This window comes from Molothrus ater, chromosome 6 (genome assembly GCF_012460135.2).
Source record: "Molothrus ater isolate BHLD 08-10-18 breed brown headed cowbird chromosome 6, BPBGC_Mater_1.1, whole genome shotgun sequence".
In the NCBI taxonomy this organism is placed as follows: domain Eukaryota; kingdom Metazoa; phylum Chordata; class Aves; order Passeriformes; family Icteridae; genus Molothrus; species Molothrus ater.
In genome coordinates, this window is record NC_050483.2 from 47,623,550 (window position 1) to 47,694,561 (window position 71,012).

The 71,012-nt window shown below is 40.7% G+C and overlaps 4 protein-coding genes across 4 annotated transcripts; all 4 read right to left on the minus strand.

The window, feature by feature from the left end:
• Positions 1–21,513: 21,513 nt before the first annotated feature.
• On the minus strand, positions 21,514–25,783 carry LOC118687428 (alpha-1-antitrypsin-like). The gene is made up of 4 exons (XM_036384387.2): positions 25,144–25,783; positions 24,226–24,496; positions 23,539–23,686; positions 21,514–21,791 (listed from the first exon to the last, which is right to left on the minus strand). The coding sequence occupies exons 1-4, from the start codon at positions 25,769–25,771 to the stop codon at positions 21,582–21,584; spliced, it is 1,257 nt and encodes a 418-aa protein (XP_036240280.1). The 5' UTR covers positions 25,772–25,783; the 3' UTR covers positions 21,514–21,581.
• Positions 25,784–33,389: 7,606 nt separating this feature from the next.
• On the minus strand, positions 33,390–37,740 carry LOC118687461 (alpha-1-antitrypsin-like). Its single transcript, XM_036384443.1, has 4 exons — positions 37,083–37,740; positions 35,353–35,623; positions 34,552–34,699; positions 33,390–33,581 (listed from the first exon to the last, which is right to left on the minus strand). Exons 1-4 carry the CDS (start codon positions 37,738–37,740, stop codon positions 33,390–33,392), a joined length of 1,269 nt encoding a protein of 422 aa, XP_036240336.1.
• Positions 37,741–52,623: 14,883 nt separating this feature from the next.
• On the minus strand, positions 52,624–55,828 carry LOC118687390 (alpha-1-antitrypsin-like). The gene is made up of 5 exons (XM_054515228.1): positions 55,750–55,828; positions 55,156–55,710; positions 54,439–54,709; positions 53,565–53,712; positions 52,624–52,830 (listed from the first exon to the last, which is right to left on the minus strand). The coding sequence occupies exons 1-5, from the start codon at positions 55,826–55,828 to the stop codon at positions 52,624–52,626; spliced, it is 1,260 nt and encodes a 419-aa protein (XP_054371203.1).
• An 11,483-nt stretch (positions 55,829–67,311) lies between these two features.
• Positions 67,312–70,877, minus strand: LOC118687473 (serine protease inhibitor 2.1-like). The gene is made up of 4 exons (XM_036384465.1): positions 70,232–70,877; positions 69,104–69,374; positions 68,326–68,473; positions 67,312–67,506 (listed from the first exon to the last, which is right to left on the minus strand). Exons 1-4 carry the CDS (start codon positions 70,875–70,877, stop codon positions 67,312–67,314), a joined length of 1,260 nt encoding a protein of 419 aa, XP_036240358.1.
• Positions 70,878–71,012: the final 135 nt, after the last annotated feature.

Sequence of the window (71,012 nt, forward strand, 5' to 3'; positions counted from 1 at the left end):
ACTTCAATTCTAGTTCCAAATCTAGTCTGACTTGTTGAATAGCCTGGAAGGCAACACATTAACCTCTGCCTCTTTTCTTTGTGTGTGTTACACAAGGACAGTTTATTTGTGGTGTTCAAGAATAGGTGTCTTCAAAGAAGAGCTTTCAATCAAACCAGACAATGATACAAGAGCATGCCAGCACTTGGAAGACAGTGTTTGCAGCAATTTATCTATAATAGACTTGGTGATAATATTTGCTGAATATATTACCTCTTGCCTAGCACAATATGCCCTACTGTGCAACTCAGAAAGAAAACGGAGAACACTGGGAGTAGCTAAAGTTGCCTTAGAATAATTCCACCAGAAAACCTGGGAGTGGGCTGGACTCAGTTTTCTGACTGACAGAACTTGCTTCTTTATGGATATAGGTATTTTGTCCATTTTAGGGCTGATTTCTTTCTCTATGATTGAAGAGATTCTGGAGATTTCTGCCTTTAGAGTCACATGTAATATTCCAGGAAATGAATATTCATCCCATACTACTCCCATAAGGGGTCCTCACTGATAATCTCATTTTAGGCAACATGAAAATTTGCACTACTCAAAAACATATGAAGGCATAACTAGAAAAGCTGTTTGCTCACCAGATGGTGCTGCTTCCCTCCTGATTGTTTCTGAAGAAGGAAATCTGAGAAATTTGTTTCCTGAAAGCACTGTGGGGGCACCAGGCACATCAAGTTACAGCACCACAACCACCAGTGGTGTCTGCTGAACTAAATATCAGCTATTTAGAGACTTGTAAAAAGAATCACCCAAGCACACAAAAATCACAAAAGAAAGACTTGACTAGCCATACCTGGGTCTGAGACCATGACCTCAGAAGCCTAACCAGGCTTCTGAGGTGATGAAGCTTCATAGGTCCAGGCTTTATAGGTCCAGGGCCACCTATTCAAAGGAGCACCACAAACTCACCTGTGCCTTCCTGGCTGGCCAGAAAGCTCTGCTTATTTAATCATATGCACCTGAACAGGTTCAGGGCCTGTTCCAAATGATCATCTAGACATTCACTTCTCTTGTCATTCAGAGTTTTGATACCTCTATGCCTGAGCCCCTGCGGAGATTGCAAACACAAGCCAAGGCTATTGCACTGTTCAAAGAATCCAACCACTGTGAATATTTCATCAAAATAATTCCTTTTGCAGCAGAAATGTGGAAACCTAGTTGCCTAGTTTACATTACCCTTTAGAAATGCATGTGACTGTTCATTCCCTGGGCTGTTTTGTGTTTTTTCTATCTTCTGTGAGCCAGCTTAGCATTGGAGAACTCACCCAGAAAGTGGCATCACTCACCTCCAAGACTCCTTTTACCTGGAAACAGGTGAACATAAGCTCTCACTCTTCTACCACCATGAGTGTTTGCTGTTGAACCAGAGTCACTGCACACACTCAGGGATGAAGCATCACTGACTCCAAGAGAATAAAAAAGTAGACAAAAAAGTGCAGTGGTTAGGATAGAGGGGATTTTCTTCTCTCTGCAAGAACAGATCAGACCAGGTTCTCAGTTTCTACATTCCAGTGTACACCTAACCACAGGCTGGTTTCTGGCTCATTAAAAATGTTGACCTCCCTGTGATCTTCTGAACATGTGAAAAATCACCAGTTTCTCCACTTCCCTCTCAATGGGCCTGATGATTACCTCAGTGATGTCTCATCTAAAACAGAAGTAGACAATAGATGCACCATTCCCTAAGCAATGGTATTTCTTGTAGACCTTCAGGATAAAAATCACCAGAATTACTTAAAAATAAGCACCAATATATTAAAAAAAGTTCTAAGCACCCATCTTCAGACTTTTAATGAATCAGGGCCTATTTCTAGCAGGAGGTACATCAAGAAAAGTCCCCCTTTTAGGATTCCTTGGCTCCAGAGACCACCTTGCTTTCTGACAAGACACTCTGCTCTGCTTTTAGATTCTCAATCCTTCCTCCAGTGACCTGACAATGTGCGGGCTCATTCCCTCAGTTGTGATGCCTATGTCCTTTATATCCAGGCGCCACAATAAAAACCTCATTATATAGGACAGATGTCAGTATAAGATACAACCCTAGAATAGATTTAAAATTGATTGCTTTCAACAAGAGGAGACACTTTTAAAGTCTCTATAGGAAGCAAAAAAAAAATCATTACTTACAGCAGCTCCCTAGGATCCTGCTTTCTTCACCAGGACTACTCTGCAGCTCCCTCCCTTATTTATACAGTTGAATAGCATTATGAAAGCAAAACGTCCTCTAGAAAACATTAACCAGGACAGACAAGTGTTATTACTTTAGGAATGGTGCAGAGTAAACAGTGAAGACAATTTTTCTGGGCAGGCACTTGATTTTTGCTGTATATGCATGGCCAGACCTGGCCTTTTCTTACAACAGTCCTAAGAGTTGCCTGCATTTCTACACATCCTCCTAATGGGAATCTAGCTACTCACTCTGGGAAATGCCTCATGTGCATCATTAACTTCTGTAAACTGCATGAGTTCATACAGAAGAAGTAACTGAAGTGAGTGAAATGAAACATATACATAATACTAGACATGAACCTAAGGAAAAGACAGCTGTGGATGCATGCTGCTGCCAGATCTCAATTTAGTATTTTTCAATGAGGTATTTTTCTTCCTCTATACTGGACTTTTAATAGTTTTTATTTGGCATATTTGTTTTAAATGATACACTATTACTTAATTACCTACATTGCCTTTAATAGGGGCCAATTTCTGGGGACATCCCTTTTAAAGTTAAGGCTGCAGCACTGATGTTTGTAGTGGCTGGGGGTTGCTGTAGGGATGGCAGGATGGTGGCAGAGATGTGCATCCAGGACCCCGTGGCACGCAGCACACCTCAGCCAGAATGGTGTCACCTGATGCCTCATGCAGCAATGGATTGAAGGACAAGCTGTTGCCTTGCACTCACAGTGTGGGCTGGCACAAAGTGCAAGCACTGCCAAAAGGCAGACAGGGAAGGGCAGGCAGGACACCAGAGCCTGCTCTCACACAGAGCTGGACCCTATGGCCAGGCCACCTGTGTTATACATGACCCCCTGTGAGGGTGTGCCCCTGCAGCAGCCACAGGGGCTGTGCTAATGTGGGTATGACTGAGGGCTTGGAAAACTCACAGGTCAGTGCCCCAGTGAACACCTTCCATCCTGGAGGATCATCCCCTTAGGAGGCAGGGGAATCAAAGAGGAAAGATGCTATACATCCTAGAATCATTTAGGTTGATAAATAAATCCAAGACCATCCAGTCCAACCATTAATCCAGCACTGAGAACTCCATACTAAACCTTGTAGTTAAGGACCAGATCTACACATCTGGTAAATACCTCCAAGGATGGTAACGCCACCACTTCCCTGGGCAGCCTGTTCCAGTGTTCATAATCCTTTTGGTGAAGAAATTTTTTTGAATATCCAATCTGAATGTGTCCTAGCACAACTTGAGGCCATTTCCTGTTTTTCTGTCACTTGTTACTTGAGAGAAGAGACCAACACCCACCTTGATGCAACTTCCTTTCAGGTAGTTCTGGAGAGTGATTAGGTCTTCCCTGAGCCTCCTTTTCCCCAGCATAAACAACCCTAGTTCCTCCAGCTGCTCCTCCTAAAACTTGTGCTCCAGACCCTTCACCAGCTCTGTTGCCTTTCTCTGGACACGCTGAAGCACCTCAATGTCCTTCTTGTAAAGAAAATACCTTTTCTTGTAGTGCATGTTAAAGAAGGAATCTTTCAGAAAGAAAAGCTTTACAATTACAGGATAAATGTTTTGGAAGAATTTTTTTCTGGGCCATTCCTCAGGGGTCAGCAATGGATGGAAGCATTTCTTCTCCTCTCTTTTCCAGCCTGTATGCCTGCACATGTGAAACTACCAGTAGGTACAGCATGGAAGGTTCTGTGCATTTAGGGCTGTTGGAGCTTCTGCAAATCCTTTCCCTCGTGGCTTCTGCCTCTTACCTGTGCAAAGGTAAGCACAATAGTTCAGTAGAAGTTTTGGTCCAGACTGCTAGCAAATGTTTGAATTGTTTACAGACTGAAAAAAGCAGCTAGGCACATGCAGCCCGTTTTTCTGTAAACAAATGAACAATAGCTTCTCAGCTTACAGAAGCTACCTAAAACATATTCAGACTGAAGATGAGTAACAAAAGTTCAGCTATGAGTAAAGCTACCAAAGGAAAAAAAAAAAAAAAAGTGGAGGAAAACCAAATCAACTTCATATGACTTTATTTAAGAGCAATTTATTCTTGCAATTGGAAGTACCATTCAGCTGCTGAAATTTGTGTGGGAGTGCAAGAGGGAAAATGAAGTAAATAAAATCTAATCTATATCAATCCCCAATGTTATATCCAATGTGATAGCTATTTTCTTTTTCCTCATCTATATAACAATTTCATCCAATCATGTAAGCCATCCTGAAATTTGCTGAGACTCTCTTTCAATATTTTATATCAGAATATGTTGCATAGGAACTTGTAGCTCTCTTTTTATGCAAGCAGTAGGATTAGATAGGCACTGCTGTGGCATTCTGAAAGACAGCAATCCTTCAATTTGGTCCTCTTGGTCTGCAATATTAGGTGTCTTTTTACTTTGAACCCTAAGTTACTCTGGAGTTGTTAAAGTATTATTATTATTGAAAGATCTTAATAATACTGTATCATTTTTTAGTGAATTAACAGGAGTCATTAACATTAACAGGAGTAATCCAGTATAAATTCCCTTGAAATCAGGTTGGCTGTAGTCCAAAAAGAATTAATTATGTAAATTAGAAGAACTGTATGCTTGCTTCTCTAGTAGAGAAACACTTTCATATTTTTAAAATATTTGACTAATTTCCCTAAAAGCCATTTTAAAACACAATGGGTTGTTTCTGTTCTGCTGATGCCCTCTGGAGTACAGAGAGCACAGAGTCCCTCCTACGAGAGTTCTGAGAGTAAATGTCAGCGTGGACCTGGTGAAAGCTGCATCCCACTCTGCCCTGCCAGGCTAGATTTAATTTGTGGAGCTCTGTGTTTCAGGAGGAAAGGCACTCTGAGTGGTTACATGAAACAGGTCAGTAGTGACCTGCTGGAACAGGTGCTAATACAGATCAGGTGCAATTGTGCCAAGTGCCTTCTCCAGTGCTTCCAAGTGAGAATACAGCAGACCTTCACCTTCAAATTCCTTCTTCTTTGCTTTCATGTTGTGCATTGGTCTTGCCCCCTGCCAACCCCGCAGAGTAGGTCTGGGCTCACTCCAAGGGGGAATGTCTTGCTCAGACAAGAATTCCAGCTCCAATGAGGGAAAGCACATGTGGTACTGTCCCCTGATCCCCTGCAGTGAGTTCCTTCCCTTATTGCCAGTCCAGCATCAGTTCCTTTCTGCAATGCAGTCAAGACCTTCTGGGTCCTGAGGAGAGTTATGTTCTATCACTTCCAAAATCCAGCTTGGAGTCTGATTCCTTCTCTTAGGCTGGGGTGCACAGTTGCTTTACCCTGACCAAAATACAGGATGCTGCTGCCAGAGATGTGTCATCCCCCTGCATCTGTGCCATCTCTCCAGGATGGCTGATGGTCTCTGGGGGCTGGAGCCCAGGACAAGTGGGGAGAGGCTGGAGGAACAGATCTTTTCCAGCCTGGAGAAGAGAAGGCTAAGGGAGAGACTGCACTTGCTGTCCTCTCCCACATGATGGACTATGCTAGAGAGCAGATGGAGCCAGAGGTGCTCAGTGGTAGAAGCTATTTGTGGGATGCAAGCTGTAGCAAGCGAAACACCAATGAGATCTATGGAAAGGAGTGTTCACAGGGAGGTGAAATACAAGGACACATCTCTGTGTGAGGCCATGAAACTGCTGTCCTTGAAGACATCCAAAACCTGCTGGACATGGCCCTGAGCAACCTGAGCTAGATTCCAGGCTGGTGCTGCTGTGAGCAGGTGGTGGGATTGGATGACCTTCCAACATTGGAGATACCTTCCAACATAAATCATTCTACTTTTCTAACAAGAAATGACTCTGAAGCCATGATCTCAGGAGTCCCTGTCTCCACTTACACTGCAGGTTTTCATTTCATCCTGCAGGGAAACTCCTCTCTGCTTCTCACCACGAGTCCAGAGGCTTTTCCCTGAAACACTCAGCTCCTGGGAAGGTGTCATCTCCCTGGTCCTCAGGCATGCCCCAGCAGAGCCAGCACAAGGGAAGCAGGCAGGCTCCCTCCTGGCTGCCCAGACACAGGCTCTGCCAGAGCTCAGCACACAAAATGCACACTGAGAACAAACAAATCTGCTGGGCCATCTGCCGTGCTCCAGCACGCCACAGCCATGGCAGGTGGCTCACACCCCTCCATGGTGCTGCCTGTGCTCAGACTTGCAGCACTGCACAGGACTGTGCTCTTCTCCTCAGAGACCTTGACACTTCCCAGTACTGACTGAATCTCAGTAGGAATCCATGTAGCTGCCTTGATTTCCCTAGTCCTGCCTGTAATTCAAGCCTGCTAATGATACACTTTCTGTAGCCTACGAAGTGGACAGATGGAAACTGGTGAACCTTGGAGCAGGTGAGCTTGAATGGGCTACATTAAAAAGTTGATATGAAAGAAATATTTGATATGGCTATTTTCTTTCACATATGTCTGTTAAGATGGTAAGTTTTCAGATGTGTTCTTAGTGGTGGGGCTCAAGAAGTTGGGATTTAATTCCATTTACTTTCTAAGGGTGCAAAAAGCTTAACTGCAAGTGTCTCAACAAGTCTGATTGTTTGCTGTCTTCTCTTAGGACAAACTAAAGCATCTCCCAAGATGAAGTTGTGCGATTGCAGTGGGGAGAGCTATCTCTGATAAAATCCTTTAGCACAGGAGAACATGGTTTGGAAAATGTTCAAGTGCACACTCGTTTGTCTTGCACATATACATTTATTATTGAGTAGATTTATGTTCTTTCTTGAGCAATGAATAGAAATTATATGTGAGTGGGTTTGAGAACAATTGTTGACAGTTCTTTACCTTTCACGGGGACAAATCTCCTTCCTCTCTGTGTCTGTTTGCAATTGCTCCCTATGGAGAACCACAGGAAAGAGGAAGATTCAGTGATCCTGTTGTTTCTATGTTCTAAAATTATGTGGTCTGAACATACTCAGTGTTAGATCTTTATTTTAGTAATGGTTGCTTCTTTCACCAAAGGAAGGTCCTGGGCTTCTGCAGGTTTAAAATGTCTGCACACCTCTTGCCGTGAGCTGTGAGATGTGGTCCGTAAGAGATTTAAACTCTGGAAGCTGCTCAGGGGTTTTCAACTTCTGTACATGTACTGTGGAAATGCTTTCTGCTTTCAGATCTCTCCTTCAAAAGCACATCACCTCTGCTCAAATACCTTTAGATTTCTCTGAAATGGCTAGGAAATTGGAGATTTAGAGAAATTGGAGACACACAAATACCCAGCATATGGAAAACTAGCTCATTATTTAGCTTGATTTTAAACCCCATAATTCTACTATCTCTTGTGTGTTAGGCTGATTGCTCCAGCATTTGCACTGTCTTCTCTTACCCCCAGAATCTCATTTTTTGGTCTCATCTTCCATATGTAGTGATTATTAGGCACTTAGACACCTCAGAAATGGGACACTGCAGGTGATAAAACCTGGAACTCCTGAAAGAGCTGTCACATGCCAGGCCCCTCAGGGGGACACATTAACTACAAACTCCTGCGGTTAGGAAATGCCAGGATGAAGGTGGCAGTGCTGTACTTTTTGGTGAAGGATGGGACTGGTGGAGTCCTGCTCCACTGACATTGATTTGGCATGATATTTCTCCAGAGGTAAAACTCTGAGGCCTCAGTGTTACTTCCAAGCACAGATATTCATATACTTGAAAGAAGCAATATTCAGCATTTTTTTCAACAAAAAAGGCTTTTCCCAAAGGAAAATATAAAGATATCTGTGCAGAGTGTCTTGAGATGCATTTGCAGTGCCACATGAATTTCTGCATTTCCTAACACTTAAACAGACAGTTGTGCAAACTCAGCACTGATTTAGCTCAGTTTTTAGCTGACATTGAGTATACTTTGCAATTTACATGATGGTGATCATGGACATGTGGCAAACACACCCAGCAATTCTTGACCATCACCACAAGTAACCTGGGCATACACAGATACATCCAACCCAATCTGGCCAAATAGTGCACTGATATTAGCAGACAGGAGTTACCCTGTGTCTTTTGATGAAGAAAAATGCCTTGAAATAGCTCTTACACAGTAAAAATGCATTTTCATGCCAAGTTTCATTGCTAGTCTTGTAATGCTTATAATGAGAAGACTTGTATGGTTTTATTTTTACTTCTACCTTCTTTATTACTCCTCAGAAACTAGCATGGCTTTTGGGAGATGGTGGCCATGGAGGTGGCTGGAGATGGCAAGCTAAAAGGAAAAGCCAGGGTTTGGGGCTCTGAATTTTTAGTTTGTGAAAGATCTGATGCTCAGTAACTGTTTCAAAATATGGCTGGTGTTTGGAGATATTTATTCCTGCTCTAGACAATTATCTCCAAAGCACAGAGTGTGTCCTGTCTTCATATTCTTTCAGCTGTTGAACAGTGTTATAAACCCAGACTCTATCATAAACATTAACCAGATCAGGGACAGGTAATCATTCCTGAGGAACAGCAAATAATGCAGATATTGCCTGTGTTTCTTTTTTCACAAAATCCGAGAGAATTTCTAGTTGGGGGAAGGTCATCTGCATGGTGAAGAGGGAAGAGACTCTGACAGGGTGAAATACTCCTGTCAAAACTCATCTTCATCCAGACATGTTGTGTCAGGCTGCCCAGAGCAACTTCTGAAGCTTTTGCTGAATCTGCTGAATAGTTTCTTCCCAAATACTTTTTAGATGAAAACTAAAGCATTTAATTTTGATAGTTTCTGAACTGGAACAGTATTTTAGAAGCTTCTTTAAAATGTTGTCTGACTCTTACAATAATACCTCCCTCAGCTCAGTAATTTGCTGCTTTTCAGCTGGGGTCAGACAAAACCTGCTGATCTCTTGGAGAAACTTTCAGCTCATTTACTCACAAAATGAAACATGGTTTTCTGACAATATTTTTCATCCAAAGGGCAAATCTGAAACTAGTTGTTAGAACTGCTCTGGCATGGTGTTTCATTCTCTCAGGAGCAGATCTGAGGATGAGACCAGTGGGAATTAGGGAAGGGTGTGGAGGACTGTGTACAGGCACCAGCCTGCCTCCAAGGGGAAAGGCTCCCATCCCACGCACACTCACTTCAGCAGAGCTGAGTCCTGCTTCTGGGGAATGAAACTCCTGAATGCCATGGAAGTACAAGGAATAGTTGACACAATTCATGCATGTAATATTGTAGTAATCAATTGCTATGAAATATTTTTAGTAGTGTTCTTATGAAACCTATTTGCATTTTGGGGTTTTTCCATTATCCACCTGCAGAGGCAGGTGATCTACTAATGTGAAATGTGCAGTTGTTTGCTCAATAAATTAAATTCACACTTGGAAAAAAACAGTGCAGGAAGAAGCCTGTGTTTCTGGTTAGGATCAAGAAGTGAAATTTCCAGTAAAACTGAAATGGGAGAAAGCCAACAAGCAACCAGAGATAGCCTGTAAGATGATGGACTGCAGTGTAGAACCTGTAGGTATCTAAAGCACATAATTTATATCCTTTGTTGCCCTTAGACATGAAACATAACACTTTTTTATAGTCCCCTCTCATCCCTGGCAATAACCAGCTGGTAGTGGTCCTACAGTTGGTTGTGAGCAAAGAGAAAGGGAAGGACCAGTGGAACTGTAATTCATGCAGTGCTGCCTTGCCAGTGTAGTAAAAACATGTTGGACCCCTTGAGCCTTCTTACCTGGCAACCTTCTGACCTGTCAGCTACAAACCCCTCTTTCTCCTGTAGGTGTTGTTTGCTCACCTGGACTTTATTCCCCACCAGAATCACAAGATGTAAGGAATAATTGCAAAGTGCAACATTCTAGCATTATTTGCAAGTACTGAGGATACCACAAAGTCAACCTTTTCACCTTGAACTCCATCAGGAATTTCCATGTGTTTGTTCTGGCTTGTTGTGACGCCAGTGAGGCTTCCCTCTGTTCTTTTCTATTTTCTCTTTTTTCTTTAATATTTGCAGATCAGCTATCTAGATATTCCATATTTTGACCAGTCAGCACACTACTCCACAGGTGTTGGGAATAGGAGCTTCTTTAGGCAAAGGTGATTGTAAAGGACTCTGGGTCAAATGCAGATAGCTATTCCTGCAGGAGAAGGGTTTTGTGGAGTTGCACAAAATGGGAAGCTACCTATAGGTGTTCAGATAGCAACAGTAGAGGAAGCAGCTACCAGTAGTGTCCCTATGCAACAATCATGGAATCTGATTTTGTCAGATTCCACTGACTACAAACACTACTTTTGTCTTGGTAGTGCCCTGTATGCATCATGAGTTTATATATAGCCAGGAATGCCATATGCTCTCAATTCTTCTCAGCTTGTGATCCGAAATTCAGATGATATATGATGAAAGAAATTGAGAGTGGAAAGTGGATATTTGTGTACATCATTCTTCCAGAAAAATGCAATTATTGCTAAGCAGCTCTTCTTTTTCATCCTGAAGAGGATGGGGCTTTAGGATGGACACTTCTGAGCTGGGTATAAGAAGGGAGCTGGGAGATGTGGTCAGAAGGAAGATTGATTTAGCTGGTGAATCTGAACCCAATTGAAAAGGAATTAAAAAGAGCAGTGGGAGCATCTGTGTGTGTGACTTTGGGCAGATAGGCAGTGGGTGAAAGCTGCACTGCGGCAGGAATCTTTAGCTGCAGCAGAAACCTTAGGAAGATGTCCCAGGGGAAGAAACTCTCTTCTCCCTTACCTGAGCTGCCCCTGCAGTGTCAGATGGTCTTCCTGGGAAGACCTGGGAAGGGTTAAATGGGCCCAGAGGTGGCAAAGCATCTTTATCCCTTAAACATTTTCATCTTCCCTCCACCCCTCCTTTTCCTCCCCACTTCTCAGTCACCTTCACAGAAAAGGCCCTTATCATAATTTTCCACATTGGCAGAAATTCTTTCATGCACCTCAGACCCCTGCACTCTGACCCCAAACCAGCCAGAAGTAGGATGCCCATTCATTGGAAGCTGCAGATTTGCTTTTGAGTTTCCTGATTCTCCCTTCAGGTTTTCTGATATGAGACTTCCTGGATCTTTTTCATGCTACATGAATGCCTCTGTTCTGACCAGCTGAAGTCTGTGGAAGCCATTTGGGTACCAAAGAAGTAGATACCCTAGTTATCTACTAATGATGGGAATTAGGCCTTCCCAAAAATACTATATCTTTCTACAATTTGTGCTCAGTGATCCATATTTGCTTTATTGCTTTCTTTAAAAGTTTAACTTAAAAATCATCTTCATGGTAGTGAAAATGTCATCTGCCTTCTTAGCTGGATAAAGAAGAGCTCCTTTGTACAGAGTAGATTGTCATTGCCCTAATGAGCTTCAGCTGGGCATGAATTAATTAAATGATTGAGGTTAATCTATGACACAGATCACTAATGTGAGTTTAATGTCCTTAGCTACTAAAACCTAATGGTATCCATGCCACTTTCAGAAGGACCCCATCACATTCATCTGACCTTTATTGCTTTTTGTGCTGTTTTTATATTGTTTAAACAGGCTTACACAGTGAACACAGTTATACATTAAACAGCAAATAAAGTTTATACAGTTGCTGTAGAGCAAGCAGTGACATTGCTCTTGTGGGCACAGCTGCATGCCAGCACAAGAGAGCAAAAATAACACTGAGTGTTCCTGGGTCCCAATGGCTCTGCTGTTTCTTGCTGTCTCCTAAGGTTCATGCCAGAAATGAAGGGTGGAGGGATTTTCACAGAGCTTCTCAAGCAAAAGGCTGGTGGGATGTAGCAAATTCTCTCCTTCCCCTGTTTTTCTGATTTAAAGTCCTTCAGAGGAAAGCCAACAGCAGCATAGCTCAAAATTCAGACATATCAAATAAAGTTGTTTTCTTCATAAATCCTGACAAGCTATAGTGCTAGTTGCATGTTACAGATGCGACATTTCTTCCTGAGACATCTTTTCTAAATTGCATTTCATGCTTGAAAAATCAACCTCTCCTTTGAAGCTGTATCACTTTTATTCTTTTCCACATGTCTGATTACTAGAAAGAGAATACTTCAGTCAGTTATATTTCCAACTATAGAGAAATATTAGGATTAATTAAAATAATAATTAAAAAGTTGAAGCCATACTGTATGTGGCATTTTGAATTAACTTAATGACAGACACTAACCTGATCACAAATAACAAATCATGCCTATTTTATTTTCTATTTGAGTGTTGAACAACTTCCTAGTTTGTGGTTTTAAGATTAATTAAGCCTTTAGGCCAAAGGTGTCATGATGAGAGGCTCTTCAGTTAAGGCTAAATAGGAAGCCTCAAAGTGGTATTTTGATAAATGATGTTCAGTATGGTGAATATTGCTAGAGTTACTTAGTCTAACTATGCCCACTCTAAAACGTCCCTAAGAATTTTGCTTCCTGTATCCCATAGGGCTCAGCATGATGAAGACTACAAGGAAACAGCCCAGAGTTCCCAGAGAGCAAAACTATATGCAGGGTCTGGTAAAAACTCTTGGAGACCAGCTGGGGAAGACCAGCCCAGAGGAGCAGGCAGGGTAACTGCTGGCCAGGGTGGTACTCACTGGTAAGAACACAGTGCAATGTGAGGAGCTTTATATCAGATACTCTGTTAGGAGAACACAGAGTGGTTAATTAGAGTGATCCAGTACGTGACTGGGAAACCTGGGTGTCCATGTGCAGAAATAATTGTGAGTTCAGCTGTCTGAACAGTGTGATCTGGCACACACAGCATGTGTTTCCAGTCCTGACCCCCACGGGAGGATGCTCACTGCTTTGGGGACCTCTGTGTGCCTGTGCCAGCCCCACTGGAGCCCAGGCAGCCTCCTCTGGGAGGAGCAGCCAGGCTGTTGTGAAAATGACTAAACCAACAGAATGTGAGGGGCACACGTTTTTTGCCAGGGCTTCAGAAATACATTTTTACCCCTTCAGACCCAAGGGTTTTTTTCACCCTTTGAAGGCTGAACTGGAACTGGCTTTTCTTTGTGATTACTGCACTGGTGATTGCTTCTTTTTGTTTCCAAACTCTGACTTTTCTATTTTCTCCTATTTGGTATGAAGAAATCAACTCCCACTTTTTATTCACCTATTATGATAATTTCAGTTTATACTGCCAGACAATTACTTTTTTTTTTCACCCCTTATTCACTAATTCACAAACTTATTTTAAGATAATGTCTCTAATTATTCTTTCAAAATCTCTCTTGAACTCAGTCCCCCCCACTACTATTTCACCATTAAACTACTCCTTAGAGTGTTGAAGGAGTTAAGTAGGGAGATTTATAGTTTTCCACAGTGGAGTAGGAATTATCAGGCTCTGTTCTGGTCAGAAGAAAGGGAAATTGTCTTATTTCAGTTGGGGTATAATGGCTCCTTAAACATGGCCATTCTGGGGAAAATCCTGAAAGGATGATTCACCCTGCTCCTTCCCACCAATTCTGGAACATGCTGAAGTTACCACCTTTGAGGGAATTGTAAACCTTGATGTCACAGCACAAGGGGAGAAATACCCCAGAAAAAAAAGCTTCCATTCTGTATAGGCCATTCAGTAGTTGTATGCCATTTACTTGAAGTAAAACTAGGGAAGAAGAACTTCTCGCTTTCAGAGTAGACCTTTAGAGGCAAAAGGGCTATTTTCAAGAAGAGAGAGTGATGTGTTGTCTTTGTAGTATTGTATGAAAAACAAGAGACCAGACTACATTTGTATTGCTAAGGCATTTGTCCTCTTCTGGCCTCTAGTGTATGTAAACATAGCAACCAATAAAAATTTGTATTCCAATGAATTTTTTCTAGGTTTTATAGCATGTAATTCCAAAGGGCCTTCTATTCCTCCTACATTTCATTTCTGTAAGATAAACAAGAGATTTACTATGTCTATGGGATTTCACCACCCAGGCAGGCAGCCACTCAGTGCTTATGAGGCTAACTATAATATTTACTTAGTTTGGTCTTCATTTGGGCTTTAACTGATATTTTGCCATGATCCTGGGTAATTTTATAATGAAATTCTTTGTTCATGAGACCTTTGAGAAACAGCGGAAAATGAAGCTAAACTAAGAAAGAGAGGAATCATTAGGAAATATTCAATGAACCTCTGTTTAACCAGGTTTGTTTTAGGGTTGTCTTGACCACAGAAATCTTATTTCTGCAATGGCTTATTTATCCTGTAACCAGATGGCTGGATTCACCAAACAGTACTCATAATTACTGGTGCTCTGAAAGTTTCACTAGCTAATAATATTTCTGGTGAAAGGCATGGAAAGTGATTTTCTATAAATCTGCAGTTTTAGGAAAGCAAGTTTTCTAAATTGTTTTTCTGGTTGTTTCTGTAATTTTGCTGAGGCCCTTGCATGAGTTTCAGATCAGTTCCAGATCAAGCTGTCTCATTTTTGGAAAACTGTAGAAACTAATAAAGCCTCTCTTTTTTTGGTACAACAGAGAATTCTTCCTCTGAATCCTTACAACATGTGGTTCAGTGGCTGACTCAGAGAGTTGGCTCATGTTTAGCTTTTATCTAATTTGCTTTCCTTCTGTCATACCACGGGGAGTGCAAGAGATAGGGACATAGATGGGAAAGTGACAGCGCTCAGAATTTTATTTAAGATAAGTGGTTGGGTGTTTTTAGTTTGGAATTGTTGATATCATCCAACTAATTTAAAAGTTATGAGAGGACATTTACACAACCCACTTCCCACCTACAATCCTTACAGGCTACCAAAAATTCTCACACCAAACAGTCTGCAAGATGGGAAATTAAATTGTTCAAAATTGATGCTGTCAGAGAGAAGGAATCCTGATACTGCTTTCTCACTTTTACATCCATATGCACATGTGGGCCTCAGCAAGGAAATCTGCATCTCAATCTTGAACCAAAGCCATCTGCTCTTTCAGGGACCTGGTTCTTCCATATGAACTGCTCTGTTAGGGTCAGCTTGACCACTTTCTGGACTTCCACAACACTTCCACAGCATTTCAGATATTGGTTTTTCAGGTCTGAAGGTGAATGTGCAGGATTGCAGAGGGTCCCTCACAGAACAGAAGAGATAGTGCTCAGTTGTGTGCATTTCATTATTGAATAAGAGTTGAACAAAGGGTGGTGTAAATGCACTGTACATGAGTGAGTGCCACAGACCCTACAGAAGAACAGCAGTATTCCTAAATTAGACAGAAATTGTGGTTTTCTGTTTCCTTTTTCAGTGCCATACTTAAATGATAAAGTCAATCTTACCTGCAGTACACACAATCAATACAGCTGGCTACAGCTCCCATTGACATCCACACAGCATGGTGGCATGCAAAATTTTGATATAAATGTGATGTACTTGCCTAATGACTCACAGATTTACAAATGAGGACTAACAATTTTCATGGAAAATATTAACAGAGCTAGCAAGACTTAACAGTCTTAAAAGACTAAAAACCTGATGTGCCCCTTTAGTACTGCCTGTACTGGCACATCTTCAAAGAAATATAGCTGGCAAGAACATCCACATGATTGTGCATGTAATAGATATTGGCTAAGCTAGCAGTTCTCCCAAAGGCTCATGAGAAATTCTTTGCTTGAATTCTCAGTCATCAAGGAGCTCCAGATTTACTAAAAATGATGCATGCCAGGTGGGGTGGTAGTGCCTGGTTCTCTAACCAAGGAAGTCAAGGGCATTGGCCTTCTCCACAGTCTTGTGGAATTCCTTTAATGCACAGACCTGAGATCCCCAGATGCATTTCCTTCCTTGCAAGGCAGTTGCAAAAGTGATACTTCAGTAAACTGGAAGGCATTTTTAATTTTTTAATATATGATTTTATGTTAGCCAAGGGCAAATTGTGGTGATTTTCCTTCAGACTTTTTCTGATTTGGTGGTATTTATGGTTCTTATATCAATACGTGCATTTCAGACAAATCAAGACAGTTCACAATAACTTTATAACTTTGAAGTGCAATATGTTACTTTTCAAATATGACAGCTTGCTGCCTACAACATTCCCTATTGCTTCTCAAAAGCCTTAATTTTGCTGAATGTCAGGTCAGACTGCTCAGAAATACAAAAGAAAAGCACTTCTCAGATAATCTCCATCTCCACTTAGGGATAATTGTGGGGGGTTTTAGGTCAGAAGTCCTGTGACTTCAGCTACAGTACTGCTCTCTCTAAACACTTCAGAAATGCATTTTTTCTCAAGTAGGGCATTGACACCAAAAAACATCAGAGACAGATGACTAATGAAGGCACAGAGAGACCTGTCTGTGCCAAATGAAGGTCAAACATTGCAAAGTCAATGCAGTCTAATTTTACCCCTCTGTGCATCCTGTATGCCCAATGTTCCAGTATGGTAGGGGTAGATGCTACTTTTTTAGTTAACAAGGGAAGTCGTCAAACATCAAAATGCATATCCTTGATATTTTAACCTACAGTTACCTGTAGGTGCTATGCTGGTGGAGGCTGAGGTGAGGCTAGTTATCCCTGTTAACAACAGGCCACAACACGTGGGCAGCCCACTCCATGTGCTGGCACCACATTTTCTCTCCCTTGGGTCAGTGTGTCTGGGGGCATTGGTATGTTGAAATGTGGCCAAAGGTTCCTTGTACTCTTCAGAGAGATTTTACTCTCCCACTTCTCTTCTTTCCATGTTGCTGCTGAAAACGTGAGGTTTCTCAATCTGCTGGAGTTATCTTGGCTCAGGGTGATATGTTTTCCTCTTGGTAGCATTTCAGTTTCAGCTAGAGCTGATTCAGGAAATCTACAGCTGGGCCAATGTGCTGCCTTTGATTTTAAGGCAGAATTTCTGAACATCTGTAAAGCTTTCACTTTTTCTGGTAATTCATCATGTTCTTGCTATATTCCCCCTAGCTCCACCATGGAGCTGAAATAACTGAGCAAATCAGCTCAACCCTCCTGTTCTCTTCCAACTCTTTAAGCTCCTTTCCAAAATCCATCTAAGTTTCCAACAGAGTCTTTGAACTTAAGTGCTTATTTGAGAAATCACTGGTCTGCCTTTTAAAACTTTTTTTTAATTGTTCTTATTTGCAGTTGCAGGGAAGTTACAAAAGCATAGCTTGGAACTATCCTCTCAGCTGAAATAATTTTTCCACCCTCAAAAAAATGCATTTAACCTATTAGACACCAACTGATCTTGCACTGTTTTCCATAAGAAAATCTCACAGTTCTAATAAGAGGATAATTAAGGATTTTTAGAAATGTTTTTATTTCTTTTATCTAGTATTTACTAGTAAACAATAAAACTGGGGTTGTTCCTGGGTTTCATTTTGCAGAATTGGGCAGAGGGGAAGGGAAGAAATGAGGCAATATGAACAGTTTCCTGTTTATTTTCTTTCTTGCCATCCCTTTAATGTGTCTTAAGTAGCGCACAGTTAACTGCTGCCTAAAACCTCACCGCTCCCAAAGCAGGGGAGCAATGACTGAGCAAGTTGTATTAGTAGCTGTGGATGAAGAGACTTGTAGCTTGGCAGCCCTATGCAAAGCTAAAATCCTTGGCTTGTCTCCAGCAGCAGACGTTTGCCCCTTCAAGCAATGCTGAAATGATTTTATTTTTTTATTTTCCCGAGAGAGAAAATGCCTTAGACAGGTACGGCTGACTCAGATTTTCCATGGAGCATTGCTAGTTTTCTTTCTTTAAAAACTGGAGATGGGGGATATAAGGGGATGATTATAGAGAAAATATTTTGCATTAAGCAAGTCTAGGTCTGTGTGAATAGGTTGGCTAGAGGTTGGGGTTTTTTTTTTCCCACAGAACTGTGGAAAGGTCTGTGCTTGCTCACATAAAAGGCTTTATTATCTCTGACTGCAAAAATGCACACTATGGTTTTGTCTCCACCACATGACCTGCCAGGGCTCTCCCAAACTTAACCACATTGGGAGAAGCATTTAGCAGCTCTGACCCAGCCTAGCCAGAAGCTAAAGCCCTCCAGCAGTGTCAGGGAGCCCCAGGCCCCTTCAGTGGACTCTTTGATTCCTGCTCCTCCTAAGGAGGAGGGCAGAGCTGAGGCTGGAGAAGTGCCCTCCAGCTGTTGATGCTGAGGGGACACTGTGAAGGAGCTCCTGGCAGTTCAATAGCACCATCAAAGTGTTCTACCCATTCATTAAATGTCATTACCTGTTGTGAACCCCAGCTGAGGACTGGGTTCTGTGTACCTGGTGGTTGTGCAGAGGTGCTGGCAGAGAGGGCTGTAGGGCAGCCTCTGTGAGGAGAGGTCAGGGCTGTCCTGTGTTGGACATGACCAGTTCCAGCCCATGCCAGAGGACTCCAACAGACCCACCACACAACACAGCTGAGCTCTGCAGCCAAGATGGGGGCACCTCTGGGGAATGCACTTGAGAGAAAGGAATACACATTGTGCAGCAGCTGTGAGAGGGAGGACTAAACAAGTGAGAGAAGCAGCCCCACAGACATCCAGATCAATGCAGGAGAAGGGACAGGAGGTGCTCCAGACTCTACAGCAGAGATTTCCCTGCAGCCCCTGGAGAAGCCCCTGGTGAGGCAGCTGTGCCCCTAGGGCAGCCCATGGAGGACTGGAGGTGGAGCAGAAGCCCATGCTGCCTAAGGACTCCATGCCAGAGCAAGTGGATGTGGCTGAGAAGAAGTTGCAGCTTGTGGAGAGCCTGCCCTGAGCAGGGTCCTGGCAGGACCTGCAACCCCATGGAGGAAAGACCACACTGTGAGACACAAAGTTTAAGGAATTTAGAGGTTTTAGAGGAGCTAAGATTTTAATTAGAGTTAAGCTTTATAGGGGTTAATTAAAATAAATGGGTAGGCCTTTGTGACGGTGTTCACAGGGGTTCTTGGATTGGGGAAGAGGCGAACATCTGACTCCATGTTTCAGAAGGCTTGATTTATTATTTTATGATATATATTACATTAAAACTATACTAAAAGAATAGAAGAAAAGATTCTCATCAGAAGGCTAGCTAAGAATAGAAAGGAATGATAACAAAAGCTTGTCTCAGACAGAGAGTTTAAGCTAGTTGACTGTGATTGGCCATTAACTAGAAACAACTCTGACACCAATCACAGATGCACCTGCTGCATTCTACAGCAGCAGATAACCATTGTTTACATTTTGTTCTTGAGGCCTCTCAGCTTCTCAGGAGGAAAAATCCTAAGGAAAGGATTTTTCATAAAAGTTGTCTGTGACAGGCCTTGATGAAGTTAAGAGTTAGTAGTTAACTAATAATTGATTGCTTGTCAGCACAATGTTTGGTTAGCTGGGTTTATAATGAAGAATATAGAAACTGATAAATAGCTTTTAGGAACATAAGACAATTGCAGGCTCCTCTGTTTTGAAACCAACTGAAGACAAGGAATGGGAGTTCTACCAAGGGTTCATTTGTCATATTTGCATTGAAAAGGTACAAAGGTCAGAACGAGGAAGACTTCATTTACTTCCTCGTTTTGGGATCCCTCTCCATAAAAGGGACCACTGACCCATTTCAAGGAATAAACTAGGCATGCTTAATAGCTTTTCAACTATTTACCATACGGGGAATGGGACATACCAAAGCTATGAATATGTGTTTGTATTTTGGGTATTCAATACTTGTAGAGATAAAAGGGCTCTGTAATCACCTGTAAATTGCAGTGAATTTGGGAGCTATCCCACACTCTCCCCAGTGTCGCAATAAACATACACTTTCTAGCTTTAAACTGTTAGAGAGTTTTTGTCCATCACAGCTGGATATCAGTACTAGATCAATATCCATATGTTTTTTAATAAATCATCCTGTGCTGGACATGTTCCAGCCCATTCCAACAGACCCACCACACAACACAGCTGAGCCCTGCAGCCAAGATGGTGGCACCTCTGGGGAATGCATTTGAGAAAAAGGAATACACATTAAAATAACAAGTGAGAGAAGCAGCCCCACAGATATTCAGATCAATGTAGGAGAAGGGGCAGGAGGTGCTCCAGACTCTACAGCAGAGATTTCCCTGCAGCCCCTGGAGAAGCCCCTGGTGAGGCAGCTGTGCCCCTAGGGCAGCCCATGGAGGACTGGAGGTGGAGCAGAAGCCCATGCTGCCTAAGGACTCCATGCCAGAGCAAGTGGATGTGGCTGAGAAGAAGTTGCAGCTTGTGGAGAGCCTGCCCTGGAGCAGGGTCCTGGCAGGACCTGCAACCCCATGGAGGAAAGACCACAGTGAAGCAGTCTGTTCCTGATGGATTGGATCTGCAGGAAAGACCCATGCCAGAGCAGTTCCTGAAGAACTGTCAACTGTCATCATGCTGGAGCAGAGGAGGATCAGGAATAGGAAGGAGTGGCAGAGATGAAGCATTATAAACTGACCTCAACTCCTCTGGCCCTGTGTCTGCTCTCCTGCACTCAGAGAGAGGAGTAGAGGAGTTAGGAGTGAAATTGAGCCTGGGAGAAGGAAAGGGTTGGGGGGAAGCTGTTTTCAACTCGGTCTTTACTACTATCCTACTCTATTTTTAATTGCCAGTTAATGAAATTAACCTGCTACAGCATGACTTTCCCTTCACATGGTGCTGTTGGTCATGTTGGCTTCTGCCTACTCAGTACTCAGGAAGGTGCCCAAGTCACCTTTCTGCAGCCTGAACATCAGCTTAATGGAGAGAATTCTCTTGGAGGCACTCAGCAGCCTGAGCTCACTGAAGCAAGTAAAGCTCAATATGATCAACTGGCATGTGGAAAACAGAGACATGACTCCAGATGCAGTCACCAGTTTCTGGAACCAGAGGATATGTTTTGCCACATCTGGTTCTCCTAGGGATCCCATGCTTTACTGTGCATGCACAAGACCATTAAAAAGGATAATTTTTGCAATGATGTGCAGCTTTCACTGACACAAAAGCTAAATTCTTGCCTTGCCAGAAATGTTGGGCCCCTTATTCTGGAGCAAGCAGTGAGAAGTTCAGAAGGGAGCAAGGTTTGAACCTGGCAGAAGGCAGCTGTCAAGCTAGAAGGAAAAGGATTATTCTTCACCAAGGAGCATCCACCATCTAGGAGAGGAAAGGTATAAAAGCTCTATGTCTGTGTTTCCATTCCATGGAAGGACTTCAAAGAGGAAGGAGACTTCTCCTGGCATTCATGGTGGATGAGAGGGAGAGAAAGAAGTGTTCCCCAGCTGAAAGGGATAGAGGTTTGTGAGGCAAGGACAGGAAATGGAAGACACAGGAAGTTTCTCAGCCAACAGCAGGAAGTTGTATCTGCATACAAAAACCCTGACACCATCATAACTACACAGAAAATATGAATCTTTCAAGATCCCATGGCTGCCTACTTGGGCTAAGTAATTTTGTAAAAATAATGTTCACACCCAAATGTCTGTTCTAAAGTAAACAAGAACTTGACAGAAGATTTATTTATTTATTTGTTAATTATGCATCAGATCTGGTCTAGTTCTACTTTGCAAAGAAATTCCTGGGATGTGCACAAGCTCTCCTCTCTGCACTGGAGAGTTTAAGTGCTCTGGCCTAGTCTTCCTTAGCTGTCGGGTTGACAATTTTCCCCAGGAAGAGCAGGCCATCAGTGGTTTTGTCAATAATCATCACCAGGAAGGGTCTGTTGAAGGTGATGTGAGGAGGAGGAGGAAATGGTAGACTCAGTGGTACTATTTCCATCATAGTCACTGCAGCAGCCTCTGTGCCATTCTCTCTGACATCCACCGTGGCCTTGTGAATTGCCTGCAAGGAAACAGAGATTATAATCTCGGCACAGAAGAGAGAGAAGCAGCTGGGAGAAAATTTGCTTGCTTTAACATTGTGAGAAGGTAATTCTTAAAACACAGAATGAATGTAGAACTTGTGTGAAAAAAATACTAGTGTCCAGCCTTTCCAAGTCAAGCAAAGTTTCAGGAAAAGTTTTCTTCAACAGTCAGAGTCATACATGCCTGCTTGCAGAGACTGAGCAACATAGAGGATATTTATTATTCTTATATTTATTATTTATTATTTATTATTCTTATATTTATTATATATATTTATATGTTGTTTCTCTCAGAGTAAGATTTTGTCCTTAGTACTGAACACAAAAGAAGAAATTTTTCATTTTGCATTAATTTCTGTGTAAGCAAAATAGTTCTCTCTGCAAAAACAATAGTGTCAAGCTTTATAGAGTGTCCTTCTGCAACACAGCCCACGGATAAGATTTTTCAGGACTTTCTGTGGTAGGTGTAGCAAATTCATATTTAGGAATTCACATGCACTATTTCACTGATTTTGGATAGCCCTCTGTTTTCTTCCTTCATTGTCTGCAATGCATCTATAATTTTCTCTCATGAGTCTCTGCTTACCCTTCACCAATATACTTGGCTTTCCAGGCATCAATCCCATATCTACAATCCAGGTATTTCCACATGACATAGGGAGGAATGTGAGGAATCACAAATAATATATGATGGAAGGACCTCTAGAGGCTGTTGAATGCCACCAACCCTCCTGCACTGTGTGACTTCTGACACCAGATTAGGTTACTTAGGATTTAATCCAATCAGGATTTGAATATTTCAAAGGACAGAAATTTCATAAGTAACTCATACTAGTTTTTGATCACCCTCATGGTGAATTTTTTTACATAAAACCCAATCAGAATATCCCATTTTCTATGTTTTGTGAGTTGTCCCTTGATGTATCACAGTTCATCTGCAGAAAGAGTCTGTGTCCATCTTGTCTCTCCCTTTCTAATAAATATCTGTAGGCAGTGCTAAGAACCCCTGTTCACCCTCCCTTCTGACTGGCAGCTCTGGCTCTCCCAGCATCTCCTCATCCATCCAGTGCTCCAGCCACACAGCTATCCTGCTCACCCTCCTCTGGACTCACTCTGCTCCAGGGTGTCATGTGTCCCTTGGATTTGGAAGCCCCAAACTAGATGTGTTGAACTCCAGAGGTAGTCTCACAAGTGAAGGATGGAGGGAAGGCTCACCTCCCTCATGACACAAGGCATATACTCCTTGGGACTCTAGAGAAATCATTCTGTTTGTCTGTTTCCTCATTTCTTGCTTGTGAAATGGGGCTATCCCTGTCCCGCAAGTCCATTGTCCATATAAATTCTGAAGTGCTCAGACAATGTAATAATGAAAGGTTTATACATAGTATAAGAATGATTATTCCCAGACTCATGTCATAACTATGATTCTTGCCATGCATTACTTCTTTAGCACCAGCTTTTTGTGAAATTATTTCTACTGTGCTTTCTAGTTGTTTTCTTCTTCAGAGACTATCAGCTAAGTTTGTAGGATCACTGTGCACTAAACAATTTAATATTAAACTGTATGAATAACAGCCATTTGAGGCCTAACCTTTTCCTTCCTTTATTACCATCATTAAACAAAGACTACACTCCAGAGGTAGGATCAGCCTATTTGTAGGATTAAACCTGCATACAAACAAAGCAGAAAAATCTCTTGATTACCTTCCCTGCTTGCATACTTACTTTGGAAACCTTCAGAAGACGATCTTTTGCCATTCCAGAGAGATCAGCCTGATCACTGAACACCTCTGTCACACCCATTTTCTTAAACAGGCTCTTAACATCATAGGAGCCGGAGATAGAAAATTTTGGAAGATCCAAGTAGATTTTTCTTTTCAAAAAAAAAAAAAAAAGAGTTTGTTATTGCAAGATCCCTTGAAGCAGTATCTATTGCAGGTATATATCCATCCCAAATACCCATGGAGCTAAGGCTTGGCTTTCTAAGAAAATGATAAATCTCATGTTAGAGAAGCAGAAACTGAGGTACCTGTCCCACCAGCCACAGGCTGATCCATGGTGCAGGGGTAGTGATGGCTTATGAAAGTGACTGACTGGAAAGTATCATCCAGACTGGAGAAAAATAAATAGTATTTTCTTTTTAACTGGATTCTTCCTACTGAAGGCAGGTTCCTGAGGGCAATCTACCCATGTGCAGGATCCTCACAGCTGGGAGCTGTGACTGGGGGAGCTGAGAGGGTTCCCCTTTGGTGTGAAATCACATGATAGCTTGTCTGAGTTAAAGAAGCTGAGTAGTGCTTGTTCCTCAGAGCTGTACTTAGCAACTCATCATGGTATCCTAAGCTTTACCTTTCCTGGATGGGTAGTTTTAGCCTATTCAATGTTTAAACAAAGCCACAATTAAAATATTACCTTTTTTCAAGTGCTCTCAACCAATTAGACACTGTTTCTTTTAGCAGAGCATCTTCCACCTGTTTCATTGTCTCTTTATCGGGGAGAACAAACAAAGCAGTAACATTTCCTTTGTATGGGATTTCTACTACCCAGCAAGACAACTTCTCATCTCTGTGGACATTAAAGACCTTGTTTTGATGCATCATTTTGACCTTAACAGAATTCTTGGCATCCAAAAAGAAGTCATCATCTCTCGTGTTTAAACTGTTGAAAGGTCTTTCCCAGGAGCCTTTGAAAAAAGAATGAGTATAGAATTGAAAAAAAAGGGGACTAATAAAGGTATGTCACATTAATTGATGCTTAAAACAGTATGCTTGAACTGTAGAGACAGCAACAAGCCTATCTCAATTTAAGGATGCTTGTTGCCTGGCCATGGAAAGAAACTTCACCTCTTCTCGACTGGTTTAATAAAAATCCCACAAGAAAAGTATAGGTTGAAGCTTGCAGTGGAAAAGAGATGCATCTTTGCCTGATCAGATAGTGGTAAATCTTTCACGGACTCCAACTATACAAGCTTCAGGCTTATTCCTTTCATGCTAGTGTCATCTGTGTTTGACCATGTCCTGCACAGCAAATACCTGTGCCTTTCAACAAAGGATCATAAGTTCTGAATATCTTCAGCTCTGAACCTGGTTTAAAATTTATATGACATTGATCAGTACTTCTGCTGGTTCTGTTGTTTTTTCATTTTTTAAAAATTTCTCTTATAGAAAATGATTCTTCATGCCCGTCTTTCAAATATTTTCCAGTGTAATTTACAAACTGAAAGATGCATTTTAAATTAGATTGTAAGATGTGTTCACAATGTGAAAAAGTTTTGTTTCATAGAACTTCCAGAGTTTATTTGTATAGCTGCTACCCATGTCTGTGACTCACCTCTAAAGAAAATGTAGTTAATGAGAACCATCACGGTTTCTGAATCAAGACTCTTGACTAAATCAACAATTTTGCCATGTGTTTTTGTTTCCACATACATATTGATTTCCTTTATAGCCCGTGGAAGATTCTGGAAGTTACTATAAACAGGTTCAACATAATAAAAATTTCTGACACGATCGAAAAAGTTTTGAAGCAATTCCACTTGTTTATCAATGAACAGGGCATTGCCCATGTTCAATTGGTCTTCTCGGTGAGGGTCGTTCAGCAGCTGGAGGATGCCCTGAAATGCCTCATGAATCTCCTGCTCCTCCATCTGTGTCAGGTTGAAGCTGAGGCCTTTCTGCAGCTCTCTGAGTGTGTTTGATCTGGCCCCCAGGGTGAGCATTGCAAAGGCAGTGGAGATACTCAAAGGAGAGAAGAAAATGTTCCCGTCGCCCAACTCATCTCTGATCTGCTTGTAAAGCTTAAATGCAAAGTCAGCATTGCTGGGGGCTAGCTTGACATGAGGCAAGTTTTCATAATCAGCCTGGGACTGGTCTTCTGGAACTGGTACTTTTTGTACCTGCTGTTGACCCTGGACTTGAAGTCCAAGAAGCAGCAAACACAAATACAGTGCAGACTTCATTGTCCTGAACAGTTCTGTTAAGAAAGAACAGAGCAACTTTTAGATCTAAAGAAGTTTTTCTTTATTGGATGAAAAAGATTTTGTATTCTAGATACTGATTTTTAGATGTCAGTCATTAGAACTACTATTCTTTTTGGAAATACTCTTGTACTTGGCCTACAGTTTATTTCTAGTCAGTTCTCTTAGTTTGTGACCAAGGAACAAAGGAAATAAGACAATAATGTGGTATTACCAGGGAAGAATCAGCTTTCCTGAGTTATTATGTATGAAATAGTTCTTATTTCTGACCAGCATGGCCTCAGTGGATTCCTAAGTGCCTTAGGATACATGGCTGAGTTCATGTATTTGCACCCATCTATCTGGTGAGTACTTTGGCAGAGGGACCAACTTTTGCTGATATGTTTCTGTGGTACCCATGGTCTTGTTATGACTTTGGTTTTCAAGCATTGAAGAGATAGTTATAGCAGTGCATAAAATCCACCTAAATGCTCAGCCCTTAAACTGTTTATATATTTCTTCCTCTTATATAACAGCTCTGAATCAAGACTTATATCATTTCAAGATTTTACCTTAAGTGTTTCAGCAAATTGAGGCTAAATTGAGAAAGTTTTTTGGCACTCTATATTGCACATAAGCTATCCATAAAGTTGCAAAGCTCAAGACTCAAGAGCTTAGGAAAAGCTACAGTGGAATCTGCCTTGTTTTACATTGTATATGTAATTTGACAAACTTTCCTTTTCCTTCAACTGACATAAGCAAATTCTACATAAATCCCACAATCTCTCTTCTGTCCTTTTGGGGGAAGAATCCTGTGACATATTGGAGAAGAATGCTGTCCATATAGTGGCTCATCTAAATTATCTCAAATGACAGAAACTCAAACCCATGAAGCAAGCAGTGGCCCCCAGGGAAAGAGAGATGGTCTGAATAGTGTTCATAGCAGCTGTGTACTTATCCTGGAGAATGAGATTCTGCCCAGAATCTGCCTCAGGCTGTATGTCTAATGCCAGGTTCAGGTCTTGCACCAGAATTATTATGGGGAATTGTTATTTCCAGGTTCCCCATTTTCTGGATGTACATTATGGAAAAGTGGAGATATAAGTTGAAGTGCTGAGTGTGGGAGCTATGCTCAGCATGTCTAAAATGCTGGGCATAAACACTGACTCAGGAAAAAAAAAAAAGCATTCTAGCTCTTGATAATTCATTTTGTTCTGGTAACAATTCATTTCATAATTCCCCAAATCTGCCTTTAAGAGAGACTGATTTCTCTTCCAGGCCTCCTGACTGCAAGTAGCCTGGTCTTTAAGCACATTAGACAGAAATGAAGCTACTCACATTAGCGTCTGGCTGGAATAGTTGGGACATTGAGATTTCAACTAAATTTATTCCTCTGGGGGCAGAGACAAGGTTTTGTTCTTTGTCTTGGTACTGATAGTTGGATATTAATTTTGGACTTCAAATCCCTGTCATTCTGTCACTATAGCTAGGAGCTGGATCATGGAATGAATTTTGTTTCAAACATTTAGAAAATGCTTCCAGAAGCTAAAGTAATTTCCACTTACTGTACGAAACAAATTAATCTCAGCAGTAAATAGCAGGGATCACACACAGCATAAATTCAAAGAATTCTAAGAAAGTATAGTATGGTACTTACTGTGCTGGACTTTTCTTTCACAGTGCTTCTTCCCTCATTCATTTGCTTTCTAGTATTAAGTTAATGTCCACTGGTAAAGATTAAACAGGGCAAATAAGAGTTATTTGCAAAGCAAAGATTAAGTAAACAACTTTTTTTTTGGATATCAAATATTTAAAGTCTTTTTCCCATCACACAGCCGGAATGATGCCAGCACTTAGTGCTCTAAAGGGAGAGAATGACCGGACTTTGCTACTCTTGGCTCAAGCTAAACTGTATGTAAAAAAACTTTACCAGTAACTGTGGTAAATCAGTTCCTGGAAACAGAATATGAGAAGAACTGGAAAGCTAAGAAAATGCCAAGAACATGGATGCCCTGTCCCACTGAACTTTCTGTACAGGATACTCTGATGCAACAATGCCATCTAATTGAGTACCCAAGGCAGCAGCAAGTTTGTTCAGGTACAGCTCTGCCCTGCAAATAATGCCAATAAATGGCATTATTTGATGGCCTCAGAACACTGGTTAGCTTTTTGAGGGACCATTGATGAGTATTTTAGAAACTACTAAAGTGAAAAGCAAAGCATAGCATAGCTTGAAAAATAACTGAAATAAGAAAACAAATGAAAGAATGAAATGGGCAAAGTTTTCCACAGCAAAATGTTAACTTAGGACAAGAGAGAAGACCTTAGCCCCTTGTGCACAGGATAAGCATGAATTACATACATATCATATTATCTTACACTGGGATTCCTCTCAGAGGAAGCTGAAACAGGCACAATTTAGCTATTTAGAAGGTTATTTAAGGATGAGGTGCATGGCACTTATCCTAATTAGCAATGACTAATTATTTCCATTGAATGTACATGATTTTGCCCCAGGTAAACTTACAATTTATCTACACACAGGAATCAACCATCATTGTTATTGCTTTGTAACTGCTCTCTCTTACAAGACAGAGGCAGGGCTGGTGAGAATATATTCCCACAGAAAGGGTTTTTTTCATGATATGTACAAGTACCCAGAAAGTTTATTGCAGTATTATGTAAAATGACCAAGTCTCAGGAGCAGTAAGTATGCTGTTGCTTAACTCTAGCAAAGACAAGATATTTCTCTCAAGCCTAGGCCTGCCTACATAGATAGCATTAATCTTTCAGCCCAGTCCTAATGCTTGGCTAACCATCTGAAGGATGCCACTGTTTCTTGAGAAGGATTTCTGGGAACAGCAAAGCTGCTGCAGTGATTCCTCTCCTTTCTCCCAGGAGATGCAGCAGCACTCAGCACGTTAGGGTGAGAGTGGAAAGTTGCTTCTGTCCCTGCTCACAACTCCCAACACCAGATCCTCTGACCCTGGCCCAAGTGTCTTCCTAGACAAGGTTAAGACCAGCAGTTACAGAAGACCCACAGATGACCATTTTCAAAGAATTGCTTCCCAGCAATTCCAGACAGATCAGCATGGTTAATGAATCCATCAGTCACGCCCAGTCCTTTGGAAATCTGCCTTGGAGCGTAGGTGCCAGAAACAGAGACTCTCAGATAATATATGTTGCTTCTGTTGAAGGCAATGGAAAATGAGGGTGAATTACCACACATTGGTTATCACCTGCATGTCAGCCAGGAAAAACACAGGGAGAGGAAAGCATTTTGTTACTTCACTGCACATTCCTGTTGCTGAAAATGGCTATGTCCCCAGAACATGGGAATATGCAAGGCCAAACCTTGCATATTTTGAGTAATTTTGAGTAGTTTTGTAATACTCATATTTTGAGTAATTTTGAGTAGTTTTGTAAAAGCAGAGCCATCCAGGGAATTGCCCTGAAGAGAGTGTGTGAAGTTCCTGAATACTTTGAGCTAAGTGGTGGCAGGGGACAGGGGGACTCTTTCTCTGGGAACCAGGGGAGTCGTAAAAAGGACTGACAAACATGCTTCTCCATTGGCCTGATAATGGTCTATATGGAAGGCATTAAGGAATAATTTCATTATCTCTCTCTCTACTCTCCCTGACTCTGCTCAGTTATGCAATGACTGTGTCTTGTTCCTCCTTATAGGAGCAGTTTCATCCCAAATCGTTAACTTATTTCTGTTGCTGTCTGGTCATCAGATTATCATATTTCAGTTGCTGCTGTTATCTGATATAATAATCAGATAATAATCATTTGATTACTATATGCTGGCTTTGCATGTTATATTTGAGGGCTTACCCAGGCAAAGGATTTCTGACTGTAAAAACAAAAGTTCAGCAAGATAAATATGTACATTGCTTGGTAAGTCCTCATGCAGCCATTTCTTGTTTCCCTATAAATATGTATCATTCAAGGTATATCTACAAAAGTTCATCTAAATTGACTTCTTGACATATGTAACTCCATTAAAATCCGGTGATTGGTGTCATTGCAAAACTGGTATAAGTAGAATAAAAATAACTCCTTTCAGTAATTTTATCTTTTTCTGTAGAGGGCATCCCGAATGTACTCTCCATGTCTTACAAATGTTTCATCCTTTTCTCCTCAAATAATTAAAGTGCTTTAGGTTCCCATTTCAAAAACCAGTGTGACTGACAGAAAGAAAAAAAAGCTGAAGGCGAAGCAAAAGCCTGTGACAGAACTGGGAAAGGAAACTAGACCTTTCCTACTTTGTTTTCAGCTTTTTTCACCAATGCAGTAGGAATCTTTGAATTGAATTTTCTAATAGACTAATTAGAATTTTCTAATAGACTAATTGAATTTTCTAATAGACTAATTTTCTAATAGACTAATTTTCTAGCAGACTAATAGTCTGCTAGAAGGAAGCTGTATAAGCAGAACCAAATGCTCTGATTTTCCTTCTGTGCTATATCTCAGAAGAAAATAAAATCCCTTTATTTATCAGGTGTGATTCCTTTACTCATAACAGACATTTTACCTCAGATGATTATTTCATCAGTGTTCAGAAAATAATGTTTTATATTTTCTACTTTGTAGTTAATCTCCTAGCATTGGATGAAAAAATTTTCCAAGAGCATACAAGAATTTAGGGCTTGATGTGAATTCCATTGAAGTCAATCAGCCAGCACTGTAATGCTCAATATGGGTAATCTGTCACTGACAGCTCATCTCAGATTTTCCTAATATATTTTCCATTAAGTTCCCAGATAGTAGAGCTGTAGACATACCTGACACTACCAAAGCTTTTCAAAACTAGTTGTTAGAAGTTTTATAAAAAACTCTCAAATAAAACAGGGGTAAAAATAAGTAAGTAGAATTCAAGACCAAAATTTTGCTCTCAAAATGTATCATAGCTTGAATTTCTCTTTTCAAAAGATACATCAAATTCAAGTAGTTAGGACTACAGACCAAAACCCTGAATTAATGGCAATGGTACAAGAACTTAGGGATGGCATGTATAACTCCCAGAATTAAAATAAATGACAGAAAATGAAAATTGTTGTGCCCTCCTGAGTGCCAGTGAGGTCAAAGATCATCCCTTCCATCCCCTGAGCCTGACTGATGGCTCCAGGGACCAGGGAGAGCAGAGCAAAAGCAGTAGAGAAGCTGACCAGGGAAAAGGAACACTCTTTCCAGGTTCTTGGGCAGTCAGTTTCCTGTAAAACTGTAAGGAAGAGTGTGTGTTTCTGAGGAGTATCCATTGGCATCACCCAGAAGGATCTCCACTGTGGGCCTGCTGTTCCTGTGGAGCTTAGTTTTCTTACTCTGCTTGTGGCCACTGAGCTGTTGACAGTTAAGGACAGCAGGCTCACGTGCAGCAAAGGAGCATTTCATGCAGTCGTGCATAAAGTAAAATTGTAAATACATTTCATATCTGGGTACCATGCCAAAACCAACTCCTAAATTCATTCTTCTGCCCCTTTGAGAACTTCTATAGTTATTACTTTATCACTTAATAGCCACCTTCGTCATTCTGATTTGTCAGTGAAATGACTTCTAAACATTTTTAGCAATCAAAAAATACAAGTTTCCCTTTGGTCTGGCACTGTCTTTGAGAATGAATTGATCACATAGGATTTGATTATATCTCTCTGGCTCAGCACAAATTTGGCAGTAATATTACTGCAGTCGTGCTCTGCTTCAACATCACTGCCAGCACTGAGGATGGGGAGCTATGCTCTTTGTCACCTCCATCTCTGCCTGCTCTCTCTGCCTGCCCCTGCACCCTTGTTGGAAGGATAGCTGCGTGATGTTGGCCTTGAGTGCTGAGCCTTTCTCAACAAGGGGTCCACCTGCCAAGGGGGACTCTCCAATGGCCTTTTTCTGCCAGCTTGTTCCAGTTTGCAGCATCAGGCCACACTTAGCAAGCAGCTGGGTCCTTGAACTAGTGACAGACTTTCTAGATAACAACAAAAATCTTGGTTTCAATATTTTTAAGGAGGAAAGGGGATATACATAATGGACAATGCCTATGCTTCCACAGTAAGTTGTATCACATTTTAAATTGCATTTGAGTTCATTTATGCTACAACATAAGAGAATTAAGCTTTCATATTTTATGCTTCATGGTAGTTTCTATGTGCTCAGATTTGAAGTGTTTCTGGTAACTGCATCATCAAAGCATTGCGGTATCATCTGAGGAACAGCACAAATCCTTAATGAGGAGCAGCCTTTTGAAAATAAGCACTCACATTTACTATGAAAATAAGCCTACACAATTACAGCAAATGCACAGGACTAATCAAGAGAGACCACCCAAACGCATCTGTGCTAAGTATGGGGGAGCCTCACAGTCTGTGACTTGATGTAATTTTGAAGGGCATTTATTGAACTGCCAAATCTTATTCCACATCAGGGTCTCCAGTTCCCTCATTTCTGAGAAGTAGTTGTGAAGGCCTATCAGCATCACCTGGGACTTAGTGTTATTTAAAAAAATGCAAATTGCCAGCAGAGGGGGAGCTTGTAGGGCTGAGTGGTGAAGGGACACTTTCCCTCTCCTCTGCTGTTCACTCTGGCTCCATTTGTCACAGTACACAGAGCAGTTCTGGGGAACAGACCTGGCCTTCAGCCTGCAGACACATTCCTATACTTTTAGAACAGTTTCAGATGCGTGCCACCATATGATTCTTCCAAACAAGTGCTAAGCATGTTTGGAGTTAGCGCAGGCCAAGGGCCATTTCCAATAAGCAGATGAGATGACTTGCAGGGTCAGAATTAAGCAATGTGGATACGACCTGTGATGAGCCAGCTGACCTCATGGTTAGAGAACAGATCTTAGAGCTCTTTATTTACCAGCATAGATGTAAACTCTGGAGATAGGATTAATCTCACTGTTTGTTTTTTCCCCTTCCAGGTGTTCATATCCTGTCCCTTTTGAACATCCACAAGGGACTTCTATTTACAAGAAACACAAGACTAAATCTATAATGCAATGCCGGTAGAAACTTTTGGATATCTAGCCAACTAAAACATTTCCCAGCACTGCTTCCACATAGGATGTTTGTGTAGAGTTTGTTACATTAATGGCCAGCCCAAGGAAGCCAACACAATGTGGGTGGATGCCATCAGCTGTGAATGTCCTAAAGGAGAGTATAGAGTAAGACTTGACCTTCAAAGCAAGTGCCTAGGCCTGGTCTGAAGTGACTGACTCTCCCAGTGTGTAATTTGAAGCCATGCCCTCCTTCCACTGGAAACCCTACCAATGTCAGAAGCCAGCCTGTAGTTTGCAGAGAATTCATTTCAATTTATCCACTAAAATTTTATTTACGTACAGTGTTTCGTCTGAGACTCTCAGCTGGATATTACCTTCCTTTTCAAAGATGGCACTGATCACTAAAAGGCTGATTTATCAAATTCTTCACAATTCACTAATAAGTATATCTCACTGGTTATTTTCTATGGAAGGACGAAGCAAAAAGAATGTTTCTAAGAATGACTGCACTCTTTTCTGATTTCTTTGGAAAAAGAAATTTGTTAATAACTGTTGGGATATAATTTTAATCACAATGGACAATAACTCCATAAAATGCAATTCAAAACAATAAGACCAGCCACTGACCAGTCATTTTTCAGTTGGGTTTACAATTTTTCCTATGAAGAGGATGCTCTGAGTATAGTGATCAACAATCAACAACAAGAATGGATGATTGAATTTAACAATGGGAGGAGCAGAATGAGGAAGAAAATCTATGCTGCTGGCTGCTGCAGCCTCTGTGCCATTCTCATGAATCTTCAGCAGGGCCTTGTGAGTAGCCTACAATAAAATACAGCAAGAATTAATGTATAGGGAAGATGTGGTGGGAAATTATTCAAATTAATACAAAGTTAATTCAACTACTGCCTTTCACAAAAATTGCTGGTATGCCAGGAACCAGGAAGAAGGGCACTACAGACCATTGTGTGGTTTTTAGCAATGTTGTCTCAATAAGCAAATATTTACACATTCAGTGTTCCTCACCACAAGTGCATCAATGCAGACCTTAGCAACTGCACACCTTGTGAAATTAATTGAAAGTAAAATAACAAAGCAAACTCACAGGGAACATCAGTTTCAAAGGGAAAGGAAATAGGGTTCCAGAACTGCTCTGTAAGTATTCCTAACAGCACTTGCACACAGTTTAGCCAGGAATTCAACCTTGCTACCAAATCTTTTGTTATTGTTTGGCATTTTAATTTTTTTTCTTTTACTAGCCCCAAAATGCTAGAAAATTGTGATGTTTTCAGAATGGCTGTAAAAATGCTAGTTTTTATGTTCACATTATTGTCAGTAAATGGGATGGTCTCCTCAAGTCTGGTCCATTTTATGTTTTTAGCACTCAACAGAGCCTTCAATAGTAACAGCAATTTCTAAATCCTTTAAAATTGTAGAATGCATGTTAGAAAAAGGCCACTTTTTCTGTTGATATGCTCATGCAAGACATTCACAACTCCTAGTTACCCATAGGCTCTTCTTTTACATGGAGAAAATATACCATGTTTAGTTTCCTGGATAAATGCTAAGCCCACCCCTCCATCTACCCTCCACCTTTGCTTGTCAGATGAAAGAAAATATCCCTATCTCCAGATCTTGGAGAAGTTTGAGGGAGTTTAAAAGGTCTTTATCAGCTAAATGTTCTATTTCAGAGGATCAGCCAGCCCTGGCAATAAGTAAAGTTTCACAGGTGAACTTAGGGTAATTGGATGTTAAGGAAACAATAGACGGTTGTTTCTGCTGATAAACTTACTTTTGAAACCTTCACATCAGGGTTTCCTGTGATTCCAGACAGATCAGCCCGATTAGAAAACACATCAGTTACACCCAGATTCATTAAGATCCTCTTTAAGTCATAGGTGCCTGAAATTGATAGTTTTGGAATATGCAGTTCCATCCTCCTGTCAATCCAGAAGTAAATTATAGTAGTTATTGCAATCAGATCATGCCTTGGACTGAAGATTCCTAACTTGATAGTGGTTCTTCTGTGCTAGAATGACAGTCTTTTCAGCTATGAAACATGGCAAGAAAAAGAAGCTAGGAAGATGCTGGTCTGGAGGATAGAAAAGTATGGAAGGAGAAAGACCTCAGTTCATATTTCTTTTATGATTCTGCAACACAATCACTTTAGGAGACAGTAAAAAGTAGTGCTGCCAGCATTTTTGGGACAAAGTTTGATTTCTTTTTCTAACCTTGAAGGTTCTGCTTTTGGAATTCACACCCCATTCTCTCTGAGGGATCTGACTGCTATGTCACACTATTACTTCTCAAAATATTTTGCCTGAGACAAGGGAAATGGTAATACTTAGCATCAACTGAAAAATGTACAGGAGAAAAAGAATTAAATTTCCCACCTCAGAGATCTCTCATCACAAAGCAATGCTGATTCTAATTTTTGCTGAAAATATCAAATCATTTGGTCTGATCCTTTATACTTCTTCTTTTGTTTAAACCTCCCATCAAAAAACAAGATAGTAACTGTAAAACCTGACCATAGCATTCAGACTTTGGGTTCGGACTACCTCGAATCATCAAATCAAAATTCTATATTTACCATCTTTGAAGAGATCTTTCCCATTTAGAAACAGTATTTTTTGTCAGGGCACGTTCCAACTGTTTCAATTTTCCTTTATTGGGCAGGATAAAGAATGCTGTAACATCTCCCTTGTAGGGAATCTGCACCACCTGGCAGGACAGCTTTCTGTCAGAGTATGCTTTATAAAATCCATCTCGAATCATCATCTCCACTTCAACTGAGGTCTTTGCATTCACATGGAAAAAGTCCTTGTGTGTCCCCTTAATATTGAAGGGATTTTCCCAGTAAGCTTAAAAACAAACGAGAAAGAATGGTGTTGAATACTTATTTCAGTGAGGATATATTAATATTGTCCAGATTAATGTACAATAAATAAAACCATATCTGAATATTTACACTTGGAGGTAAAAAGTATTCAAAGTTTATTTAATATCTTATTCTCTGTAACAATTAAATACCACAGGTTAAATTTTGTATGGACTTGTACACAATCTTTCTAAGTCAGATAAATTAAATGAAGTAACTTCATATTACCTTATGTTTTATTTAAAGCAAATGAAAACTAACCAGAATCCAGGGATTTGCTGTTTTCAAATATTGTTTGTAAAGCAAGTTTCACAGCAGATGTCTAACTTTTGAAAGGCAGCATGTTATGCTCCTTACATAGGTTTTTGTATGTTTTTCATCTTGTAGCACTAAGGAAAACTAGAGAAAAATGCTAGAGAAACACAAACTTTTGGACCTGAGCATGACTGCAGTACGGTAGATGGAATAGGGCCTCAAGGTCTCTACTCTTCAAAACCTTTTGCTCTGTATGTTTATTCAGCTGAATTTTCTATGATATTTTATTGTGTAATAAAAATGTCATTCACTAAACAAATAGACTGGGATTAAAGCTTGCCATTCTCTACGTATGTTTTTTTGGCTTTTTTTTCTAAATGTTGAATAGAAATAGCCTAATTTAAAAAATAAATAATGGAATGTAAACTCCACAATATTCTGGTTACTTTATAAGTTTAAGCCTTCTCCCTTGCCCTCCAGGAAAAAACTTTACTGTGATACGGTGCTCAGACTAGGAAACCTGAGATTAGGTCACCCAAATTTATAAAGTATATGAAATAAAATATGTTTTTATTTTGCTAAAAGTTCATAATTTCCAAATATTCCTTTCTGGGTGGGAAATTCCGTGTATGTCCTGTATGCTGCTACAAATGAACACCCTAGAAGAAGTTAATAATTTCCAAAGCAATACATTCAAATACCTCTTGGGATGTGTGAAATATGGTGACAAGGTGTAGAACATTTGGACTCCAACTCCAGAGGTACCTACCCATGTAATAGTCATGGACTGTAAGTAAATTAAAGGTTTTGGCAATTTTTTAAAGCATCTTCTTCAGATTTTAGTTTTCTACTTCACACATACAATGTGAAAACATTTTGATTTTTAAAATAATAAGTAGATGAAGTCTGACAGGATAATTTAACAATGCACAAATCTGTTGTGCTCTGGCAATTCCCTGAACCTGAATATTGCAAGTAAATGAACTTTTATGCTTAGAAGTCTAAATATATGCTAGAAAAATTTAGCTGTGGAAGTGGTTTCAGAGTGGAAAACTTGCAATTTTTTTATAATAGTCTCATCTAAACACATTCATTTAAAAATTATCCAGAAATAACTTGGTGTACTTGTTTTACATCAGGTGAAACAGCACAAAAGAGATGCAGTAAATAGCACCTATGTAACTTACCTTTGAAATAAATGTAGTTAACAATTACCATCAGAGTGTTTGGATCAAGGTCCTCAAGTATTTGGTTTATATTCCCACGGGTTTTATTCTTTACATAATCATTGATCTCTTTTTTAGCTTGAGTGGAATTCTGGAAGCTGCTGGAGACAGCTTTTCCTCTGTACAGTTTTTTGATGTCCCTCAGAAAGGTTTTCATTGGCTTGAGGTGTTTGTCCATGAACAGGGTGCTGCCCATGCTCAGCTGCACCTGGCTGCCAGGGCGGCTCAGCAGGCGGAGGAGCTGGCCAAAGCCATGGTGTATCTCCTCCTTCTGGATGGCGGTGAGGTTAAAGGCCAGTCCCTCCAGCAGCTGAGCCTGGCTGCTGCCTCGGGAGCCCAGGGCCACAAGGGCAAGGGCAGCAGAGATGCTGACTGGGGAAAAGAAAATGTTCTTGTCAGGCTCTTGAGTGGTTGCTTGCCTGTAAAACTGGAAGGCAAATTCTGTATTGCTTGGGATTATCCTTTGGCAGGACTCAAGAGGATCTACCTCAAGAAAATACAGCTCCTGGGGGTCAGTTGCCTCAGGCTGGTCAGTGTGGTGATCAGTCTGGGTCAGACTGTGGGCACTGAGGTGAAGCACGGCCACCAGCAAGCACAGTGGGAGCATGGCCTTCATCATTCTTCACAGATACTGCGTGGACAAAGAACAAAAGGTCTTGGATGCTGGAGGTTGGCTGTATCAGCACCTCATCTTTTATTTCTGTCTGCTACTGCCTTCAAGTGGAAATGATTGTTATGTCCTGACCTCCTCCTTTGCTATGGAAGCGTTTTTTAAATCCTTGTGCTTTGAGTTTACCTGTAATTCCTATTCATTGCTGCCTATTTCAGTTCTACTTTAGCTACAGAAGTTCCTTGTTAGTGGGAAAGAAACATGTGAGTATTAAAGAAAAATAAGAGTCCAAGGGAGGAAGTGAAAAGGTGCCTTTTTTTTTTATGACAAAGCAACACATTAGAAACCTTCTGATTAATTATTTTGTGCTTATTTCTAAGACATCCAAGGACTATTATGCTATTAGGGTTTGAATGAGTTTTATGTTAAAAAAAACAGTGCTACATTGCTACATCAAAGGAAAACAATATGAGATTGCAAAATTCAGAAGTGCTATTTTTTCTCATTCCTGACTCATTTTACCATACAAAGTGGCTAATCATAAGAGCTGGTAAAATTTTTCTGATTCAATACCTGATTAAATTAGAATATGTTTGTCTATTTTAAATGACCACTCATGTGTCACCTGTCTTCCAGATGGGTTCCTTCTTGTATGTATCCCACATCTGGCTATGGGAAGGTGAGACCATTAGTATGGACTTGGCTTCTCCTGTCTTTCCAAGCTTCAGATCAGCAGGAAAGTATCCTTTTGTAAGGTAAATATGCCTAAGGCCAGAGTAGTGCTCAGCAGCAAGACTGGATCAGGGCATCTTGGACATTTGTAGTGGTATTTAGCTTTTTGTGTGATCACTTTTTGTCTTTGTTGTTACTGCTTTCTCTTTTACCAGTTCAACCAAGAACATGCTGGGTTGATTTGTGGTGTCTAAGATGGTTAACCTGTCGGAAAACAAGGAAGAGCTATTCCCACTAAAAATATGGCACTAGTGACTAGAAAAGCTCCAAATAGCCTTCACCTAATGCCATGCTTGAAACAGATCAGCTTCAGGTAGAAGATCACAAGCCACCTGCTTACGCCCCAGCAGGGTAAGCTGCTGGTAAAGGCACTCAAAGACATGGGTTCAGCAGAACAGATGAGATGTTTACTGGGATTCTCCCCCAGCCCTGAGACAGCACACTGACCACCAAGGTTTGGGTGAAAAGGAGCCAGCTTGTCTTTCTGCAGCTTTGCTGTGTGTGATCTGGGTAAGTTGGAATTTACAGAGGACATTGGTATAGCAAAATCACTTTGTGAATTCTGAGTCATCTCAGTGTAAGCAAGACACTTACTCATTCACTTCAGTTTTGGTTATCTGATTGTAAGCTTTAGGGGGAATTAGTAATGATAAATAAAATTGACAGTTGAGAAGTCAGAATACTTCTGTTATCGAAGCATATTTTTTCTAGATGTTTTTGAGCTATTTGGGATAAATATTCAGAGCAGTTATACTCTGTGGAACTGCTATAATGAATCCCCAGAAATTGCTATTCAGTATTTCTTGAAATTAAGTTCAGCTGTCATTTGAGTACTTAGAAACTAGATTTCACCCTTGAAAGCAGATGTGCTTTATGACTCACTTAGCTAAATACCATACAGCTGGGTCAAAGTCATTAAGTAAAGATAGCTGGGTACTTACTTTACATTCAGAGGGCTCGTGCTCTCAATGGGCTGTGCTGGTTCTTGCTGCTTTACTTGTACTGCTGTTTTCCTCTGTTAAACATTACATGGCTTCAGATACATATTATCTGGAACCACAAAGCTGAATGCTGATGAAGCCAGTGTTCTTGGACCTTGTGTGCATATGTCCACACCTCTTCACTCCAAACAGAGCAAAGACCACTGGGCCCAGGCTGGTCAGTAGAGTACAGTGTTACATCCCAAAGGGTATGCAACTCCTAAGTAAATATTTGTTGGAAATGATATTTTGGTGTCAAGAGCACAGCACTCTGCCCTGTGTGCTACCTGAGATGAATATAACCATTCATCTGGAGACACAATTTTGTCCAGCACTAAGCTCTGAAGGCCAGGGTGAGGGAGCTACAAGGAGGACCACTTGTCCTCTCTCATGCTACCCAACTTACTGGAAACCACTTATGTGTCAACATCTCATCTTTTATTTTTACACAGAAGAAACCCCACTGGTTTCTACTCAGAAGCCAATTAATCCTGTTTGCCTTGTAAATAAAGAGGGCACCTCGTTCAGTCTTGTAATGGTCTCCTCACAATCAAATGATTCTTTCTGTATCTCTGTTAAGGACCTCCTAGCCTATCAAGATCTGAAAAGTACTTAATGTAGACTTCAGCACTTGAAAAAGCTGTATAAAATATGTACCATCACTGCAAGTGCCCAAAGACAATACTGGAAAAATACAACTGCTATAATGTATATGAGCAGCAACCTAGTCTCAAATATACCAAACAATAGCAAATGATGGAAGAGAGTAACCCAGAAATATTAACCAGTAATAAATCAAGGCAGTATCAAACTGTGAGTCTCATCCTTCTTATGAAGATGTATTTCCCAGGAATCTTCCAAAGGACAATGAAGATAAGTGCTGTGAAGCAGGTTTACCACCATTCACCAATGGATGAGCTGTTCAGATGCATGGTTTGATCAGCCAGCCAGGAGAATGCCTGCTTAGTCCCTCTAAGCCTCTGCTACACTTTGCAGGACTTGTTCAGCAAGGTGCAGCACAATCCCCTTGATACAGTAGAACCAAGGAGCTCTTGGTTCTACTGTGTAAGCACAGCAGTTCCCAGTTGTGCTGCTTTCAGAGGTTGTTCTTTACCTGCTGGGATCCATGGCCTTGGTCATGCAAATAGGTTCCCTGCATGGTATTTACAGACTCAACCCTTTTTTTTCATTTTCCTTTTTTTTTTTTCTTTTAATTTCAGAATATAGCTCAATTCTGCATGTTTGCCTTAGATACAGCCAGTTTGCTGTTAAGTATTTTGATTTTTGAATTTGTATTTTTTCTTATTAGAGTACCACTTACTGCTGTCCCTTAGAGCACTTGTGAAGGTCAGGTGAGGCTTGATGGAATAGCCTGTTGTCTGTTTTTTGTCAGCCACAAACACTCTGCATTTAAATTGAATGAATGTATAAGCCAGAATGCCTGATGGCACAAGTGCAACCTTTCAGGGAAAACAATAGAGGAGCTCATGGTGCTCCAAGAAAGGCTGTTGGTGGTTCTGGGAACTTCTTTAGTCATAGAGGTGAGCAGTGTTGAATATTTACAGTTCTGTTAAACATTGCATGGACAAAAAAACTCCAACTGTCTGAGGACACAGATAAATGCTGATGTAGCCACACAGAGAAGGTAGAAGTCAGTGCTCGCTGGGCCAGCTGGCTTTCATGTTTGTTGTCTCCAAACATGCATAATAGCCATCTGCAAACTCTGAAGAGGAGAGGTCCATGTCCAGGAGCAGCTGAACTACCAGATACACCTCCCTAGCTTATTGCCAGCTAGTGACACGAGTGCTAAGGCATCTCCTGAAGTGGGTTATGGCCTGCACTGGGGCTTTAGATTTTTGATCATGCAGCTTGGGCCCCTGCTTCAACATGATACTAAGAAAAGGAGGTCAGAAGAGGTAATCAACACGTAACTTGTTTTTTTTTTTTCCCCCACAAATGAACATGGCAGCAGTTCAGAAACTGTCCTACATTCAGAGGCTTTATTTGAGCCTTGGTTTGGTCACAACAGAAGAAGAACCCTGGGCAGTGGACTCCACTGTGCAGCTGTAGGGCCAGCTGAAGCAGAAGGTAGCAGGAAAGAGACAGTGCTGTAAAGAATTATATTGCAAGCATTGGGGCTAATTCTGGATTCCCTCTATGACCCTGAGGTGAACCAAAACATGCTTCAATGCAGTGAGAAAACTGTGTCAGAGACACAAACACAAATTTTTGCTGTTCAGACATTCATCTGTATTGTTGTATATGTTGACATTCATCCCTCTTGTTGAAAGTCAGCATGGATTGATTTTTGAAACTCTTTCAAAATCTGCTTCTCTTTGCTTCAGTTATCCTTGTTGTCATGAGGTGGCTGGAAGAAGAGGTTCATCATTCTACTGGGAAGGTCAGAAGAGGTTCTCCAAGCCAGCAGCTGTTCCACTCCAGGGCCTGCTTCTGGAGACAGTAATGCATAAAGCATGCCTACACTGCTGCTTTGTTTTACACCTTAGTTCCTTAAAAATGTGTCTCTATTCCTATTATTTTATTCAAAATACTTCTTTTAAACGCTACCTAGCTCCTTTCATCAGCAAATACTCAGCATGTTGTCTGCAGCCCCAACCATGCCCTGCTGAATGCAATACAGACCATGACTCTATAGAAACATTTTCTCAGGCTGTTAGAAAACTCCTGTAATTCTGGGCACTCTGAAGGAAAAGTAATGGCACTGTCTCAAAGCAGCAAAATGTGAACCTTGGCTGAGGAAGGACCTGGACAAAGTATCTGCAGAGCAGTCACAGCCGCCCCACTCCAGATCTATAACATCCACCTGACAGAATACACATCTGGTGTAGATGTGAAACCTTCTCTGTTGGCTGGCCCAAGTCTGTCTTCATGTACTGTCCACTAAGACAGCACTTGCAATACCAAAATTCACCATTGCTTACCCTGGTACCAGATTCCAGCTGAGAGGATGCAGTGCCTGAGGGGTGGTAGCTCTGGGGCAGTAGTCAGTGTTAGCTTGAAGAACTAACCTAAAGTATGCCTTGAAGGCATACATGGCTGCAGTCAGATTTTCCCATTAATTGCTATTCTTGCAACAAGACTGAAAGGTCTGCCCAGCCCTGGTCTTCCAGTCAGCAGGGAAGGAAGAGGGATGCGTGGAAGGTAAGCCACACTGTTTTGTCATGGTTCATAGAACAACCTTTCCTGCATTTGTTTTCCCACAAATATTTTTCTTAGCTCTGCTATCCCATTTAACAGAGCCCATGTGCTCATTTATACTGTAGATGGAGATTAATGTTGGGAACTTTTTGCTTTAATGAGTCTTTATTAATTTGCATAATTTGAGAGGTAAACATATCCATTTCAAATGATGATAATACAAGCTACAGATGATGAATGGTGTTGTCAAATTGTCCAGGAAGAGCACAGATCTATGATTCACATGTCAGTCAAACATAATATAGCAGGAGTTCAGTTTCTGACTGACATTAAAATCATTATTTCAGGATAACAAATTTTGTATTTAATAATTTTTAAATGTGTTCAAGATTTTCTCTTCATTCATTAAACTCTTAAAAGTTTCCCTTCTATGTATTGCATTTATTGAATCTGAGAAGAACCAGAATTTATGTGTCAAATACACAGTTTTCTGTGTTGTGTGGAAAGTGAACTTCTTAAATATGGAAACAGATTTCTTAAATCCATATTTATGGACCAAACAAAAAATGCCCTAATAATCAGTCTGTACTTCATGGATACATTTGGCAGATGCTCGAAATAAATGTTAAGGTGTTTGATATTTGCTGGTCAAGTCATGTTTTTATCCAAGAGCCATGTTGTTACTAAAAGAGTGTAATTTTAAAACTCTAACTTTGGAAATGCTGTTTTGCTAGGAAAGTTTGTCCATGAGAGTGTTACTGGTCCTTAGTAGTTATGTATTTTTTAGTAGTAGTAGTAACAATTAGCTTACAAGAGACTTTACAAACAGCGTAAGACATGCAAACACAGGCTCTGGATGGACTGAAATGTCTCTCAGCTTCACTTTTCTTGTTAGCACACTTGTGAAAGAAACATAATTTTGCTCTTAGTTCTAATACAAACACAGGTTGTGTGCAGTGTCATTCTGATCTGATGTATTGTGTTTATCCTTTCAAGAGAGACAACTGTGTTGATTTTGGTCATTGGTACTAAGGAAAACTCTCCCCTCATATTTTCACTTGGGCTGCTAGCCCTGCTGAATTTCTGTAAGCAGTTACACAGTGGCTGTTCAATGAGCCGTGCCTAACAAAGTAATAAGGTTTAATTAGCCCAACTTAATCTGACAGTGTGCTGCTGGCACACTATCTGTTTCTACAGCTGGCTAGTGATGCATGTATGCATATGAAATAAAGATCACTCCTTGAAATTCTTCTTTGCTTCTAGTATTGTGTAATGGAATTTGAAGTTGTCTTCTCCTACATTCTCTGCTTATCTCTGTACAATGCAAAACAGGTCTCAGTTAAGCAAATTGACATTTTCTTTAGTTTGAATTTGATAGAGGATATTTTCTAGCTACACTTTTCGTATTCTTGTTGTTTTACCACAGCAAAATTTGGATCACACAAGAAACCAAAATCTGTGCAGCCAAGCCCCTAATCCTTAGTATCTCCAACATGTAAAATTGTTTCAGGGCGCAAAAGCTCTGAGTACAGCATACAGGCTGCTTAAGGCAGCACTAGGTCTGCACAGAGGATGAGAATGGATTAGAGTTTACAGCATCTTCCTTTATACTTTAAAATATGATCTATACTTTTTTTTTCCCTGATGATGTTGATGTTCATCATGCCTTACATGGATTTACAAACTCAAAGCTCTGAGCCAAGGTTTCATCAGTGATTTTTGCTAGAGACAGTTTAACCTACAGCTGTAATCAATAACAACTGCTGAGTAGTGAGAAGACAAGATTCAGCAGCCCTGGCTAGAGCAGCCTCAGTGTGCTTCCCAGCAAAATTTAGGAGGTTTTGTGAGCATGCTGCAAAGAAAGTGGGGAAATTTCATAGGAACAGAGGTTGGACAGTAAAAGTGTAAAGGGAGCTTGCTGATGCAGTGGCTCCCTGGAATGTTTCATCTGAGGAATCCCAGCCCAGGGACTGGAAACAGACCTACCTTGTGGAGAGCAGAGAACTGGAAATGCCAGAAAGAGGCTGAAGTGAAAAAGTAAGGGAGATGTTCTGTGCTTCTCTCACAAAACACATGTATGCACTTAGTAATAAAACCTTGTTCAACTTCTATCCAACTATGGTGTCCAATGGTTTCTTGCAGCAAACTTATAATCAATATAGCAGAGAAACATTAAAACTCAGGGATTATAATCAGATGTTAAAACATATTTCTAAAACTGTCTCTCTATATCAAGTATTTTACTTTTTGGGAAAACATTGTCATCAAGTGTCCCAGTGTGTTTTCCCCACAGGTTTTGTGCCTGTGTAGCAGAATCTTAGAATCAAAATCTAGGCTGGAAGAGACCTCCAGAGGCCATCTAGTCCAGCCCTTTGCACAAACCATCAGGTTTCTTAGGTACATGTCTCCAAGCCACGGGTATTTTGCCACCTCTCTGGACCATATCTTCCAGACTTAACCACTTCATGGTAATACTGTGTTCCTTATTAGAATTTTTTACATTCAAACAGTTCTGTTCTCTGATCTTCACTGTCTTCCAGCTCCAGCATCATATATCTTTGTCATGATCCAGGGACTTCTGAGCTGTCATTTACAGAGAAACTATTGCATTTTCTCAGCTGAACTTTGCTTAGCATTGATTGAGAGAAAGTTTCCATGGATCTTCTTCTGATCTCAGAAGGGGATGGGGAGGTCTTTGTGAAGCATAATCCACATGGATGCTTTATCCTTACCCCCCCCCCGCCCCCCCGCCCCCCAAGATGGGCCTCAGAAAAAAGACTCAAAGGAGAAAATTAAATGTTCTTGTCACCTGCTATTGCCTAGATCTGCTTGTAAAGATCTGGTGCTTACCTTCAGTGGAGTCAGGTTTTGACTACACTGCTGCTTTCCAGGAGATGTAGGTAATTTACAGCTCTTGAGAGGTACTATTCAGTGGAGTGATCAGTTAGTTTATGGGATTGAAACCAAATCACACGGTGGACTTTTTATTTGCTGGCTGTCATTTACAAGATAATGAGGAAGGGAATTAATGTCTGAGTGAGAAAGCATAATGAAAATTTCCCACCTCTGCACAGCAAGCCATCAATATTTTTTACAGAGGCTAATTTTATCCTAGTTTGGACTATGAACTCAAAGACCAGAGGAAAAAAGAGAGGTTTTAATTAATGTTTTTGAAGTAGTTTCTAAAGAAAGATTGGAACACCCAAAAAATCCACAGAGTGCCAAAAATAATTCCTCATTTTTCCCACAGAAATGAGTTACGAGACTTAGAGCTCAGTGGCCCTTTCAGTGCTGCCAGGCTCCATGAATACTGAAGTATTTAGAGAGGCTATTTTCCCCTTAAACTTCTCTTGACCTTTCATCATCTTCCCCAACCCAAACTCCACCTCCATCCAAGGCAGACATGTCACATCCAACTGGAGTGCCTTAAAAGAGAAAATGGACCTGGGCTTCTTGGGGGACCAAGGGAAGAACATTTGGAGAATCAATGCCAGTAAAAAAAGCTGGATAAACATAGATTTTGCTTTTAAATATAGAAATAGAAGATATATCTGGCTGTTCTTACTGCCTCTGAACTAGCTTGCTCTTTTAATTTTGCTGTGTTGAATTAAATTAAGATATATACCTGTGGTGCCTTCATCTGCACAGCAATACAAGTATAGAAAAAAATACGCCTTTTAGAGAAATAAGAATTAAAACTGTGTGTTTACCCCAGCTGTGGTTTTTGACTCCTCTTTATCTTAATTTCTTTCTAGTAAAGAAACTGAAGTATTTCTTTAAGGAACCCCCATGTTATACTGGCCAAGAAGTGAGTAATTTCAGATGGGAATAGGTCTGAGTTTCACTTATGATTCATAGCAGTGTATTGAATGAGTTGGAGGCTGAACTAAAGACTGGGTTTAGCCCTGCTGTACCAGATGTACAAAATAAAAAAGAGAAAGGGAGCCATCACCTCACTAAGCCTGGCAGGGAGCAGTCTTTGAGCAGATAATGGTGTAGAAATTGCTGGTAGTTAGAACAGATATAAATGTCTCAGGAAAGAAACTGCTGCAGTGCTCTGCAAATGCTGCATGCCTTGGTGCAGGGAGAGCACCAAGTAACACTGGAGTGGAAAGTTAACACAAGGGCAGAATGATTATTCTGAGTGTTTCCAAGTTTTAAAGCCTTAAAGGTTTTGAAGGTGGCCAGCATATGACATCCAGCCAAACTCTGATCTCCCAGCACGGGAGAAGCAGCAGTGCAGTTCCACTTGCATGGGTCTGAGCCTGTGCCCTGTGACTAAACATCTAACTGGTAGAGGTGAAAACTTTAGTGTTAAATCTTCCCTCCCACAATAATTTCCTCTTTTCTCTTTCCATTGGTACCACTTTCTGGCTTATTTATGCCAAAAACTTTAATATCTGCTAATTAAGTTAAAGCCTTAGAAGAACTCGAAGTCTACATTGCATGGTGCTCTGCCCAGGCAGAGGAGTTAATTGGCCCAAGTGTACTGTCAGGCTGCTCTTGCTTTCCTCCTTTCCTGTGTCATGGCAGCTGCAAGAGGCCCCTCAGCTTAAGGTCCTGCTTTTCACAGCAAAATGTGGCTGTCTTGGTAATTCCCCTCTTGCTCACACATACTCCCCATGGAGCTCTGGTGTTTATGTCAGAAAGGCCTCTTCAAGACATAACATGTTTCTCCACAGAACCCCCAAGAATATTTCTGTTTTCTCACCATTTCACAAAAGCAGCTATTTTCACAGTCCTTCCTTTGCAGAGAGGTGATGTCCTTAAGCACCACTACCAAACCCACCCTTAGGAAGCTGTACCTTGAGTAACAGGTAACATGAGCTCTCATATGAGTCTTATCTCATGTTCACACCACTTGCAAGATGCTTCCTTAGCCAAGGTGTCCTTGCTGCCCTTCTTTTATTGCTTGCACTTCACACAATATAAGACAACTGAATGAGAATGTAAAAACAATCCTGGAGGCTGTAATAAAATAATCTTCTGAGGAAGATTTACTTCCTTTTTATATTTTTTCAATGCAGGCAGCTAGTGGTTTAGGTCCTTTAAAGGTATTGTGATAAAAGTCCAAGATGTATTTTTCAATTAAGACAAAACAGACACTTGTAGGTGCATTTAAACTGCAGAAATCTCATAAGCAATGTCAAAATCAGCTATTCAGAGGTAATGAGAGATCTGAAGACTGGGTTGGAAAGCCAACAGCCTCAGCTAGATCATGCTTTGCTTACAGAGCCATCCATTTTTAATTGATTTGTAAACCTATTTCTTTCCCGGCCCTTTTTCCTGGATGAAATAACAAAAATGACCAAACCATGTTATATTGAAGAAGAGAAATACAACTCTTTTCCAGGCCTTTGCAGGAGTCAAATAACCACAGATATTTTTTGTCTCCTGGTCAAATGACAGAGCGCAAGTCAGGATGCTAATATATAGAACTATTGAGTTAATATTATGTCTTTCCATTAAGAAAGCTTGGAAATGTTTGAGTGAAATGCATTTGTTTGTTTTGTTTTGACTTTCACATTTTGCAGTCTCCTAGTAGCCAGTGCTACAATTAAATCCACCCCATTCCAGAAGCCAGGTTGTCTAGCTCTGTTTCAGCCCTTCTAATATTTCAAGCCTATTAACTGTGTCTTGGAATTCATCTACATGCTACAACAGGTCATCATCAGCCTGTACACACTTTGTGCAGGTCCCTTTTCTCCAGGGGAAGCATCTGGGCATCCGTTGCAAGCTACCACCTGCATTGACATCTCCTTCCTTACCAGTCCCATCTGGGTGGAGGCTCCAGGATTCTCAGGGCTGTCTCAGTAGGCACACTGGTTTTGGCTCTGAGGTAAGAGCCCACCTTTACAGCAGAGACCAAGAGCACTCAGCACTTACCTGAGCTGTGGGCCTTCCAGCACGCCCTGCCCACGCCAAGTGCTGCACCACATCCAGTGTGACACACCTGGTCACACACTCCCAGAGCCATTTACATGGCCCTGGCAATGTCCCCTCCTCACCAGATTGGCTCACAGGAGCTTATGGGTCCTGAGGGGCCCTGGGTTGCTGCTCAGGTGTCCCTGAGCATAGGCAATTCTGCTGCTGGTAACTCATTCTGATATGCCAGGAGTATGCAGGGGGCGTTTGAGGTTACCAGTGCTCTTTGAAGGTTGTGGGAGAGCACTGCTTTGAGGCATATATCTATCACATGGATTTCCTGAGCCCAGAGGTTATTGTGATTAGCAGGTGATGGATGCTGGCTGTGAGGATCTTTGCCATGGCACCTTCCTAGTTGCCAAGTTCCTGGTGGCTATACAAGCCATATTTTCATCTCCAATTAATCACCAAGTTCTTTAAAAATTGAGAAATTCACAGAGTATTTCCCAGGAATATCTGTTAATTACTAATTGTGTGACAATTACTAGACTATCAGAAAACAAAATTAAATACATGACACCATAGAATTGTTTGGGTTTGGGTTAGAAGGGACCTTGAAGATCATCTAGTTCCCAACCCATGCCATGGGCAAGGACACTTTCCACTACACCAGGTTTTCTCAGGGCCCCATCCAGCCAGGCCATTGACACTACCAGGGCATCCACAACTTCTCAGGGCGAACCAATTCAGTGCCTTACCACCCCCACAGTAAAAAATTCCATCTTAATATCTAATCTAACCTACTTTTTTCCATTTGAAGTCATTCCCCCTTTTGGTGTCACTCCAGGCCCTTGTAAAAAGTCCCTCTCCATCTTTCCTTCAGGGTCTCTTCAGGTACTGCAAAGCTGCAATTAGGTAACCCCAAAGCCTTCTTTTCTCCGGGCCAAACAATTCAAATTCTCTCGGCATTTCTTCAGAGGAGAAGTGTTCCATCCCTATTTGTGCATTTAACAGTGTATTAGTTGGTCTTTCCAGCAGATTATGTAATTTGTTTTCGGCCCACGACATTTAAGGCTGTTGCTTCTGTTATGTGCTTTTAGATTCTCTCAAGTGGGTGCTGTACAACACTGGGAGCAATGACAGACCTGTGCACTGGCACTAACCACTGGCTGTTGGAAATATGTAATTTTCTTTTATACCTCAAGCATACTATTTCTCTCTTTGCTCCCACAACAATATACAGCTTCCTGATTTCGCTTGTTCCTTCTTTTATGATCTTTAACACTACTCAAAATTGCCTCTGGTTTTCTTCCAATGTCTGTTGAAATTCACGTAATTTGTAGATAACAGTTAAATCTATCTCCACCATGGGTTAGCCTGGGTTTCTGACCTCCTCATTTACATTTTTAGCCTTTGTTTCCCTTCTGGTTCCTAAATATGACAACAAATACAGTTTACTGCTATTTCCACACTGCTTGTTTTCCTTTTCTCCTTATTTCAATGTGTGCTGTTCCAAAGTTTCTGCCATGTTGGCAATTCTTTTTCTGTGGCTGTTAACCTACAAGAGAAGACTGCTTTCAGTCTTTACAAAGATTGCTTTGATCCATCCCATCCCTGCTTTCCCTCAGGGTCTGCACAGGCAGTGCTGAGGCTGAAGTTGGAAGCAATCCCACATCACATCTGTGTGTAGACACCAGTGCAGGCTGCATTGGAAGGTGTCCTTTGCACTTTGTCCCTCATGTGGCTCATCGCACCAGCTCCAGCCTCCAGCAGTGTCCCTGCACTGAAGTGGCTTATCACAGTTCTTGCATGCAACAGCAGCAGCAGCTCTTGACTAGCTAGGATGAAAGTCCTTCCCTGGTTACTCTGAGGTTTCTTGGTCACAACACTCACAGCTAGAGAACCAACCAAGAAACAAAAACCCATGGAAGAAGAAGCAAAAAAGAAGCAGACTGGAAGAAGAAACACTGTCCTGAGCAAACCATGACTGCAGTGGGTTTGTGACAACCTTAATGCTGACATTTTTGTGGGGGGTTGTGCAATCCTTCTGGGCTCATTATTTACTACACAAATTTGCTGCACATTTGCAGTGAAAGGCATGCCCTGGTTTTTGCTAAAATGGAAAGGAAACCAAGGCAAGACATGTATGGTTCCTACACCTGTCTGAAGATGGTTCCTTACCAAGATGTTTTCTGGTCATCCAGTTCTTAAATCAGCTTCATTTTTGTCTATCCACTTTCAAATGAGTTAAGAGGCAAGGTTACTTCTCAAAGTGAAATGTGGTTGGCAAAATAGCACTCAGATATTTTTTCCTACCAACAAACAGAGATTATTGATCTGAGGTCCATGATGAACAACAAACATGGTCTCTTGATATTTGCCTACAGAGTTATTTGTCATTGCAAAGCAGGACTTTGACAATTCATCCTGAGTTAGCCCTGAGATTTGGAAAGAAGTTTTAAATGATCTTTGTAGAATAAATTTATCTGTATTTCACCTAGACCAAGTCCTTATACGTTTAGAGGCATGAAGACAACTACTTGTTACTAAATATGGAACATAGTAAATACAGTTATGAGTAAGAAACTTTTGTCATTGATTTATGTGATTTTGAGGAGGACTTTAAAAGTGAATATCAAGTATTACTTGTCTGCAGATAGACATGGAATGTTTTTTCTATTCCTTATTGGTATTCTTGCACTACAATTTACTCATATTGATGACACTGGTTTAATGTGAAAGAAAATAAAGATCCTCAAACCAAAAAAAGAATTATGTTTTAGAAATATTCACCACAGTTTTTATGTTATATTTTTCACAGGGATCTTAAGAAATTAAGGTCAAAAACATTGTCATTTTTTTTATTTTTTCTACCAGTTTGAGATATTCTGTAACAAAAGATTTAATCAATCTATAATTTACATGCTTTCTTTGGCTTTCTGTATTTTAATGAGATGCACTAAAGATGTTGATTTAAAAACTAAAGCAATAGATAATAAAATAATTTAAATATTTACTTCTTTGTGAGTGAAGTTATGTTTCATAATCAGGCAATTATCTAGTCCAGCTGGATTCAAGGAACCTTAAGGTTAGAAAAGGTAGGAATGTCAATTCCCAGACTGCTTTTACTCTCTAACAGTAATCTACTCCTAACATTTAGAAAAGTGACTTCTGAAATATTTTCTGTATTTTTTATATGTGTTTATGATAGCTTAAACCAAGTCCCTAGGAAAGCATTGCAGTTCCTACTGAGGAAGTGCAAACTTTCTGGAGTTATAATTTGCATTCCTCCTTTTTTCTACCACAATCTGTCAAGTCTAGCTGGAAAGTGAATACTGAAGGCGGCGTCAGTAGAAACAAGAAATGACAGTGACAACAAATCTATGAAAAGGAAACTGGTGCTATGTCATAGACTACTCCATCAGGCTTTTATCTCAGGGAGTTAGCAACAATTGTTACATTAGTAGGATAAAACAAAAGTCTTTTTTCTGCTATGCATTCCTTCCTTAGTGGAATTTAAATTATCTGTACAGCAAAGCAGCCTTCTTGTCTCCATGCTGAGGGCTTCTGCTGAGGAGGAGACAGAGGAAGGCAAGCTAAAACAGCAGCTGTACTCATCAGCCCTTTCCACTGGTGGTGTCCTCCAACATCTCAGCCACTGATCCTGGAGTTTCATGCCATGCTTGTTTACAAAACGTAAAGAAATTAATGAAAATTCACTCCAATATTAAAGAAATCTGCATCTAAGTGTATTGTCAAGGGTTAGTGGATTACACATAGAGGACTTACAACTTGCACCTCATTTTTCCTGTTTCTCCTTTCACATGCACACCCTGTGACTGTACAGTAATATCTACATCAATTGGAGACTTTGAACTAGCTGAATACCCCACAGAAGCACATCAGAAAGGGCTTCTTACAAAACTGGTGAAAAGTGACTTGTATTTCATTAACACTACATGCTATATTCAGGCCTAGGCTGTGGGAAATCCTAGTGACTTTTGGACAAGGAAAAATAGTTTTAGTGTTGTAAGGGTTTAATAAGGTTTCTAAGGATAATGGTTGAAAGATGAGCACTAGCACAGGGTGATATGCATACATAAGTGTTTCACTGGATCACAGGAATTTAGACAGTGATGTGCATAAGTTTCATCAATCAGTCATTTTTCTGAGGGTTTACAATTTTCCCAATGAAGAGGACAGTGTGGGTGAACTTATCCAGAATCAGCAGGAGGAATGGTCTGTTGAATCTGACCCGAGGTGGGCGAGGAAAATCCCCAGATCTCCAGGTAATCTCCTTCACCGTGGCCCCGGCCGCCTCAGTGCCGTTCTCATGAACATTCAGCACGGCTCTGTGGATCACCTGCAAGGAACAAAGCAAACAGCCTCCAGCTGACAAGCCAGCAAGAGGAGAGCAGCCTGCCACCCTCTTCACTTTGGCCAGGCAAAGGGAGCCCTGCCTGGAGCAAGACTGAGCAGCAGCAGCTCTGGGAAGGTCATCCCCAGTTGCTCCCGTTCCCATCACAGCACCAACAGCCATCACACCACTCAAGCCATCCTCCTTCACTGCTTGTGCAGAGAGTAACCCTCAAACTGCAGGCAGCCAAAGAGCACTCAAGATGACTGATGACAAGAAACTCTGGAAGCAAAGAAACCTCATAATTTAGCCGAGACTCAATTTTGTCTTTGGCAGCTTTATGTATTATTGTGAATTTACCCTGTCATCTAGCTGGAAAAAATAACTTTTTGAGAACACTAGAAGGGCAGGAATAACAGCCCTTTGCCCTGTGTAGAAAGAATTAGAGGAAATTTTACCAAAACTCATGCTCTCCATTTAGATAATTTTGTTTAGTAGCCAAAAGAGCATTTAATTATATGTATGTTTTCATCCTCATCCTCCAACCATGCCTTTCTAACCCCTTGTAAGCATGTTTGGCTTCAGGTTTATGACAGACAGGGCTTTCTTTGCTTCCAGACTGGCAGCTGTTGGTGAATGAGTGATGCTTCAGAGAGACTGGGATAAGCTTTTCATGGAATATTATTGTCAGGTTCCTGGGAACAGGCAAATCCTGTGGTTGCTTTCATATGCTGACTTACTTTTGAAACCGTCAGTCCAGGCTCCTCAGTAATCCCTGAGAGATCAGCTTGTTCAGTAAACAGATTGACCATACCCATTTGTTTGACTATATTTTTCACATCATAGGTACCAGAAATAGAAAATTTTGGAATGTGCAGATGTATTTTTCTGTAACAAACAACACAAATAGGGACATCATCTAGGCAACGGTCCTTAATGACTTCAGTATATTGACACTTCACATTTGTTTTTCTAAGTATTTACAGCTTTCTGTCAGGGTTCGGATAGCACTTCTGATCAGGTTAGCTACTTAATGTGGAGGGTTGGAACAGAATAAGCCTGTGCTAGCTCCTGCCTCTGCAGTGGGGTTTGAGGAGTGGGGTGGAGACACAGCCTTACCAACTCAGTGGCAAACAGAGCTACTACTGCCAGGTAGAAGGGCTTTGTCAAAAGATTGTAGCTAGCTGACCTAAGGCTGTTCAAATACACAGCAGGGCCTTGGCCACCACAGAAATAGCTGCAGTAGTGGTGAATTAATCCACTTTTACACAGAATGCCCTCAGCATAACACCTAACAGCTACTCCATTGTAGTTTCCCAGTGCTTGTTTGAAACAAAGGTCTCTTGACCTCATCATGGTGCTAAGAAATTTTTGGTTGAATCAGAAACTGAACCCAAGATGAATCCCAAGCTCAATGACCTATTTGTTCACTAGACATAGCTCTTTTTCATTTTCATTTTCCAGCTAAGAAAAGAGAAGTCTATCATAGAGTCAAGTCTATAGATTAAGTGTATAGAGTTCAGTCAAATAACCTGTCCTTTATGTTTTGTCTTGGTGAGATAAACTCAACTAATCTGTAATATGGTCACCTCTCACCTTAGCAAAAAGTCTTACCTGTCTTGGAGGGACTTTTCCCATTTAGTTACAGTTCTTTTCAAGAGGGCATCTTCTACCTGCTTCATCTTCCCTTCATCAGGCAAAACAAATAATGCTGCAACGTCTCCATTGTAAGGAATCTGAACCAGCCAGCAGGACAGCTCTTCATCAAAGTAATTTCTGTAGTAACCCTTTCGATACATCATGTCAACTTTTACAGATGTTTTCTGATCCACAAAAAAGTCCTCCTGTTTTGTCAGTGCTGTACTGAAGGGTTTCTCCCAATGGGCTTATGACAAAAAGAAAATGTATTCAGTGGAATACAAAGAGGAATGGTCACAGTGAATAAAACAGGGCCTAGTTCCACAGCCTTCCTTTCATTAGAGTAAATATCCTTTTCATGTTGCTGCATCCTCAGGTGTTACAGCATTGCATATGTATTTTTTTTAGGTGCTTAAAGACAATTACAGACAGATAATACAGAAAACACCATCTTTCACTACAGCATGAGTCTATGATCACATGACAAAATTAACCAAATTCAATAAAGAAAATTTGATTTAAAATTTCATTAAAGCAGGTGAGGACATATTTTTACCGGCAACAAATATACATGGGTTTATAGCTATACTGTCCAGATATTGAACATGATTTCCTTTATTTAAAATATTTAATTTTTTTCTATTTTCATTCTCTGTAATAAGCATTATCTTTGCACCCTTTGATATATCTTACCTTTAAAGAAGACATAGTTAACGAGAACCATTGCAGTCAGGGGATCAAGATTTTCCACTAGTTTAACTATTTTCCCATTTGTCTTTTCCTCAATATAACTGTTGATCTGAGTCTCAGCACCAACAGAGTTGTTAAAGTCAGTAGAAAAGACTTCAGACTCATAAAAGCTTTTGACGTCATCAAAGAACTTCTGTAGTGGTTTTAGTGTCTCTTCTATAAAAAGGACATTGCCCAGGTTCAGCTGGAACTCACTATCTGAACGGTTCAGCATGTGGAGGAGTTGGCAAAAACCTTCATGTATTTCCCGTTCCTGAGTCTTTTTCAGGTTAAAGGCAAGCCCTTCCAAAATCTGTGTCAGTGTCACAGCCTTGGCACCAAGTGCCAGCATTGCAAAGGAAGCAGAGATGCTTATGGGTGAAAAGAAAATATTTTTGTCCATTGCTTCAGATGCAACCAGCTTGTAAAAGGAAAATGCGAAGTCAGCATTGCTGAAAACTAGTTTGACAAAGGTTTTGTTCTTAAGTGGAGAAGCTTCTTCCCACTGAGAATTATGTCCTGGATAATATGTCCCTTTAGCATCATCCTGCTTATTACGGTAGCGAGGATGCTGATGACGCAGGGCAACAGTATGCAAACCAACTAGCAATAAACACAAGCAGAAAGTGGTCTTCATTTTTCTTTCAGCTGGTTCTGCAAAAGAAATAGACATGCAAAACACATCATGGAAATTAATTTGTTCATACTATGTCCTCCAGTAAAGTAAAATGATGCTCTCAGAGCATACCTGTTCTCCAAAGTCCCCCACACTTATAATTCACATTTCTGATGCATGTCAGTGTTCCCTGGAAAGAATAAAACTCCACTATTTATATTTTTAGTCTAGTTCTCTTTCAAAAGAGGTAATTGTCAAAAGTTTATTAACTTTAATATTAGCATATTCTTTTAAAATTTTTAAATAATTGGAAGCTTATGACCTTTTCCCAAGAGTAACTGACATGAGTTGGTTTTGTACTCAGTACTGCACAAAGGTTACTGCAGCTCTGTTAGTCTTCCTCAATTCATCAAATAATTGGTGAATTTAATCTGTGTTAAATAAAAATGTGATATATGCATAGATCATACTATCCAGAACCAAAATTACAAAATACTGTTAGAGTTTCTTCAAAGGTGAAAGACTAGATCACTAGTCTTTGTGGTATAAAAGTCTATAGTAATTTCTTTTGTTTCCAAATGCAATTTTTACTTTATTATTGGAAGTATCTTCTTTAGTATCGGTTCTTTCTGGCTTTTGAAATGTATTGATTTTTTTCATAAGAGGTATATTCCCTATTTACATGTACAAAGGCACCACTCCCAGGCAATGACCCCCTCAAAATGAAGTGTAAGAGATCCAAAGGAAAACTAAAAGGTTACTTACATTGCTACAGCCTGGTCTTGTCTGCCCATTCTTCTCTTCAATACCCTTAAACAGAGTTAATCAGAGCATTCTGTTAATCATTAATTAGTTCAAATAAAAGTTGCCAGTGAGGATGCATGACATTGGCTATTTTGGGTAATTTTTCTAACCCAGACAAACGCTGCGTGATGGGGCTGCAGATGAGAAGGAGTGGAGCAGAGACTGTATCTCTGTTGCTTCCATGCTTGCGGATTGACAGGAGGGGCCTGCTGCTGTGGGTGTTTGGCAAGAGAGCCACAGCCATACCTTCATGGCTGGAGCTGAGAGCTGTGACTTGGTGTGAGGGCCACCCCTTGCTTGGGTCTGTCTGAGCCATCACCACTCACAAAGGATCACAGCGTCCCTGCCAGAACGCCTCTTTGATTCGTCCTGGGGGCACTGCCCGAGCCACAACCTCTCTGGCAGGATTTCAAAACTGTTTGGATTTAGAAAGTCCTTCTGCCTTACTATATACCTCAGTCACAACTTTCAACACCATGTTTGATGGTTTTGGGGATTTTCTTATGCAGAGCAGACTGTGTGTGATTGGTTCACAGTCTCCAAGTTTTTTAGGAGAATAACACGTGACCTTATCACTCTAGCGGGACATTTGCAATCAATAAAGTTGTTTACTCATTGCTGTTGGCCATCACCTGTGACTGAGTGTTTGGGGAACTGGGGAAGAGTTTTCACCTGGCTTGGTAGAAAACATACAACAAAACCACTGCTGCTAAGAAGCAGCACTGACTGCAAAGAGAAACGTGGTCAGAAACAGACATTTTGTTTCCTTGGGTTAATCTGCACCATATGCAGCTGAAAGGGCACCAGGAGGACACAGAACAGGCTGCCAATTCACCTTTCATCCAATACTAAAGAAGACATGCTGGAATCACTGGATGATATTCAGGGTTGAATATAATATATGAGCAAATCACTGAAGGAGAAACTAAGGCAGAAAATGAACTTTTTTAAACAGATCTAGTTGTCAACTTGTCCCTATCTGCAAGTTTCCAGGCATTTGATTTCTGAGCAGGAGCCCCAGACTATATGAGATATTGAAATGCCCCACATGAGGTGTCCAACAGCTCCGGATGAGAGCACACTGGTGGGGAGCTGTGCTTAGGAAGCTGAAGGCAATGCTGGAAAAGGAACTGGATTTTCTTCCCCTCAATCTCAAATCAAGGCTCTTGTCCTGTGGTTGTTTTATATGGCTGCATAGTCAAGCAGCAAAACAGGACAGGGCATACCCTTTTCTTTTTGAATTCAGCAGTGTTAATCTTTTTGTACTCTTACCTAGGGGCTAGAACACCTGATCACTTGATCTGGTTACAAGACCCTCAAACCATTCTACTTGAGACCATCAGACCCAAGTCACCCACTTGGCTCATATGTGGGCTGCAAGAGGTTGATGAGGAAGTGAGGGGAAAGGCAATTCACAGCTTTCCTTCTGAGGGTCTTCTGCTTAAAGATCAAATGAAATATAAAACTACTTATGGGACGTGTGTAGATAAGTTTGCATTAATTACTGCATGTGTTTTCCCCTATCTGTGAAAGACATGTATGTGAATGCACACACCTCTAAGTATTCATAGGAGTGGAAAAAGATCATCCAGTAAGTGTGATGTATTAATGTAACAATGCATGCACAAGTCTGGCAGACAGAAAACTTGGGTTGCCCTCTGAGAACAATTCAAATAGAAGAAGAAACAAAGGCCCTAGGAATTGTTTCTGAATGTGATAACTGATTCATGAAGATGTGGAATTGTTACTAATTCTAATCATAGCAGTGTGTGAGTAGTTCTGCTAAAGAGAATCATTACCTTTGTTAAATCTGAACAGAACCTGTGGCTAACAATATGTGGCATATTTAACACATTATGATTTGAATTGAAAAAAAATAAATACTATCTCAAATTGCTTGTGATATTTTGCTAACATATAAATAACATGCTTTGATATATGATAATATATAAATAATATGATAATATATAAATAATAACCTCAAAACATTTTAAAGAACTTTGAAGAATTACACATTTGGTAGATTTTATATGCAATTTTTAAATTTTTTTTTAAAGCTAGTAAAAATTAGGGTGCTCTTTTCCATCCTGGTATGAAGTAATGTAAAGGGGCATTTTCTTTTCTGATGACAGATTGTCTGAGAGAGTTAATGTCTCTCAGCCTGATTATTTACAGCCTAATCAACTTATTTAATTGTCTTACTTTTATTAATTTTATAATTTCATTTACATCTGAAAGTGATTCTCAAGTTTAAAATATTTTTACATCACTTAATATTAGAATGGGAAAAAATTCAAATTGCACTTGTTCCTCATGCATGGAGAACACTTTCTGGGGAGAGTGCTAATGTAGTGGAAGGACACAACACATTGCTTTCTGGAGCCCTTAATAGGGAGTCTGTCCATCTAACCAGGGTAAACAGGTATTTTCCAACCTTTCCTATTATATTAGCTCAATTTTCCCTCAATAACAAAAGCCTAAGTGCAAGAGATGGTTGAGAGATTATTCTGTCTCTTTGGGTTGGTCCTAAACATTCTCCACAAAAAGTGCTCTCAGCCCATGCCTGTCATTCAGGAGAGCACCAGGAGGACATGCATGAGGAACAAATAAAAGTTGCTTCACCCTTCATCATCCTCACAGCATTTTAAATGCAAAACTTAATCCCTTCTTCCTTGTGTCAAAAAAAGCCTTTACAATGGAAGATGAGCTTATTGTGAAGGATCCTCCATACTCTGTCCTGTAAGTTCCTATTCCCAACTCTTCCCCATTTCCCATCTGCCTCCAACAAGGGCCCTACATGTGCACCTTGTTCCTGCCTTTCCTTGGTCCACCAGCAGTCTGGGCTCCCTGGAAAAGGGGTTGACAGCAGGGGTTACTCCTGTGAAATATCTAACAGACACAACATGAAATGGAAAAGCACTGTATGAAATATCTACCCAGGAAGTTTACAGTTTGTAGGCTGCATTGTGTATAAAGATAGAGTTAGGAAAAAAAAAAACCATACTGATCATTGGGAATTTGTGTCAGGAACACATGAGGAGCAAGCAGTGTGCTGGTGCACCTTTGGAATTGCAGCATCACCCTGCAATGTGCCACTCCACATACACTGCCTGTTGTGCAGATCCATCTCTTTTTACTGGCATAGAACTTGGCTCCTACGTGCTTTGTGGGATGGTCTGTGGCTCTGGCATCAGATGTGATAATGGAACACAGTCTCTCTTTGCCCAGTCTCTGCCATAAATAAGTTTTGCCTTTTTTATACCTGCTAAGTTGTCTCTTTTCAAGGCTGAAAATCTTTCACCTCCAACAGGAGCTGTTCCACACCTTAGATTAACCTTACAATTTTTTTCTGAAGATTTAATAGTTCTCAGTTATTATAGGACCGTGTGTGTGGATGGCCCAGAGATTTAGATAACTTGCAATGTGATTTGCTCTTTTTTTCTTTCCCAGTAATTTCTAATATTTAATTTGCCTTCTTTTCCACTACTGAGCTGATTTCTGTATGTATTACCACCAGAACACAAAACTATCAATCCTGTGTGACAGCAGTCAGTTCAAGTGCAGTGTTTTGCCAAACCTGCAGCTAAAATTTAGCAAGAAAATCAAAGTCCCTATCAACACAACAACAAGCCAGCAAGATACTGTTGTTTCTGGTTTGAAAATGAGTTAGAATTTGTCATGTCCATTCCTTTACTTTGCCAGGAGATGGTGGCACAGGGCTCCTTTTCCTATAATCCCCAGAACTCGAGGCTCCATGCATAACAGTTCTACTTGCAGATAACAATGTAGAAGAATCACACTGAAAGGTTGGCTTCTTGCAAGAATCTCACTCATAGCTGGTGTACTGAAATAATTGCATTTTACCAGTGGAATCTGCCCTATGGACGGTTTTCTCTTGGTCTTAAAGAGCCCTGCTTATGCAAATAACTTTTAGAATAACAAGTTCACCAGAATATAAAAGTTCTTATTTTAAAATTAAATTGTCTACCCAGAGAAACCTCTTGGTCTTAAATTGATATCTTACCTTCTATATTTTTGTGATGTAAACATGGCCTTAATCAAGCAGTAGGAAAATCCCTTATGTAGATATTTTGGAATTACCCTTAAAATTTATTGCTTCCAAAGCCAGATAGAAAGTATTAGGGCTAAACTTTGCAAAATGCTACCATTTGTTATTGTACAACAGATTAATATTGTTGGCCTCAGTGAAGAAGCAGAAGTAAGATCAACTAGCTGAATAAATATAATAAAAGAAATTAAATTTATTGTATGAGTCTATTGTTCATTTCCCTTTTCTTAAACAAGTCTGACACTCTAAGATTTAGGATTTTGAGGATTCTGACAGATCAGAGATGATGTAGCAACTCTCTTCTCAGCTTCAATGGAGGCAAGACTATGTGGTTGCCCTTAGCCTCTGCGGATCACAGCCTGACAGGTCAGCACAATTCCATTTCCATCAATGACTTACATTATCATGGCTCCACAGGACACTTTGGGATCTAGGATGTACCTGCATGGGCTTTCTGCCATGGTTCTGCACCACCTTTCCCAGCCTGCCAATCCAAGAGCGTACAGAGGTGCTGGAGTGGATCTGCTCCTGTGGGACGCCTCTTCTCAGTCACCTTTGGTACCACTGTGAACATGTCAGGGCTATGACACACAGCACAATCACAGGCATGGGCGTGAGGGGGTAATCTTTGGCTGGGCCACTGACACACAAAATGTCTTCAAATTTTACCTATATGATTTACCAAGAGACACAGCTCTCACTTGAAAGATAGAGGAACAGAAAATAAATTCTAGTAATCATCCCGTGAATATGTAAGTTCTGGTATGGCTTTTTTGATGGCTAGAGAGTCTGAATCTGCAAGAGCAGCAAACTTAACAGCATTCGTACATATTTTAGAACCTATTACATCTTTCATGTCTGGGCACAGATGTTTTCTCATGCTATGAGGTTCTGTCCTGGCTGCAACCATTTTATGGTGACTATAACATGTGGGTTGGACTCAATAATCCTAGGAGGTCTTTCCCAGCCTTAATGATTTTGTGATCTTATTTTGTACTGATTTTTTATTTCAAACCTCTTCCTTCATCAGAGCATCTTCCATGTGGTCTGTTTTTCCTACATGAAACATAGTAAACTTTTAAATATAGTAACTTTTCCTTAATAAGACATTTGCTCAAGTCACACAGGTCTTCTTCAGACCTTCCATATGAGAATCACGTTGCTGTTAACAGTTTTCAAATGATGAAGGATACATTCTTGCTTAGTAAAGTAATAAATCATAAGAATTTTTTTCCAGATGGTTTATGGAAAAGAAACTGAATGCAACAAAAATAGAGAAATAAAAACTGTATAAGTAAGGTTTACTCACTTGTGCTAAATTAATCTCCAGCATCAGAACTGAACTATACTTTCAACACTGAAATTCTTTTTTGCAAGAAACCACAAAAACAATTTGCAGTAACATCAGAGGACTTTGTGTAACCAGGGTCTTAGTCATATCAAGGACATTTACGTGAAATGGATGAATTATAGTTTCCTTTAAAATTGTTTGTCTGGGGAAAGTGCAATTACCAAATTTTTTTAAATGGATTTACTGTTATACCTGGGACTGGGAATTTAATGAAGGATATTTCCAGATCAGTCTTTGGTGGCTAACAGTTTAAAGGGAATGAATGATATCATATATATGCTGTGTTTACATCTAATGGAAGCAGTCCCATGTGGGTAAGAGCAGATGTGCAGTACCCAGCCAGGAATGGGTAAGATTTGAGGGGTGTGTTACAGGACTCAGAGATACATAGCCCATGGTGGTCTTCATGCTTTTTTGCTCAGGATAATTTGCACTTGTTCGAACTTCCACTGCAGTGAATGTTTAGAGTTTACAAGTGAAACACACATTTAAGAATGTTTGTGTTTCTCTTGCTCTTTTTCTGTGGTTGGAAATCCTAGTGCCTCTGTTCTTTGGAGACATGATTTGAATGCTGGATTAGGAATTATCTCTGAGGTTTTTTCCTATGTTCCAAACTACCAAGACTCATGTCAAAGATGAGTAGCTGTGTTCTCAGAATCCCCATTCAAAACCTACCCTGCCTGGGAACTACCACAATCTGGTTTTAAGAGCTTAGTGATTCTCTGCTTGGAATTAGTACAAGGAAAATGCCTGCAGCTTTTGTTGCACTGAATCTACTGAAACATTCAGAATGGGGTTGGCTTGCAACCTGTCCAAATTCGCATTCCCTTGCAATAATAGCGGCGATCGCAGGCTGTGCAGATGACTTGACTGTGGGGAGAGGGTGGATGTGCTTGTTCAAAGGATTCCAGATACCAGGGCTGAGACTCAAATTGTATAGCTGGGAACAAGAAAGTCCAAGTTACTGGTAGCACCTGAAAAGCAGAGTTTATGTGAGCAACTGGTGCTTCTGTACCCATCCAAATGCTCTGTGCCTTTTGGCATTTGTCAGCACCTTTCCTTGCTGCTGAAAGGAACACACATAGCAGTGGCCCTGCAATTCCACTGCTTCAAAGTGAGGTAACAACATTCTACATGGACTCTGCCATGTGGCAGATTAAACAGTGTTACTGACAGAAGATATCCTGTCATCAAGCAGAGTCCCACTGGACCATAAACAAGGTCAGACAGAACAAACTTACAGTCTCCCACATGGCTCATAGGCTGCCAGAAGAAGTTTGGCACTCGGGAGTGCTGGGGCACAGCTAGGCTGCCTTCCAGGGACCAGCCCTGTGGGTCTATCTTCCCTCACAGGGGCTCTTAGCTGAGCTAAACTCTCTCTAGGTAAGTCCTCATGACTTCCCATAAGTGTGTCAGATCATGGCTCACAGACCCACAGCAGGCCATTTATGTTGGATGTTTATGATAGGTGGACACATGCTTCACTGCAAGCTGTATTATCCCCTCGTGCTGAACTCTTATTGCAGGAAGTCAGGTGGATTAGGTTATAAAGGTTACAACTTTAGCTTATAAAAAAAGTCTAGTTTTCTTTCAGGGCTTAGTTTGGATCCAACTGCCCCATAGGCTGAGAGAATTGCATGAGTGGGAATTGCAGAGGAATAAAAACATCTCCAGATGAATGAGAGGCACCATAAAACACATGTGTTTACCATAGATTAAATATACAGTCCCTAAATGAAAATTTTAGTTATTTATGTCTATCAGAATCCTTCCTTTTTTGTCTACCTTTAATAACACTAATAAAATAAAGAGGGTTCCCTATCACATATTAGGACAAAAGAAAACTGCAAAGACAAATGATGCAAAGTAGACCAAGACAGATTTTCTTGGAATTAGGAAAAAATACTCCATCTCCCTTCACAAGCTTTCCAGAATTGTTCAGTTCCTAAAGAATATTATCAGAACTGTGCTGAGAGTAACATCAGCAAGGTATGTTCAGTGCCCAGGCTCTATAGATCTTCATACTGTGAACTGTAGGCATTTTTATGCTTTTGGTGTATGTTTGGCACAAGATTTATTAGTTTCCTGTCCCGTACACATCTCCTTCTTCCAGAGGGATTTTGGGATGATCCCTCTTCCTACCCTCAGTCCATGCCATAATTCAGGTCAACCTGATGGTCTGGGCCATGAAGTAGCTCATCTGGAGGAAAACTATACAGATGCCCCACAGCTTGGTAGGTAAGTCCCAAACCAGCATTCAGAGGTATCTATCCCATTTTATACTTTTGCTAGTAGCAGCCATTTTTCACAGACCATAAGGGAAACGACCAATGCAACTGTTGTCCTGCCATCTCAAACCCAAAGGCCTGGGAGATAGATGGGGAAGGAGGTTGCTCTGTGTGTGATTTCCCAAAGCTTTTGCTCTGTCCTAGCAACTATTGGATTTTTCCTAACTTCTTTCCCTTTAGCAACAGGCCAACAACCTGTTTTTCTGCCACTGCACTCTGATAAAAATCTTGTGGCTTTGATAAAAATCTCACCATCCTACCTTCTAATCAGTCTTGATGCACAGATTTATCTGGATGGGATCTCACAGGAACTGCTCCCAGCTCCTGCTGAGTTTGTGTGGGCACTGCAGAGCAGACTGCCTCACACCACAGTAAGTTCTCATTGATCTTACTCCGTAAAAGCTGCTCTTTGCACAGAGGTGTGGTCTCTGCCAGTCCCCTGAGTGATGCCATCTTGCCTCATGAGGAGCAATAGCTCAGGGCTTCCACTGAGTTCTTGCCACTTGCAGCAAAGGGACTCACAAAAGGCAGCAATCTCCAAGTCCCCCTGACTCAGAATCACAGAATACACCAACCCAATCCTACAAACATCAGTGGGTCTCTGCATCTGCAAAGCACCTCTGTGTAAGGTGGGCCAAGTTTGGGAGAACAGGTCAGTAGGCCAGAGAGATGTCAGGGATGGGGAACTTGTTTGTTGATTTGGGGCTTGCACTACCTTTGAGGTGCTCAAAAGAGACTGCCAGGATCACTGTAGAAATGAGCAGTGTACATTCAGAAGCCTCATCTTCCTAGGGATGGGGATTCAACCCCACCTGCAAAAAAAGTATCCAGGATCAATGTGCAATGGCATGAGAGCAGTGCAGTGGGATAGAAGCTGTCAAAGTCAGCCTCTCCTTGAGGCAGCATCTGTGCAATGTGCCTCTTTGCTATAGAGTTTAGCCCCAGTGCTCCACTGCAAGAGTGGGTGATCTACAGACCCACAACAGCAAGAAAGTGTTTAGGTATTCCTTGAAAACAGATTTTATCCAAATAGCCATGTAAAGAGAGAATATGAAGAATCACAATTTCCATATGAGAGAAGCTGCACTCATTTAACAGCTTTAAGATATATTTTACTGATATCTGCTATGTTAGTAAGAATGACTTAAGATGTTTGATAGAATGGTAAAAGAGACTGGAGTAATTCCTTAAGTGACATATTTCAATTCCATTGTATATTTTATTGATTATCCACAGTTGATCAATTATTCATGAATGACATTTTTTCACAGACAATTCTTTTACAATTTATGCTATGCCTAATGTCACTGTCTCAGAGTTTTTTGCTGACCTTGCAGAGTGCAGAGGCACTTGCAATAAGAGCTACATCAGAATAAGTCTATTGTTTCAGGGATTACTCTCTTTCTTTTTTGTCAATGATTTCTTAAGATGTCCTAGGCAAAGAGTTGGAACATGTGAGAAAGAACAGGTTGATTGAGGATAAACATCAGCCTAGGCAGCAAAGAGTGATGTAAGGAGGAAAGGACTCTGCAGGGACCAGTTCAGGTGAATACTGGAGAAGACATAGTAGAATGACAAGAGTTGTTACCTATTGTGATAAAACTTTTGGTGAATAATCCAGAACTGAAAGCAGGACAAAACTCCTTAGCAGAGATAATTAATTTTTAAATATAACAACATACTTAAGAAAAAGTTATCTTCCATGGAAAATTTGGAATATGCATTAATAAGTTGAATTGTTGTGGTGGTTTGATCCTGGTTGGATGAAAAATGCCCACTTAAGTAATTCCATTACTCCTTTCCTCAACTGGGAAATACAGAGAAAATAAAATGAAAGGTTCATGAGTCGAGATGAGGATAGGGAGAGATCACAAACTGATTACTGTGACAGGAAAAATAGACTTGGAGAAATTAACTGAATTTATTACCAATCAAAACCAGAGCAGGATAATGAGAAGTAAAATAAATCTTAAAAACACCTTTGTCCCAGCTCAGGGAGAAGGGCAATAAGGCTCATGGCCAGTTCATCACATGGTTCTGCTGCTGCTTCCTCCTCAGGGAGAGGAGTCTTTTCCCTGCTCCACTGTGGGGTCCCTCACACAGCAGACAGCCCTCCATAAACTTCTCCAGTGTGAGTCCTTCCCATGGACCACAGCTTTTATGAACTGCTCCATTGTGGTCCCTTCCACAGGATGCAGTCCTTCAGGCCTAGAAGGCTCCTTCAGGCTCTATGGTGGGCTCCTGTCTCCATGGGACTGCAGGTCCTGCCAGGAGCTTCCCTGGGGTCACAGCTTTCTTTTTGGACATCCACCTACTCCTGAGTGGGCCTCTCCATGGGCTGTAGGTGAATCTCAGCTCTCCGCTGGACCTCCATGGGCTGCATGGTGACAGCCTGCTCACCATGGGCTGCACCACAGCCTGCAGGTGGATCTTTGCTTTGGCACCTGAAGCATCTCCTCCCCTAGTTCTGCACTGACCTGGGTGTCTGGAGGATGATTTCCGTCATTTATTCTCAGTCCGAATTCCTCTGCCCTCAATTACTTCTGCAAAATAACTTTATTCCCTTCTCAAATATGTTACCACAGAGGTGTTACTATCATTCCTGATTGGCTCAGCCTTCAGCAGCAGCAGATCCACCTTGGAGTTAACTGGCAGTGGCTCTGTCTGATATAGGGGAAACTTCTGGCAGCTGCTGAGCGAAGTCACCCCTATAGGCCCCCCACAGGCCTCCCACAGGCCCCCACTACCAGAACCTTGCCATGCAAACCCAATACAATTATTCAGCTGGGGAAAATGTTACATTTTAAAAGTGTCAGTTGATGGTGATTTTTTTACAATGTTTCTTTCTTATTAATTTGACAAGAAAATTTCTCATTTACTTCTGAATATCCCTCAATCAGAGACTAGTTAGCAACACTACCTAGTCCAAAACTGCAAACGCTGCAGCCATTATAACCCATATCCAATATCAGTGTGCCAAATAACCCAGCTATTACTCCTTAGTAGGATCAACAATTTTCCCCATGAAAAGTGTGGTGCCAGTTTGTTTGTCAGAGATCAAAATAAGGAAGGGCCTATTGAATTTGATCGTACGAGAAGTAAACGAAACTCTGGTAAGGATGATGGCAGTGGCTCCTGCAGCTTCAGTTCCAGCTTCATCAACTTCCAGCAAGGCCTTGTGAATTGCCTGCACAGAATAGGAGAAAACACTGTGGTTTATATATGGGACAGGAAGCAGGAATAAAATAAATTCTTTTCTTATGGAACATTAAGGAGAAGAAAGGAGTAATAAACCAGTAGATTAAATTTTATTGTATGATAAATCTCCAACAGTTTGAAACAGGAGTATTTTATATGCCAGGACTGAGCAAGGAGGGCCCAAAATTAGCATAGACACACTGAAATGCATTCTCAACAGTGCTGAGTAGAATGGGATAAAAATACCCCATATACAAGCTAGTTTAATTTCTTAGATGGTTTGGACTTCTACAGCAGCACTTTCTCTTATTTTAAGGTTAACTAAAAACTGATATTTAAATGCTAATATGGGGCAGTATTTGGCATTTTTAGCACTAAATCATAGCTCAAACTATCACAGTCAAATTCTGCTACTGCAAACTGAGATTTCCTGAAAACTTTGGGAATATTAAAAATTGAGATATTAATCAACACAAATATCATAATGAATTCCTCATTTGTAGTTTACAAATGACACAACTTCATGTAAACTATTGTATTCCAGTGCAAAGAAGTTATTTAAAGTGTTGCCCGATATCTCTATGTATTTAATATCCAGCTTTTTAATAACAGCATTAAGGTAACACAAAAGTGAGCTGGCAGATTCTTTCTGTAAAAAAGCACAATTACTGAGCTAGCCCCTACATGTCATTGTGAGTTTTACTTACAGCTTTAATAATATAAAGAGGGAAATTAAGTCTTTAAAAATCCCAGACATAACTGATCAAATCAGCCAACCACCATCCCATCACCAGCTCTGTCTACTTACTTGTGAAACCTGGAGATCATGGTTGCCACTAATTCCAGACAGATCAGCATTACTTGAGAACACTTCAGTAATGCCCATTTGCTCAAGCAGGGTTTTAACATCGTAAGACCCACTAATAGAAAACTTTGGCAACTGCAGATTTAATCTCCTGTTGATCAAAGAAAAGTAAAGAGCAGTGAGCCCTTGCAGCCTCTTTACAGCCAGCTGGGTGTATGCAACTCGGCAACACTTGAAAGCATTCTTTTGATTGTGAGTTTGTTTGATGGTAGTCTTTGTATTCCTTGAGCAATTTTGGCTTCCTGAGAGATGCACCATCTTCTTGAATTTTCACTGTCTATGTAATTTTGGGAAAATAACCAAACTTGTTCATTGTCACTCTTTCATCCCAGTGCCACATGAGCAGCTAGTAGAGGTTTTTTTTGGCTAAAGGGTTAGAGAGTAAGCAGACAGTGGAAAGCCTAAAGTAAGGGAAAAGGAGGATGAAATCTAAGATATGGTGAAGGAAATTAATTGTGTTAACACCATGAAAGAAGGGGTAAGGAGTCAAAAAGTAGCCAAGCAAGTTTTGAGGCAGCTGTTACAATGCTGTGTCCCCTTCTGTCAGGTCACAGAGCCTGCAGTTTCTTAGCGATTGTGCTCTGCTCTGACTCTTTTGAGGAATTGCTTAAAACATCCCTTTATGAAATCATCATCCAGTAGGAGATGATCTGAAATTGGCTTTTTCCCTTGAAAAGAGTGATGTGTGCTCAAATATAGCAATCCATATACTAAGAGTTACCTGGTCGCAAGTTTGCTATCCCATTTACAAACCGTTTCCTTGGAGAGAGCATCTTCCACTTGCTTCATCTTTCCATCATCAGGCAGAATAAGCAATGCTCGTGCAGTGCCCTGGTAAGGCAGCTCTACCACCACACAGGAGAGATCCTGGTCATAGTAAACATTTGAGATACCATCATGCTGCATCATGTTGACTCTAACAGATGCATTTGGGTTCACAAAAAAATCATCCTCATGTGTGCGCAAAGGATCGAAACACGTTTCCCAGGCAGCTAATGGGAAAAAAGAGATGTTGTTATACTCCAATGTGAAGATCATGAAGAACGGCTCATCTAAATTAGAACAGCTCGAATGTAGGACACTGGAGGTATATTGATGAGAGAAGAGGCTCCCTTAATCACTTCAACCTCCTCCATAACACCCAATAAAGCATTCTAGCTGTGCAGTAAGCTCATCATATTTTGTGTGCACGTCATGTCTTGCTGAAAAGACAACCAAAGGCTGATGACCAGTTGAGAGTCCTTCTTTGACCGTAAGCCTGTTTAATGCCTTTCATGCCATTTAAAAACAATCAAGCATTCAGTCACAGGCCCTTCTTATGCCTTTTCTTTTAGGCTGTACCCTATGCAAGCTGACTGCACTCGGCCTGGTGTAGAATTCATCAGCAGTTAGAGTCCTAACATTTGAGCAAGGCTCCAGAAGCACAGGCCCTCCAGATATTATGTCCCAGTTTTTCATGCAGAGGACCTAGTAGATCTACCATAAAACTGGGGTCCCTGTGCAAGGATGTCAGTCCACCAAGTCTGACTGGCATGTACAGTCAGACTTGGACACATCTTTAGTCATTATGGCCTCAAACAGTGAGACCATGTGGACCTTGTCTATGAGGCATCCACTAGGATGGAACTTTTCTGTCCATAGCTTTCAAGCAAATTGAATCAAAACAAAGAAATCAGTATTTCTCAACAATCAGATACTCTGCTTTTGGCCAGATCTAATCTTTACTCGAAAGGTCCTGCACAGTTTAGTTCTTTTCTAAATTGTCACTCTGGTAATAAATCATCATAAGTTCCCTAAATTTTTTTTTTGTATCAAAACTATCTATTGAAATAGATGTTAATCATCTTACCTTTAAAGTAAATGTAGTTAACAAGAACTAGTACAGTACTTGGATCAAGATGACCAACTAATTCAGGAATTTTCCCCTTGGTTTTCTCTTCTACATATTTATTGATTTGCTGTGTAGCTTCTTCTGGATTATGAAAATCACTGGAGAAAACATCTGCATCATAAAATTTTTTGGTATTTTGTAAAAACAACTCCTGTGGTTCATACCCAGTAGCTGTAAAAAGGGCATTCCCTATATTTAATGTGATATTAACATCAGCACAGTTCAGTACTGACAAAACTTTGTGAAAACTTTCGTGTACATCATTTATGCGAGTTTCAGTCAGGTTATCAAAGCCCAGTCCTTCAAAAATCTGAGAGAGAGTCGTTGATTTAGCACCAACAGCCAGCATGGCAAAGGCAGTGGAGATGCTCATAGGAGAAAAGAACACATTTTTATCAGCTTCTTTTGATGAAACCTGCTTGTAAAATCTAAATACAAAATCTGCATGGTTAGAGCCTTTCTTGTCACAGCTATATGTTAATAAATTTTCTCTTCCATCTTGCAGATTAGTATTGTTGACTTCATGGCAGATGTCTTCAGGGCAGCAATGGGTTACAGAACAAAGAGCAGCAAGGAGTAAACACAGGTACTGGAGAAACTTCATCTTCTTTTCAGATTATTCTGTCACAAAATAAACAGTCATTAAATGAGCAGATGCTAATGATGTGCTTGGTAGTAAGAAATAATGAATAGCTTGTTAGCACAAATGTTGCATAGTTCAACTGTAAATATCTATGTA

What these genes read in the sequence shown, in the direction of transcription:
- LOC118687428 (XM_036384387.2), bottom strand. Translation starts at nt 25,771, where the DNA reads ATGAAGTCTGCACTGTATTTGTGTTTGCTGCTTCTTGGACTTCAAGTC. An exon ending in TTGAGAGCACTTGAAAAAAG is followed by an intron (nt 23,687 to 24,225) that starts GTAATATTTTAA and finishes TTTTTTGAAAAG; the next exon opens with AAAAATCTACTTGGATCTTC. An exon ending in GTCTTCTGAAGGTTTCCAAA is followed by an intron (nt 21,792 to 23,538) that starts GTAAGTATGCAA and finishes GTTTCCTTGCAG; the next exon opens with GCAATTCACAAGGCCACGGT.
- LOC118687461 (XM_036384443.1), bottom strand. Translation starts at nt 37,740, where the DNA reads ATGATGAAGGCCATGCTCCCACTGTGCTTGCTGGTGGCCGTGCTTCAC. An exon ending in GAAAGATCTCTTCAAAGATG is followed by an intron (nt 34,700 to 35,352) that starts GTAAATATAGAA and finishes CTGGATTGACAG; the next exon opens with GAGGATGGAACTGCATATTC. An exon ending in CTGATGTGAAGGTTTCAAAA is followed by an intron (nt 33,582 to 34,551) that starts GTAAGTTTATCA and finishes ATTTTATTGTAG; the next exon opens with GCTACTCACAAGGCCCTGCT.
- LOC118687390 (XM_054515228.1), bottom strand. Translation starts at nt 55,828, where the DNA reads ATGAAGACCACTTTCTGCTTGTGTTTATTGCTAGTTGGTTTGCATACT. An exon ending in TCATCAGCATCCTCGCTACC is followed by an intron (nt 55,711 to 55,749) that starts GTAATAAGCAGG and finishes CATATTATCCAG; the next exon opens with GACATAATTCTCAGTGGGAA. An exon ending in GAAAAGTCCCTCCAAGACAG is followed by an intron (nt 53,713 to 54,438) that starts GTAAGACTTTTT and finishes TGTTTGTTACAG; the next exon opens with AAAAATACATCTGCACATTC.
- LOC118687473 (XM_036384465.1), bottom strand. Translation starts at nt 70,877, where the DNA reads ATGAAGTTTCTCCAGTACCTGTGTTTACTCCTTGCTGCTCTTTGTTCT. An exon ending in TAACTACATTTACTTTAAAG is followed by an intron (nt 69,375 to 70,231) that starts GTAAGATGATTA and finishes TTTTCCCATTAG; the next exon opens with CTGCCTGGGAAACGTGTTTC. An exon ending in GATAGCAAACTTGCGACCAG is followed by an intron (nt 68,474 to 69,103) that starts GTAACTCTTAGT and finishes TTTGATCAACAG; the next exon opens with GAGATTAAATCTGCAGTTGC.